This window comes from Strongylocentrotus purpuratus, unplaced genomic scaffold, assembly GCF_000002235.5.
Source record: "Strongylocentrotus purpuratus isolate Spur 01 unplaced genomic scaffold, Spur_5.0 spur5_scaffold_21, whole genome shotgun sequence".
NCBI classification, from domain to species: domain Eukaryota; kingdom Metazoa; phylum Echinodermata; class Echinoidea; order Camarodonta; family Strongylocentrotidae; genus Strongylocentrotus; species Strongylocentrotus purpuratus.
In genome coordinates this window covers 15,212,830-15,284,918 of record NW_022145607.1, presented here as the reverse complement: position 1 = coordinate 15,284,918, position 72,089 = coordinate 15,212,830, and the positions used below count along the sequence as shown (strand labels likewise).

General features: G+C 34.9%; 1 protein-coding gene across 3 annotated transcripts; it reads right to left on the bottom strand.

The window, feature by feature from the left end:
• Window positions 1–28,444: 28,444 nt before the first annotated feature.
• Window positions 28,445–70,676, bottom strand: LOC592451 (inositol polyphosphate 5-phosphatase OCRL). 3 transcript variants are annotated; one of them, XM_030995135.1, is made up of 25 exons: window positions 70,595–70,676; window positions 60,723–61,701; window positions 59,304–59,401; window positions 56,909–57,006; window positions 56,138–56,152; window positions 51,437–51,565; window positions 50,369–50,839; window positions 48,251–48,349; window positions 47,544–47,733; window positions 46,419–46,541; window positions 44,978–45,194; window positions 43,749–43,865; window positions 42,837–43,018; window positions 41,895–42,006; window positions 41,049–41,158; window positions 40,277–40,412; window positions 39,583–39,693; window positions 38,554–38,719; window positions 36,393–36,517; window positions 35,675–35,785; window positions 35,066–35,179; window positions 34,025–34,109; window positions 33,284–33,411; window positions 32,637–32,748; window positions 28,445–32,241 (listed from the first exon to the last, which is right to left on the bottom strand). In XM_030995135.1, the coding sequence occupies exons 2-25, from the start codon at window positions 60,783–60,785 to the stop codon at window positions 32,087–32,089; spliced, it is 3,267 nt and encodes a 1,088-aa protein (XP_030850995.1). In that variant the 5' UTR covers window positions 60,786–61,701; window positions 70,595–70,676; the 3' UTR covers window positions 28,445–32,086. The 3 variants fall into 3 exon arrangements, with proteins under 3 accessions (XP_030850995.1, XP_030850997.1, XP_030850996.1); XM_030995137.1 differs by lacking the exon at window positions 48,251–48,349; XM_030995136.1 differs by lacking the exon at window positions 56,138–56,152 and having other exon boundaries at window positions 70,595–70,675.
• Window positions 70,677–72,089: the final 1,413 nt, after the last annotated feature.

Genomic DNA, 72,089 nt, shown 5'->3' with positions numbered 1-72,089 from the left:
TGACATTTTTTCACATTTCATAAAATAATCTGCAATAGCATATTTTCAACAGACTGGAGTCATAAACACCTTCTCAAGATGAAAAGATATGAAAATAAGCCTTTTTGAAAATTCATGAATTTTGGCCAAAAATGAGGGGCTAACCCCTTGCCATTTTTGTCAAAAAATGACATTTTTTCACGTTTCATGAAATGATCTGCAATAAGCATATTTTTAATAGACTAGGGTCAAAGAGTTTAAATGATATGAAAAAAGGCCTTTTTAAAAATTCATGACTTTTGGCCAAAAAGGTGGGCTAACCCCTTGCCATTTTTGTCAAAAAGTGACAGTTTTTCACATTTCATGAAATGATCTGCAATAAGCATATTTTTAATAGACGGGGGTCAAAGAGTTTAAATGATATGAAAAAAGGCCTTTTTAAAAATTCATGAATTTGGGCCAAAATGAGGGGCTAACCCCTTGCCATTTTTGTCAAAAAGTGACATTTTTTAACATTTCATAAAATAATCTGCAATAGCATATTTTCAACAGACTGGAGTCATAAACACCTTCTCAAGATGAAAAGATATGAAAATAAGCCTTTTTGAAAATTCATGAATTTTGGCCAAAAAGGTGGGCTAACCCCTTGCCATTTTTGTCAAAAAGTGACATTTTTTCACATTTCATGAAATGATCTGCTATAAACATATTTTTAATAGACTGGGGTCAAAGACTTTAAATGATATGAAAAAAGGCCTTTTTAAAAATTCATGAATTTGGGCCAAAATGCGGGGCTAACCCCTTGCCATTTTTGTCAAAAAGTGACATTTTTTCACATTTCATAAAATAATCTGCAATAGCATATTTTCAACAGACTGGAGTCATAAACAACTTCTCAAGATGAAAAGATATGAAAATAAGCCTTTTTGAAAATTCATGAATTTTGGCCAAAAATGAGGGGCTAACCCCTTGCCATTTTTGTCAAAAAATGACATTTTTTCACGTTTCATGAAATGATCTGCAATAAGCATATTTTTAATAGACTGGGGTCAAAGAGTTTAAATGATATGAAAAAAGGCCTTTTTAAAAATTCATGACTTTTGGCCAAAAAGGTGGGCTAACCCCTTGCCATTTTTGTCAAAAAGTGACAGTTTTTCACATTTCATGAAATGATCTGCAATAAGCATATTTTTAATAGACTAGGGTCAAAGAGTTTAAATGATATGAAAAAAGGCCTTTTTAAAAATTCATGAATTTGGGCCAAAATGAGGGGCTAACCCCTTGCCATTTTTGTCAAAAAGTGACATTTTTTAACATTTCATAAAATAATCTGCAATAGCATATTTTCAACAGACTGGAGTCATAAACACCTTCTCAAGATGAAAAGATATGAAAATAAGCCTTTTTGAAAATTCATGAATTTTGGCCAAAAAGGTGGGTTAACCCCTTGCCATTTTTGTCAAAAAGTGACATTTTTTCACATTTCATGAAATGATCTGCAATAAACATATTTTTAATAGACTGGGGTCAAAGACTTTAAATGATATGAAAAAAGGCCTTTTTAAAAATTCATGAATTTGGGCCAAAATGAGGGGCTAACCCCTTGCCATTTTTGTCAAAAAGTGACATTTTTTCACATTTCATGAAATAATCTGCAATAGCATATTTTCAACAGACTGGAGTCATATACACCTTCTCAAGATGAAAAGATATGAAAATAAGCCTTTTTGAAAATTCATGAATTTTGGCCAAAAATGAGGGGCTAACCCCTTGCCATTTTTGTCAAAAAATGACATTTTTTCACGTTTCATGAAATGATCTGCAATAAGCATATTTTTAATAGACTGGGGTCAAAGAGTTTAAATGATATGAAAAAAGGCCTTTTTAAAAATTCATGACTTTTGGCCAAAAAGGTGGGCTAACCCCTTGCCATTTTTGTCAAAAAGTGACAGTTTTTCATATTTCATGAAATGATCTGCAATAAGCATATTTTTAATAGACTGGGGTCAAAGAGTTTAAATGATATGAAAAAAGGCCTTTTTAAAAATTCATGAATTTGGGCCAAAATGAGGGGCTAACCCCTTGCCATTTTTGTCAAAAAGTGACATTTTTTCACATTTCATAAAATAATCTGCAATAGCATATTTTCAACAGACTGGAGTCATAAACACCTTCTCAAGATGAAAAGATATGAAAATAAGCCTTTTTGAAAATTCATGAATTTTGGCCAAAAAGGTGGGCTAACCCCTTGCCATTTTTGTCAAAAAGTGACATTTTTTAACATTTCATAAAATAATCTGCAATAGCATATTTTCAACAGACTGGAGTCATAAACACCTTCTCAAGATGAAAAGATATGAAAATAAGCCTTTTTGAAAATTCATGAATTTTGGCCAAAAAGGTGGGCTAACCCCTTGCCATTTTTGTCAAAAAATGACATTTTTTCACGTTTCATGAAATGATCTGCAATAAGCATATTTTTAATAGACTGGGGTCAAAGAGTTTAAATGATATGAAAAAAGGCCTTTTTAAAAATTCATGACTTTTGGCCAAAAAGGTGGGCTAACCCTTTGCCATTTTTGTCAAAAAGTGACAGTTTTTCACATTTCATGAAATGATCTGCAATAAGCATATTTTTAATAGACTAGGGTCAAAGAGTTTAAATGATATGAAAAAAGGCCTTTTTAAAAATTCATGAATTTGGGCCAAAATGAGGGGCTAACCCCTTGCCATTTTTGTCAAAAAGTGACATTTTTTAACATTTCATAAAATAATCTGCAATAGCATATTTTCAACAGACTGGAGTCATAAACACCTTCTCAAGATGAAAAGATATGAAAATAAGCCTTTTTGAAAATTCATGAATTTTGGCCAAAAAGGTGGGTTAACCCCTTGCCATTTTTGTCAAAAAGTGACATTTTTTCACATTTCATGAAATGATCTGCAATAAACATATTTTTAATAGACTGGGGTCAAAGACTTTAAATGATATGAAAAAAGGCCTTTTTAAAAATTCATGAATTTGGGCCAAAATGAGGGGCTAACCCCTTGCCATTTTTGTCAAAAAGTGACATTTTTTCACATTTCATGAAATAATCTGCAATAGCATATTTTCAACAGACTGGAGTCATATACACCTTCTCAAGATGAAAAGATATGAAAATAAGCCTTTTTGAAAATTCATGAATTTTGGCCAAAAATGAGGGGCTAACCCCTTGCCATTTTTGTCAAAAAATGACATTTTTTCACGTTTCATGAAATGATCTGCAATAAGCATATTTTTAATAGACTGGGGTCAAAGAGTTTAAATGATATGAAAAAAGGCCTTTTTAAAAATTCATGACTTTTGGCCAAAAAGGTGGGCTAACCCCTTGCCATTTTTGTCAAAAAGTGACAGTTTTTCATATTTCATGAAATGATCTGCAATAAGCATATTTTTAATAGACTGGGGTCAAAGAGTTTAAATGATATGAAAAAAGGCCTTTTTAAAAATTCATGAATTTGGGCCAAAATGAGGGGCTAACCCCTTGCCATTTTTGTCAAAAAGTGACATTTTTTCACATTTCATAAAATAATCTGCAATAGCATATTTTCAACAGACTGGAGTCATAAACACCTTCTCAAGATGAAAAGATATGAAAATAAACCTTTTTGAAAATTCATGAATTTTGGCCAAAAATGAGGGGCTAACCCCTTGCCATTTTTGTCAAAAAGTGACATTTTTTCACATTTCATGAAATGATCTGCAATAGCATATTTTTAATAGACTGGGGTCAAAGAGTTTAAATGATATGAAAAAAGGCCTTTTTAAAAATTCATGAATTTGGGCCAAAATCAGGGGCTAACCCCTTGCCATTTTTGTCAAAAAGTGACATTTTTTCACATTTCATAAATTAATCTGCAATAGCATATTTTCAACAGACTGGAGTCATAAACACCTTCTCAAGATGAAAAGATATGAAAATAAGCCTTTTTGAAAATTCATGAATTTTGGCCAAAAATGAGGGGCTAACCCCTTGCCATTTTTGTCAAAAAGTGACATTTTTTCACATTTCATGAAATGATCTGCAATAGCATATTTTCAACAGACTGGAGTCATAAACACCTTCTCAAGATCGAAAGATCTGACAATAAGCCTTTTTGAAAATTCATGACTTTTGGCCAAAAAGGCGGGCTAACCCCTTGCCATTTTTGTCAAAAAGTGACATTTTTTCACATTTCATGAAATGATCTGCAATAAACATATTTTTAATAGACTGGGGTCAAAGACTTTAAATGATATGAAAAAAGGCCTTTTTAAAAATTCATGAATTTGGGCCAAAATGAGGGGCTAACCCCTTGCCATTTTTGTCAAAAAGTGACATTTTTTCACATTTCATGAAATAATCTGCAATAGCATATTTTCAACAGACTGGAGTCATATACACCTTCTCAAGATGAAAAGATATGAAAATAAGCCTTTTTGAAAATTCATGAATTTTGGCCAAAAATGAGGGGCTAACCCCTTGCCATTTTTGTCAAAAAATGACATTTTTTCACGTTTCATGAAATGATCTGCAATAAGCATATTTTTAATAGACTAGGGTCAAAGAGTTTAAATGATATGAAAAAAGGCCTTTTTAAAAATTCATGACTTTTGGCCAAAAAGGTGGGCTAACCCCTTGCCATTTTTGTCAAAAAGTGACAGTTTTTCACATTTCATGAAATGATCTGCAATAAGCATATTTTTAATAGACGGGGGTCAAAGAGTTTAAATGATATGAAAAAAGGCCTTTTTAAAAATTCATGAATTTGGGCCAAAATGAGGGGCTAACCCCTTGCCATTTTTGTCAAAAAGTGACATTTTTTAACATTTCATAAAATAATCTGCAATAGCATATTTTCAACAGACTGGAGTCATGAACACCTTCTCAAGATGAAAAGATATGAAAATAAGCCTTTTTGAAAATTCATGAATTTTGGCCAAAAAGGTGGGCTAACCCCTTGCCATTTTTGTCAAAAAGTGACATTTTTTCACATTTCATGAAATGATCTGCTATAAACATATTTTTAATAGACTGGGGTCAAAGACTTTAAATGATATGAAAAAAGGCCTTTTTAAAAATTCATGAATTTGGGCCAAAATGCGGGGCTAACCCCTTGCCATTTTTGTCAAAAAGTGACATTTTTTCACATTTCATAAAATAATCTGCAATAGCATATTTTCAACAGACTGGAGTCATAAACACCTTCTCAAGATGAAAAGATATGAAAATAAGCCTTTTTGAAAATTCATGAATTTTGGCCAAAAATGAGGGGCTAACCCCTTGCCATTTTTGTCAAAAAATGACATTTTTTCACGTTTCATGAAATGATCTGCAATAAGCATATTTTTAATAGACTAGGGTCAAAGAGTTTAAATGATATGAAAAAAGGCCTTTTTAAAAATTCATGACTTTTGGCCAAAAAGGTGGGCTAACCCCTTGCCATTTTTGTCAAAAAGTGACAGTTTTTCACATTTCATGAAATGATCTGCAATAAGCATATTTTTAATAGACGGGGGTCAAAGAGTTTAAATGATATGAAAAAAGGCCTTTTTAAAAATTCATGAATTTGGGCCAAAATGAGGGGCTAACCCCTTGCCATTTTTGTCAAAAAGTGACATTTTTTAACATTTCATAAAATAATCTGCAATAGCATATTTTCAACAGACTGGAGTCATAAACACCTTCTCAAGATGAAAAGATATGAAAATAAGCCTTTTTGAAAATTCATGAATTTTGGCCAAAAAGGTGGGCTAACCCCTTGCCATTTTTGTCAAAAAGTGACATTTTTTCACATTTCATGAAATGATCTGCAATAAACATATTTTTAATAGACTGGGGTCAAAGACTTTAAATGATATGAAAAAAGGCCTTTTTAAAAATTCATGAATTTGGGCCAAAATGCGGGGCTAACCCCTTGCCATTTTTGTCAAAAAGTGACATTTTTTCACATTTCATAAAATAATCTGCAATAGCATATTTTCAACAGACTGGAGTCATAAACACCTTCTCAAGATGAAAAGATATGAAAATAAGCCTTTTTGAAAATTCATGAATTTTGGCCAAAAATGAGGGGCTAACCCCTTGCCATTTTTGTCAAAAAATGACATTTTTTCACGTTTCATGAAATGATCTGCAATAAGCATATTTTTAATAGACTAGGGTCAAAGAGTTTAAATGATATGAAAAAAGGCCTTTTTAAAAATTCATGACTTTTGGCCAAAAAGGTGGGCTAACCCCTTGCCATTTTTGTCAAAAAGTGACAGTTTTTCACATTTCATGAAATGATCTGCAATAAGCATATTTTTAATAGACGGGGGTCAAAGAGTTTAAATGATATGAAAAAAGGCCTTTTTAAAAATTCATGAATTTGGGCCAAAATGAGGGGCTAACCCCTTGCCATTTTTTAACATTTCATAAAATAATCTGCAATAGCATATTTTCAACAGACTGGAGTCATAAACACCTTCTCAAGATGAAAAGATATGAAAATAAGCCTTTTTGAAAATTCATGAATTTTGGCCAAAAAGGTGGGCTAACCCCTTGCCATTTTTGTCAAAAAGTGACATTTTTTCACATTTCATGAAATGATCTGCAATAAACATATTTTTAATAGACTGGGGTCAAAGACTTTAAATGATATGAAAAAAGGCCTTTTTAAAAATTCATGAATTTGGGCCAAAAAGGCGGGCTAACCCCTTGCCATTTTTGTCAAAAAGTGACATTTTTTAACATTTCATAAAATAATCTGCAATAGCATATTTTCAACAGACTGGAGTCATAAACACCTTCTCAAGATGAAAAGATATGAAAATAAGCCTTTTTGAAAATTCATGAATTTTGGCCAAAAAGGTGGGCTAACCCCTTGCCATTTTTGTCAAAAAGTGACATTTTTTCACATTTCATGAAATGATCTGCAATAAACATATTTTTAATAGACTGGGGTCAAAGAGTTTAAATGATATGAAAAAAGGCCTTTTTAAAAATTCATGAATTTGGGCCAAAATGAGGGGCTAACCCCTTGCCATTTTTGTCAAAAAGTGACATTTTTTCACATTTCATAAATAATCTGCAATAGCATATTTTCAACAGACTGGAGTCATAAACACCTTCTCAAGATGAAAAGATATGAAAATAAGCCTTTTTGAAAATTCATGAATTTTGGCCAAAAATGAGGGGCTAACCCCTTGCCATTTTTGTCAAAAAATGACATTTTTTCACGTTTCATGAAATGATCTGCAATAAGCATATTTTTAATAGACTGGGGTCAAAGAGTTTAAATGATATGAAAAAAAGGCCTTTTTAAAAATTCATGACTTTTGGCCAAAAAGGTGGGCTAACCCCTTGCCATTTTTGTCAAAAAGTGACATTTTTTCACATTTCATGAAATGATCTGCAATAAGCATATTTTTAATAGACTGGGGTCAAAGACTTTAAATGATATGAAAAAAGGCCTTTTTAAAAATTCATGAATTTGGGCCAAAATGAGGGGCTAACTAACCCCTTGCCATTTTTGTCAAAAAGTGACATTTTTTCACATTTCATAAAATAATCTGCAATAGCATATTTTCAACAGACTGGAGTCATAAACACCTTCTCAAGATGAAAAGATATGAAAATAAGCCTTTTTGAAAATTCATGAATTTTGGCCAAAATGAGGGGCTAACCCCTTGCCATTTTTGTCAAAAAGTGACATTTTTTAACATTTCATAAAATAATCTGCAATAGCATATTTTCAACAGACTGGAGTCATAAACACCTTCTCAAGATGAAAAGATATGAAAATAAGCCTTTTTGAAAATTCATGAATTTTGGCCAAAAAGGTGGGCTAACCCCTTGCCATTTTTGTCAAAAAGTGACATTTTTTCACATTTCATGAAATGATCTGCAATAAGCATATTTTTAATAGACTGGGGTCAAAGACTTTAAATGATATAAAAAAGGCCTTTTTAAAAATTCATGAATTTGGGCCAAAATGCGGGGCTAACCCCTTGCCATTTTTGTCAAAAAGTGACATTTTTTACATTTCATAAAAGAATCTGCAATAGCATATTTTCAACAGACTGGAGTCATAAACACCTTCTCAAGATGAAAAGATATGAAAATAAGCCTTTTTGAAAATTCATGAATTTTGGCCAAAAATGAGGGGCTAACCCCTTGCCATTTTTGTCAAAAAGTGACATTTTTTCACATTTCATGAAATGATCTGCAATAGCATATTTTTAATAGACTGGGGTCAAAGAGTTTAAATGATATGAAAAAAGGCCTTTTTAAAAATTCATGAATTTGGGCCAAAATGAGGGGCTAACCCCTTGCCATTTTTGTCAAAAAGTGACATTTTTTCACATTTCATAAATTAATCTGCAATAGCATATTTTCAACAGACTGGAGTCATAAACACCTTCTCAAGATGAAAAGATATGAAAATAAGCCTTTTTGAAAATTCATGAATTTTGGCCAAAAATGAGGGGCTAACCCCTTGCCATTTTTGTCAAAAAGTGACATTTTTTCACATTTCATGAAATGATCTGCAATAGCATATTTTCAACAGACTGGAGTCATAAACACCTTCTCAAGATGAAAGATATGAAAATAAGCCTTTTTGAAAATTCATGACTTTTGGCCAAAAAGGCGGGCTAACCCCTTGCCATTTTTGTCAAAAAGTGACATTTTTTCACATTTCATGAAATGATCTGCAATAAGCATATTTTTAATAGACTGGGGTCAAAGAGTTTAAATGATATGAAAAAAGGCCTTTTTAAAAATTCATGAATTTGGGCCAAAATGAGGGGCTAACCCCTTGCCATTTTTGTCAAAAAGTGACATTTTTTCACATTTCATAAAATAATCTGCAATAGCATATTTTCAACAGACTGGAGTCATAAACACCTTCTCAAGATGAAAAGATATGAAAATAAGCCTTTTTGAAAATTCATGAATTTTGGCCAAAAATGAGGGGCTAACCCCTTGCCATTTTTGTCAAAAAGTGACATTTTTTCACATTTCATGAAATGATCTGCAATAAACATATTTTTAATAGACTGGGGTCAAAGACTTTAAATGATATGAAAAAAGGCCTTTTTAAAAATTCATGAATTTGGGCCAAAATGCGGGGCTAACCCCTTGCCATTTTTGTCAAAAAGTGACATTTTTTCACATTTCATAAAATAATCTGCAATAGCATATTTTCAACAGACTGGAGTCATAAACACCTTCTCAAGATGAAAAGATATGAAAATAAGCCTTTTTGAAAATTCATGAATTTTGGCCAAAAATGAGGGGCTAACCCCTTGCCATTTTTGTCAAAAAATGACATTTTTTCACGTTTCATGAAATGATCTGCAATAAGCATATTTTTAATAGACTAGGGTCAAAGAGTTTAAATGATATGAAAAAAGGCCTTTTTAAAAATTCATGACTTTTGGCCAAAAAGGTGGGCTAACCCCTTGCCATTTTTGTCAAAAAGTGACAGTTTTTCACATTTCATGAAATGATCTGCAATAAGCATATTTTTAATAGACGGGGGTCAAAGAGTTTAAATGATATGAAAAAAGGCCTTTTTAAAAATTCATGAATTTGGGCCAAAATGAGGGGCTAACCCCTTGCCATTTTTTAACATTTCATAAAATAATCTGCAATAGCATATTTTCAACAGACTGGAGTCATAAACACCTTCTCAAGATGAAAAGATATGAAAATAAGCCTTTTTGAAAATTCATGAATTTTGGCCAAAAAGGTGGGCTAACCCCTTGCCATTTTTGTCAAAAAGTGACATTTTTTCACATTTCATGAAATGATCTGCAATAAACATATTTTTAATAGACTGGGGTCAAAGACTTTAAATGATATGAAAAAAGGCCTTTTTAAAAATTCATGAATTTGGGCCAAAAAGGCGGGCTAACCCCTTGCCATTTTTGTCAAAAAGTGACATTTTTTAACATTTCATAAAATAATCTGCAATAGCATATTTTCAACAGACTGGAGTCATAAACACCTTCTCAAGATGAAAAGATATGAAAATAAGCCTTTTTGAAAATTCATGAATTTTGGCCAAAAATGAGGGGCTAACCCCTTGCCATTTTTGTCAAAAAATGACATTTTTTCACGTTTCATGAAATGATCTGCAATAAGCATATTTTTAATAGACTGGGGTCAAAGAGTTTAAATGATATGAAAAATGGCCTTTTTAAAAATTCATGACTTTTGGCCAAAAAGGTGGGCTAACCCCTTGCCATTTTTGTCAAAAAGTGACATTTTTTCACATTTCATGAAATGATCTGCAATAAACATATTTTTAATAGACTGGGGTCAAAGACTTTAAATGATATGAAAAAAGGCCTTTTTAAAAATTCATGAATTTGGGCCAAAATGAGGGGCTAACCCCTTGCCATTTTTTAACATTTCATAAAATAATCTGCAATAGCATATTTTCAACAGACTGGAGTCATAAACACCTTCTCAAGATGAAAAGATATGAAAATAAGCCTTTTTGAAAATTCATGAATTTTGGCCAAAAAGGTGGGCTAACCCCTTGCCATTTTTGTCAAAAAGTGACATTTTTTCACATTTCATGAAATGATCTGCAATAAACATATTTTTAATAGACTGGGGTCAAAGACTTTAAATGATATGAAAAAAGGCCTTTTTAAAAATTCATTAAAGGTATTACAAAGTTTTGGTATGGGGTCATGAATTTGGTTCAAATGAACATATTGGAAGCATATACTATCCTACAATATTCAGTGATCGTTGTCGCAGTTGAAATCCAGTCAAAAGTTATGAAATTGTAAATAATTAACTTTTTATGTTGTATAGCTCCCTCTCAAGGTCAATATATTAATTAAGCTATAAAACAATGTTTTTTGACTAAAATCGACCGATTAGCTATTCCGGTTTGGAAATTATATATCACAACTACATATTCTGAGATTTTCATGGTTGCAGCTACTATTGTACGGCCGTAGGCGCTATTTGAAATTTATCAAAATTTACCGGGAGCACCGGTAAATTTTTATATTCAATTTTTCTCGAAAACAGAAAAGTTTTAGGGGCTAAATTTTATAGTGCTTATAATACATCCACATAGGCATCCAAATATATCAAAATTGTAAAGAATTACTATCCACCCAATTTTCAAAATTTCCCAAAACTTTGTATTACCTTTAATTTGGGCCAAAATGCGGGGCTAACCCCTTGCCATTTTTGTCAAAAAGTGACATTTTTTAACATTTCATAAAATAATCTGCAATAGCATATTTTCAACAGACTGGAGTCATAAACACCTTCTCAAGATGAAAAGATATGAAAATAAGCCTTTTTGAAAATTCATGAATTTTGGCCAAAAATGAGGGGCTAACCCCTTGCCATTTTTGTCAAAAAATGACATTTTTTCACGTTTCATGAAATGATCTGCAATAAGCATATTTTTAATAGACTGGGGTCAAAGAGTTTAAATGATATGAAAAAAGGCCTTTTTAAAAATTCATGACTTTTGGCCAAAAAGGTGGGCTAACCCCTTGCCATTTTTGTCAAAAAATGACAGTTTTTCACATTTCATGAAATGATCTGCAATAAGCATATTTTTAATAGACTGGGGTCAAAGAGTTTAAATGATATGAAAAAAGGCCTTTTTAAAAATTCATGAATTTGGGCCAAAATGAGGGGCTAACCCCTTGCCATTTTTGTCAAAAAGTGACATTTTTTAACATTTCATAAAATAATCTGCAATAGCATATTTTCAACAGACTGGAGTCATAAACACCTTCTCAAAATGAAAAGATATGAAAATAAGCCTTTTTGAAAATTCATGAATTTTGGCCAAAAATGCCATTTTTGTCAAAAAGTGACATTTTTTCACATTTCATAAAATGATCTGCACTTAGCATATTTTCAATAGACAGGGGTCATAGACACCTTCTTGAGATGAAAGGATATGAAAATAAGCCTTTTTGAAAATTCATGAATTTTTGCCAAAAATGAGGGGCTTACCCCTTGCCATTTTTGTCAAAAAGTGACATTTTTTAACATTTCATGAAATGATCTGCAATAAACATATTTTTAATAGACTGGGGTCAAAGAGTTTAAATGATATGAAAAAAGGCCTTTTTAAAAATTCATGAATTTGGGCCAAAATGAGGGGCTAACCCCTTGCCATTTTTGTCAAAAAGTGACATTTTTTCACATTTCATAAAATAATCTGCAATAGCATATTTTCAACAGACTGGAGTCATAAACACCTTCTCAAGATGAAAAGATATGAAAATAAACCTTTTTGAAAATTCATGAATTTTGGCCAAAAATGAGGGGCTAACCCCTTGCCATTTTTGTCAAAAAGTGACATTTTTTCACATTTCATGAAATGATCTGCAATAGCATATTTTTAATAGACTGGGGTCAAAGAGTTTAAATGATATGAAAAAAGGCCTTTTTAAAAATTCATGAATTTGGGCCAAAATCAGGGGCTAACCCCTTGCCATTTTTGTCAAAAAGTGACATTTTTTAACATTTCATAAAATAATCTGCAATAGCATATTTTCAACAGACTGGAGTCATAAACACCTTCTCAAGATGAAAGGATATGAAAATAAGCCTTTTTGAAAATTCATGAATTTTGGCCAAAAAGGTGGGCTAACCCCTTGCCTTTTTGTCAAAAAGTGACATTTTTTCACATTTCATGAAATGATCTGCAATAAACATATTTTTAATAGACTGGGGTCAAAGACTTTAAATGATATGAAAAAAGGCCTTTTTAAAAATTCATGAATTTGGGCCAAAATGCGGGGCTAACCCCTTGCCATTTTTGTCAAAAAGTGACATTTTTTAACATTTCATAAAATAATCTGCAATAGCATATTTTCAACAGACTGGAGTCATAAACACCTTCTCAAGATGAAAAGATATGAAAATAAGCCTTTTTGAAAATTCATGAATTTTGGCCAAAAAGGTGGGCTAACCCCTTGCCTTTTTTGTCAAAAAGTGACATTTTTTCACATTTCATGAAATGATCTGCAATAAACATATTTTTAATAGACTGGGGTCAAAGACTTTAAATGATATGAAAAAAGGCCTTTTTAAAAATTCATGAATTTGGGCCAAAATGCGGGGCTAACCCCTTGCCATTTTTGTCAAAAAATGACATTTTTTCACGTTTCATGAAATGATCTGCAATAAGCATATTTTTAATAGACTAATAGACTGGGGTCAAAGAGTTTAAATTATATGAAAAAAGGCCTTTTTAAAAATTCATGACTTTTGGCCAAAAAGGTGGGCTAACCCCTTGCCATTTTTGTCAAAAAGTGACAGTTTTTCACATTTCATGAAATGATCTGCAATAAGCATATTTTTAATAGACTGGGGTCAAAGAGTTTAAATGATATGAAAAAAGGCCTTTTTAAAAATTCATGAATTTGGGCCAAAATGAGGGGCTAACCCCTTGCCATTTTTGTCAAAAAGTGACATTTTTTAACATTTCATAAAATAATCTGCAATAGCATATTTTCAACAGACTGGAGTCATAAACACCTTCTCAAGATGAAAAGATATGAAAATAAGCCTTTTTGAAAATTCATGAATTTTGGCCAAAAATGAGGGGCTAACCCCTTGCCATTTTTGTCAAAAAATGACATTTTTTCACGTTTCATGAAATGATCTGCAATAAGCATATTTTTAATAGACTAATAGACTGGGGTCAAAGAGTTTAAATTATATGAAAAAAGGCCTTTTTAAAAATTCATGACTTTTGGCCAAAAAGGTGGGCTAACCCCTTGCCATTTTTGTAAAAAAGTGACAGTTTTTCACATTTCATGAAATGATCTGCAATAAGCATATTTTTAATAGACTGGGGTCAAAGAGTTTAAATGATATGAAAAAAGGCCTTTTTAAAAATTCATGAATTTGGGCCAAAATGAGGGGCTAACCCCTTGCCATTTTTGTCAAAAAGTGACATTTTTTCACATTTCATGAAATGATCTGCAATAAACATATTTTTAATAGACTGGGGTCAAAGACTTTAAATGATATGAAAAAAGGCCTTTTTAAAAATTCATGAATTTGTGCCAAAATGCGGGGCTAACCCCTTGCCATTTTTGTCAAAAAGTGACATTTTTTAACATTTCATAAAATAATCTGCAATAGCATATTTTCAACAGACTGGAGTCATAAACACCTTCTCAAGATGAAAAGATATGAAAATAAGCCTTTTTGAAAATTCATGAATTTTGGCCAAAAATGAGGGGCTAACCCCTTGCCATTTTTGTCAAAAAATGACATTTTTTCACGTTTCATGAAATGATCTGCAATAAGAATATTTTTAATAGACTGGGGTCAAAGAGTTTAAATGATATGAAAAAAGGCCTTTTTAAAAATTCATGACTTTTGGCCAAAAAGGTGGGCTAACCCCTTGCCATTTTTGTCAAAAAATGACATTTTTTCACGTTTCAATGAAATGATCTGCAATAAGCATATTTTTAATAGACTGGGGTCAAAGAGTTTAAATGATATGAAAAAAGGCCTTTTTAAAAATTCATGACTTTTGGCCAAAAAGGTGGGCTAACCCTTTGCCATTTTTGTCAAAAAGTGACAGTTTTTCACATTTCATGAAATGATCTGCAATAAGCATATTTTTAATAGACGGGGGTCAAAGAGTTTAAATGATATGAAAAAAGGCCTTTTTAAAAATTCATGAATTTGGGCCAAAATGAGGGGCTAACCCCTTGCCATTTTTGTCAAAAAGTGACATTTTTTAACATTTCATAAAATAATCTGCAATAGCATATTTTCAACAGACTGGAGTCATAAACACCTTCTCAAGATGAAAAGATATGAAAATAAGCCTTTTTGAAAATTCATGAATTTTGGCCAAAAAGGTGGGCTAACCCCTTGCCATTTTTGTCAAAAAGTGACATTTTTTCACATTTCATGAAATGATCTGCAATAAACATATTTTTAATAGACTGGGGTCAAAGACTTTAAATGATATGAAAAAAGGCCTTTTTAAAAATTCATGAATTTGGGCCAAAATGCGGGGCTAACCCCTTGCCATTTTTGTCAAAAAGTGACATTTTTTAACATTTCATAAAATAATCTGCAATAGCATATTTTCAACAGACTGGAGTCATAAACACCTTCTCAAGATGAAAAGATATGAAAATAAGCCTTTTTGAAAATTCATGAATTTTGGCCAAAAATGAGGGGCTAACCCCTTGCCATTTTTGTCAAAAAATGACATTTTTTCACGTTTCATGAAATGATCTGCAATAAGAATATTTTTAATAGACTGGGGTCAAAGAGTTTAAATGATATGAAAAAAGGCCTTTTTAAAAATTCATGACTTTTGGCCAAAAAGGTGGGCTAACCCCTTGCCATTTTTGTCAAAAAATGACATTTTTTCACGTTTCAATGAAATGATCTGCAATAAGCATATTTTTAATAGACTGGGGTCAAAGAGTTTAAATGATATGAAAAAAGGCCTTTTTAAAAATTCATGACTTTTGGCCAAAAAGGTGGGCTAACCCCTTGCCATTTTTGTCAAAAAGTGACAGTTTTTCACATTTCATGAAATGATCTGCAATAAGCATATTTTTAATAGACGGGGGTCAAAGAGTTTAAATGATATGAAAAAAGGCCTTTTTAAAAATTCATGAATTTGGGCCAAAGTGAGGGGCTAACCCCTTGCCATTTTTGTCAAAAAGTGACATTTTTTAACATTTCATAAAATAATCTGCAATAGCATATTTTCAACAGACTGGAGTCATAAACACCTTCTCAAGATGAAAAGATATGAAAATAAGCCTTTTTGAAAATTCATGAATTTTGGCCAAAAAGGTGGGCTAACCCCTTGCCATTTTTGTCAAAAAATGACATTTTTTCACGTTTCAATGAAATGATCTGCAATAAGCATATTTTTAATAGACTGGGGTCAAAGAGTTTAAATGATATGAAAAAAGGCCTTTTTAAAAATTCATGACTTTTGGCCAAAAAGGTGGGCTAACCCCTTGCCATTTTTGTCAAAAAGTGACAGTTTTTCACATTTCATGAAATGATCTGCAATAAGCATATTTTTAATAGACGGGGGTCAAAGAGTTTAAATGATATGAAAAAAGGCCTTTTTAAAAATTCATGAATTTGGGCCAAAATGAGGGGCTAACCCCTTGCCATTTTTGTCAAAAAGTGACATTTTTTAACATTTCATAAAATAATCTGCAATAGCATATTTTCAACAGACTGGAGTCATAAACACCTTCTCAAGATGAAAAGATATGAAAATAAGCCTTTTTGAAAATTCATGAATTTTGGCCAAAAAGGTGGGCTAACCCCTTGCCATTTTTGTCAAAAAGTGACATTTTTTCACATTTCATGAAATGATCTGCAATAAACATATTTTCAATAGACTGGGGTCAAAGACTTTAAATGATATGAAAAGAGGCCTTTTTAAAAATTCATGAATTTGGGCCAAAATGCGGGGCTAACCCCTTGCCATTTTTGTCAAAAAGTGACATTTTTTCACATTTCATAAAATGATCTGCACTTAGCATATTTTCAATAGACAGGGGTCATAGACACCTTCTTGAGATGAAAGGATATGAAAATAAGCCTTTTTGAAAATTCATGAATTTTGGCCAAAAAGGTGGGCTAACCCCTTGCCATTTTTGTCAAAAAGTGACATTTTTTCACATTTCATGAAATGATCTGCAATAAGCATATTTTTAATAGACTGGGGTCAAAGAGTTTAAATGATATGAAAAAAGGCCTTTTTAAAAATTCATGAATTTGGGCCAAAATGAGGGGCTAACCCCTTGCCATTTTTGTCAAAAAGTGACATTTTTTCATATTTCATAAAATAATCTGCAATAGCATATTTTCAACAGACTGGAGTCATAAACACCTTCTCAAGATGAAAAGATATGAAAATAAACCTTTTTGAAAATTCATGAATTTTGGCCAAAAATGAGGGGCTAACCCCTTGCCATTTTTGTCAAAAAGTGACATTTTTTCACATTTCATGAAATGATCTGCAATAGCATATTTTCAATAGTCTGGGCTCAATAGTTGAAAAGATGTAAAAATAAGCCTTTTTGAAAATTCATGACTTTTGGCCAAAAAGGTGGGCTAACCCCTTGCCATTTTTGTCAAAAAGTGACATTTTTTAACATTTCATAAAATAATCTGCAATAGCATATTTTCAACAGACTGGAGTCATAAACACCACAAATCAAAATCAAAAATAGAAAAACAGCCTTATCCTGAATTAAACTCAAGTTTATTCCTTGAGTAACTGATTATCCAAAGAATGGTCCTCTTGGTCAAATTCTTTTGGTCTCTAATTGTCATACAAACTCAATTTTTTTTGAAAACTTGTGAAAAACCATGTCTACCAAGCCTGCTGCTCACAAATAAATATTAGAAATATATATAGCATATCTAATAGTCTACTATCTGATCTACACTGAAAATAAACTTTACTCTCGATAGTACTGAATAATTAGAATAAAGAGCTCGAAGACATGCAAATAAGCCTTTTTGAAAATTCATGAATTTTGGCCAAACAACCCCTTGCCATTTTTGTCAAAAAGTGTAATTTTTCAACATTTCATGAAATGATCTGCAATAACACATTTTGAATAGACATGGGTCGAAGACATGAAAAGATATGAAAATAAGCCTTTTTGAAAATTCATGAATTTTGGCCAAAAATGAGGGGCTAACCCCTTGCCATTTTTTAACATTTCTTGAAATGATCTGCAATAACATATTTTAAACAGAGCTCGAAGATATGAAAATAAGCCTTTTTGAAAATTCATGACTTTTGGCCAAAAAGGCGGGCTAACCCCTTGCCATTTTTGTCAAAAAGTGACATTTTTTCACATTTCATAAAATAATCTGCAATAGCATATTTTCAACAGACTGGAGTCATAAACACCTTCTCAAGATGAAAAGATATGAAAATAAGCCTTTTTGAAAATTCATGAATTTTGGCCAAAAATGAGGGGCTAACCCCTTGCCATTTTTGTCAAAAAGTGACATTTTTTCACATTTCATAAAATGATCTGCACTTAGCATATTTTCAATAGACAGGGGTCATAGACACCTTCTTGAGATGAAAGGATATGAAAATAAGCCTTTTTGAAAATTCATGAATTTTGGCCAAAAAGGTGGGCTAACCCCTTGCCATTTTTGTCAAAAAGTGACATTTTTTCACATTTCATGAAATGATCTGCAATAAGCATATTTTTAATAGACTGGGGTCAAAGAGTTTAAATGATATGAAAAAAGGCCTTTTTAAAAATTCATGAATTTGGGCCAAAATGAGGGGCTAACCCCTTGCCATTTTTGTCAAAAAGTGACATTTTTTCATATTTCATAAAATAATCTGCAATAGCATATTTTCAACAGACTGGAGTCATAAACACCTTCTCAAGATGAAAAGATATGAAAATAAACCTTTTTGAAAATTCATGAATTTTGGCCAAAAATGAGGGGCTAACCCCTTGCCATTTTTGTCAAAAAGTGACATTTTTTCACATTTCATGAAATGATCTGCAATAGCATATTTTCAATAGTCTGGGCTCAATAGTTGAAAAGATGTAAAAATAAGCCTTTTTGAAAATTCATGACTTTTGGCCAAAAAGGTGGGCTAACCCCTTGCCATTTTTGTCAAAAAGTGACATTTTTTAACATTTCATAAAATAATCTGCAATAGCATATTTTCAACAGACTGGAGTCATAAACACCAAAAATCAAAATCAAAAATAGAAAAACAGCCTTATCCTGAATTAAACTCAAGTTTATTCCTTGAGTAACTGATTATCCAAAGAATGGTCCTCTTGGTCAAATTCTTTTGGTCTCTAATTGTCATACAAACTCAATTTTTTTTGAAAACTTGTGAAAAACCATGTCTACCAAGCCTGCTGCTCACAAATAAATATTAGAAATATATATAGTATATCTAATAGTCTACTATCTGATCTACACTGAAAATAAACTTTACTCTCGATAGTACTGAATAATTAGAATAAAGAGCTCGAAGACATGCAAATAAGCCTTTTTGAAAATTCATGAATTTTGGCCAAACAACCCCTTGCCATTTTTGTCAAAAAGTGTAATTTTTCAACATTTCATGAAATGATCCGCAATAACACATTTTGAATAGACAGGGGTCGAAGACATGAAAAGATATGAAAATAAGCCTTTTTGAAAGTTCATGAATTTTGGCCAAAAATGAGGGGCTAACCCCTTGCCATTTTTTAACATTTCTTGAAATGATCTGCAATAACATATTTTAAACAGAGCTCGAAGATATGAAAATAAGCCTTTTTGAAAATTCATGACTTTTGGCCAAAAAGGCGGGCTAACCCCTTGCCATTTTTGTCAAAAAGTGACATTTTTTCACATTTCATAAAATAATCTGCAATAGCATATTTTCAACAGACTGGAGTCATAAACACCTTCTCAAGATGAAAAGATATGAAAATAAGCCTTTTTGAAAATTCATGAATTTTGGCCAAAAATGAGGGGCTAACCCCTTGCCATTTTTGTCAAAAAGTGACATTTTTTCACATTTCATAAAATGATCTGCACTTAGCATATTTTCAATAGACAGGGGTCATAGACACCTTCTTGAGATGAAAGGATATGAAAATAAGCCTTTTTGAAAATTCATGAATTTTGGCCAAAAAGGTGGGCTAACCCCTTGCCATTTTTGTCAAAAAGTGACATTTTTTCACATTTCATGAAATGATCTGCAATAAGCATATTTTTAATAGACTGGGGTCAAAGAGTTTAAATGATATGAAAAAAGGCCTTTTTAAAAATTCATGAATTTGGGCCAAAATGAGGGGCTAACCCCTTGCCATTTTTGTCAAAAAGTGACATTTTTTCATATTTCATAAAATAATCTGCAATAGCATATTTTCAACAGACTGGAGTCATAAACACCTTCTCAAGATGAAAAGATATGAAAATAAACCTTTTTGAAAATTCATGAATTTTGGCCAAAAATGAGGGGCTAACCCCTTGCCATTTTTGTCAAAAAGTGACATTTTTTCACATTTCATGAAATGATCTGCAATAGCATATTTTCAATAGTCTGGGCTCAATAGTTGAAAAGATGTAAAAATAAGCCTTTTTGAAAATTCATGACTTTTGGCCAAAAAGGTGGGCTAACCCCTTGCCAATTTTGTCAAAAAGTGACATTTTTTTACATTTCATAAAATAATCTGCAATAGCATATTTTCAACAGACTGGAGTCATAAACACCAAAAATCAAAATCAAAAATAGAAAAACAGCCTTATCCTGAATTAAACTCAAGTTTATTCCTTGAGTAACTGATTATCCAAAGAATGGTCCTCTTGGTCAAATTCTTTTGGTCTCTAATTGTCATACAAACTCAATTTTTTTTGAAAACTTGTGAAAAACCATGTCTACCAAGCCTGCTGCTCACAAATAAATATTAGAAATATATATAGCATATCTAATAGTCTACTATCTGATCTACACTGAAAATAAACTTTACTCTCGATAGTACTGAATAATTAGAATAAAGAGCTCGAAGACATGCAAATAAGCCTTTTTGAAAATTCATGAATTTTGGCCAAACAACCCCTTGCCATTTTTGTCAAAAAGTGTAATTTTTCAACATTTCATGAAATGATCCGCAATAACACATTTTGAATAGACAGGGGTCGAAGACATGAAAAGATATGAAAATAAGCCTTTTTGAAAATTCATGAATTTTGGCCAAAAATGAGGGGCTAACCCCTTGCCATTTTTTAACATTTCTTGAAATGATCTGCAATAACATATTTTAAACAGAGCTCGAAGATATGAAAATAAGCCTTTTTGAAAATTCATGACTTTTGGCCAAAAAGGCGGGCTAACCCCTTGCCATTTTTGTCAAAAAGTGACATTTTTTCACATTTCATAAAATAATCTGCAATAGCATATTTTCAACAGACTGGAGTCATAAACACCTTCTCAAGATGAAAAGATATGAAAATAAGCCTTTTTGAAAATTCATGAATTTTGGCCAAAAATGAGGGGCTAACCCCTTGCCATTTTTGTCAAAAAGTGACATTTTTTCACATTTCATAAAATGATCTGCACTTAGCATATTTTCAATAGACAGGGGTCATAGACACCTTCTTGAGATGAAAGGATATGAAAATAAGCCTTTTTGAAAATTCATGAATTTTGGCCAAAAAGGTGGGCTAACCCCTTGCCATTTTTGTCAAAAAGTGACATTTTTTCACATTTCATGAAATGATCTGCAATAAGCATATTTTTAATAGACTGGGGTCAAAGAGTTTAAATGATATGAAAAAAGGCCTTTTTAAAAATTCATGAATTTGGGCCAAAATGAGGGGCTAACCCCTTGCCATTTTTGTCAAAAAGTGACATTTTTTCATATTTCATAAAATAATCTGCAATAGCATATTTTCAACAGACTGGAGTCATAAACACCTTCTCAAGATGAAAAGATATGAAAATAAACCTTTTTGAAAATTCATGAATTTTGGCCAAAAATGAGGGGCTAACCCCTTGCCATTTTTGTCAAAAAGTGACATTTTTTCACATTTCATGAAATGATCTGCAATAGCATATTTTCAATAGTCTGGGCTCAATAGTTGAAAAGATGTAAAAATAAGCCTTTTTGAAAATTCATGACTTTTGGCCAAAAAGGTGGGCTAACCCCTTGCCAATTTTGTCAAAAAGTGACATTTTTTTACATTTCATAAAATAATCTGCAATAGCATATTTTCAACAGACTGGAGTCATAAACACCAAAAATCAAAATCAAAAATAGAAAAACAGCCTTATCCTGAATTAAACTCAAGTTTATTCCTTGAGTAACTGATTATCCAAAGAATGGTCCTCTTGGTCAAATTCTTTTGGTCTCTAATTGTCATACAAACTCAATTTTTTTTGAAAACTTGTGAAAAACCATGTCTACCAAGCCTGCTGCTCACAAATAAATATTAGAAATATATATAGCATATCTAATAGTCTACTATCTGATCTACACTGAAAATAAACTTTACTCTCGATAGTACTGAATAATTAGAATAAAGAGCTCGAAGACATGCAAATAAGCCTTTTTGAAAATTCATGAATTTTGGCCAAACAACCCCTTGCCATTTTTGTCAAAAAGTGTAATTTTTCAACATTTCATGAAATGATCCGCAATAACACATTTTGAATAGACAGGGGTCGAAGACATGAAAAGATATGAAAATAAGCCTTTTTGAAAATTCATGAATTTTGGCCAAAAATGAGGGGCTAACCCCTTGCCATTTTTTAACATTTCTTGAAATGATCTGCAATAACATATTTTAAACAGAGCTCGAAGATATGAAAATAAGCCTTTTTGAAAATTCATGACTTTTGGCCAAAAAGGCGGGCTAACCCCTTGCCATTTTTGTCAAAAAGTGACATTTTTTCACATTTCATAAAATAATCTGCAATAGCATATTTTCAACAGACTGGAGTCATAAACACCTTCTCAAGATGAAAAGATATGAAAATAAGCCTTTTTGAAAATTCATGAATTTTGGCCAAAAATGAGGGGCTAACCCCTTGCCATTTTTGTCAAAAAGTGACATTTTTTCACATTTCATAAAATGATCTGCACTTAGCATATTTTCAATAGACAGGGGTCATAGACACCTTCTTGAGATGAAAGGATATGAAAATAAGCCTTTTTGAAAATTCATGAATTTTGGCCAAAAAGGTGGGCTAACCCCTTGCCATTTTTGTCAAAAAGTGACATTTTTTCACATTTCATGAAATGATCTGCAATAAGCATATTTTTAATAGACTGGGGTCAAAGAGTTTAAATGATATGAAAAAAGGCCTTTTTAAAAATTCATGAATTTGGGCCAAAATGAGGGGCTAACCCCTTGCCATTTTTGTCAAAAAGTGACATTTTTTCATATTTCATAAAATAATCTGCAATAGCATATTTTCAACAGACTGGAGTCATAAACACCTTCTCAAGATGAAAAGATATGAAAATAAACCTTTTTGAAAATTCATGAATTTTGGCCAAAAATGAGGGGCTAACCCCTTGCCATTTTTGTCAAAAAGTGACATTTTTTCACATTTCATGAAATGATCTGCAATAGCATATTTTCAATAGTCTGGGCTCAATAGTTGAAAAGATGTAAAAATAAGCCTTTTTGAAAATTCATGACTTTTGGCCAAAAAGGTGGGCTAACCCCTTGCCATTTTTGTCAAAAAGTGACATTTTTTTACATTTCATAAAATAATCTGCAATAGCATATTTTCAACAGACTGGAGTCATAAACACCAAAAATCAAAATCAAAAATAGAAAAACAGCCTTATCCTGAATTAAACTCAAGTTTATTCCTTGAGTAACTGATTATCCAAAGAATGGTCCTCTTGGTCAAATTCTTTTGGTCTCTAATTGTCATACAAACTCAATTTTTTTTGAAAACTTGTGAAAAACCATGTCTACCAAGCCTGCTGCTCACAAATAAATATTAGAAATATATATAGCATATCTAATAGTCTACTATCTGATCTACACTGAAAATAAACTTTACTCTCGATAGTACTGAATAATTAGAATAAAGAGCTCGAAGACATGCAAATAAGCCTTTTTGAAAATTCATGAATTTTGGCCAAACAACCCCTTGCCATTTTTGTCAAAAAGTGTAATTTTTCAACATTTCATGAAATGATCCGCAATAACACATTTTGAATAGACAGGGGTCGAAGACATGAAAAGATATGAAAATAAGCCTTTTTGAAAATTCATGAATTTTGGCCAAAAATGAGGGGCTAACCCCTTGCCATTTTTTAACATTTCTTGAAATGATCTGCAATAACATATTTTAAACAGAGCTCGAAGATATGAAAATAAGCCTTTTTGAAAATTCATGACTTTTGGCCAAAAAGGCGGGCTAACCCCTTGCCATTTTTGTCAAAAAGTGACATTTTTTCACATTTCATAAAATAATCTGCAATAGCATATTTTCAACAGACTGGAGTCATAAACACCTTCTCAAGATGAAAAGATATGAAAATAAGCCTTTTTGAAAATTCATGAATTTTGGCCAAAAATGAGGGGCTAACCCCTTGCCATTTTTGTCAAAAAGTGACATTTTTTCACATTTCATAAAATGATCTGCACTTAGCATATTTTCAATAGACAGGGGTCATAGACACCTTCTTGAGATGAAAGGATATGAAAATAAGCCTTTTTGAAAATTCATGAATTTTGGCCAAAAAGGTGGGCTAACCCCTTGCCATTTTTGTCAAAAAGTGACATTTTTTCACATTTCATGAAATGATCTGCAATAAGCATATTTTTAATAGACTGGGGTCAAAGAGTTTAAATGATATGAAAAAAGGCCTTTTTAAAAATTCATGAATTTGGGCCAAAATGAGGGGCTAACCCCTTGCCATTTTTGTCAAAAAGTGACATTTTTTCATATTTCATAAAATAATCTGCAATAGCATATTTTCAACAGACTGGAGTCATAAACACCTTCTCAAGATGAAAAGATATGAAAATAAACCTTTTTGAAAATTCATGAATTTTGGCCAAAAATGAGGGGCTAACCCCTTGCCATTTTTGTCAAAAAGTGACATTTTTTCACATTTCATGAAATGATCTGCAATAGCATATTTTCAATAGTCTGGGCTCAATAGTTGAAAAGATGTAAAAATAAGCCTTTTTGAAAATTCATGACTTTTGGCCAAAAAGGTGGGCTAACCCCTTGCCATTTTTGTCAAAAAGTGACATTTTTTTACATTTCATAAAATAATCTGCAATAGCATATTTTCAACAGACTGGAGTCATAAACACCAAAAATCAAAATCAAAAATAGAAAAACAGCCTTATCCTGAATTAAACTCAAGTTTATTCCTTGAGTAACTGATTATCCAAAGAATGGTCCTCTTGGTCAAATTCTTTTGGTCTCTAATTGTCATACAAACTCAATTTTTTTTGAAAACTTGTGAAAAACCATGTCTACCAAGCCTGCTGCTCACAAATAAATATTAGAAATATATATAGCATATCTAATAGTCTACTATCTGATCTACACTGAAAATAAACTTTACTCTCGATAGTACTGAATAATTAGAATAAAGAGCTCGAAGACATGCAAATAAGCCTTTTTGAAAATTCATGAATTTTGGCCAAACAACCCCTTGCCATTTTTGTCAAAAAGTGTAATTTTTCAACATTTCATGAAATGATCCGCAATAACACATTTTGAATAGACAGGGGTCGAAGACATGAAAAGATATGAAAATAAGCCTTTTTGAAAATTCATGAATTTTGGCCAAAAATGAGGGGCTAACCCCTTGCCATTTTTGTCAAAAAGTGACATTTTTTCACATTTCATAAAATGATCTGCACTTAGCATATTTTCAATAGACAGGGGTCATAGACACCTTCTTGAGATGAAAGGATATGAAAATAAGCCTTTTTGAAAATTCATGAATTTTGGCCAAAAAGGTGGGCTAACCCCTTGCCATTTTTGTCAAAAAGTGACATTTTTTCACATTTCATGAAATGATCTGCAATAAGCATATTTTTAATAGACTGGGGTCAAAGAGTTTAAATGATATGAAAAAAGGCCTTTTTAAAAATTCATGAATTTGGGCCAAAATGAGGGGCTAACCCCTTGCCATTTTTGTCAAAAAGTGACATTTTTTCATATTTCATAAAATAATCTGCAATAGCATATTTTCAACAGACTGGAGTCATAAACACCTTCTCAAGATGAAAAGATATGAAAATAAACCTTTTTGAAAATTCATGACTTTTGGCCAAAAAGGCGGGCTAACCCCTTGCCATTTTTGTCAAAAAGTGACATTTTTTCACATTTCATAAAATAATCTGCAATAGCATATTTTCAACAGACTGGAGTCATAAACACCTTCTCAAGATGAAAAGATATGAAAATAAGCCTTTTTGAAAATTCATGAATTTTGGCCAAAAATGAGGGGCTAACCCCTTGCCATTTTTGTCAAAAAGTGACATTTTTTCACATTTCATAAAATGATCTGCACTTAGCATATTTTCAATAGACAGGGGTCATAGACACCTTCTTGAGATGAAAGGATATGAAAATAAGCCTTTTTGAAAATTCATGAATTTTGGCCAAAAAGGTGGGCTAACCCCTTGCCATTTTTGTCAAAAAGTGACATTTTTTCACATTTCATGAAATGATCTGCAATAAGCATATTTTTAATAGACTGGGGTCAAAGAGTTTAAATGATATGAAAAAAGGCCTTTTTAAAAATTCATGAATTTGGGCCAAAATGAGGGGCTAACCCCTTGCCATTTTTGTCAAAAAGTGACATTTTTTCATATTTCATAAAATAATCTGCAATAGCATATTTTCAACAGACTGGAGTCATAAACACCTTCTCAAGATGAAAAGATATGAAAATAAACCTTTTTGAAAATTCATGAATTTTGGCCAAAAATGAGGGGCTAACCCCTTGCCATTTTTGTCAAAAAGTGACATTTTTTCACATTTCATGAAATGATCTGCAATAGCATATTTTCAATAGTCTGGGCTCAATAGTTGAAAAGATGTAAAAATAAGCCTTTTTGAAAATTCATGACTTTTGGCCAAAAAGGTGGGCTAACCCCTTGCCATTTTTGTCAAAAAGTGACATTTTTTTACATTTCATAAAATAATCTGCAATAGCATATTTTCAACAGACTGGAGTCATAAACACCAAAAATCAAAATCAAAAATAGAAAAACAGCCTTATCCTGAATTAAACTCAAGTTTATTCCTTGAGTAACTGATTATCCAAAGAATGGTCCTCTTGGTCAAATTCTTTTGGTCTCTAATTGTCATACAAACTCAATTTTTTTTGAAAACTTGTGAAAAACCATGTCTACCAAGCCTGCTGCTCACAAATAAATATTAGAAATATATATAGCATATCTAATAGTCTACTATCTGATCTACACTGAAAATAAACTTTACTCTCGATAGTACTGAATAATTAGAATAAAGAGCTCGAAGACATGCAAATAAGCCTTTTTGAAAATTCATGAATTTTGGCCAAACAACCCCTTGCCATTTTTGTCAAAAAGTGTAATTTTTCAACATTTCATGAAATGATCCGCAATAACACATTTTGAATAGACAGGGGTCGAAGACATGAAAAGATATGAAAATAAGCCTTTTTGAAAATTCATGAATTTTGGCCAAAAATGAGGGGCTAACCCCTTGCCATTTTTTAACATTTCTTGAAATGATCTGCAATAACATATTTTAAACAGAGCTCGAAGATATGAAAATAAGCCTTTTTGAAAATTTATGAATTTTGGCCAAACAACCCCTTGCCATTTTTGTCAAAAAGTGTAATTTTTCAACATTTCATGAAATGATCTGCAATAACATATTCTAAATACAAAGAGCTCGAAGACATGCAAATAAGCCTTTTTGAAAATTCATGAATTTTGGCCAAACAACCCCTTGCCATTTTTGTCAAAAAGTGTAATTTTTCAACATTTCATGAAATGATCTGCAATAACATATTTTAAATAGACAGAGGTCGAAGACATGAAAATATATGAAAATAAGCCTTTTTAAAAATTCATGAATTTCGGCCGAAAATGTTGGGCTAACATAATCCCTTGCCATGTTCGTCAAAAAGTATCATTTTCTACATTTCATGAAAAGATCTGCAATGACATATTTTGAATGAGACAGTGGTCAAAGAGATGAAAAGATATGAAAATACGCCTCTTTGAGAATTCATGAATTTGGGCCAAAAATTATGGGCTAACCCCTTGCCATTTTCTTCAAAAAGTGTCATTTTTCTAAATTTCATGCAAAGATCTGCAATGACATATTTTAAATAAACAGGGGTCATAGACACCTTGCACAGATGACAAGATTTGAAGTAAGCCTTTGTGAAAAATTCAGAGTTTTGGCAGAAACTGATGGGCTTAACCCCTCACCACTTTTGTCAAAAAGGGTAATATTTCCACATTTTATGAATTTATCTGAAATTACATAGTTTGAATGAACAGGGGTCGTAGATACTTTCCCCTGGTGAAAATAGGTCTCTGTGAAAGGGTTCTGAATTTTGGCCATAAACGATGTCCCACTTGCAGGTAAAAAAATGAGGAGGTTAAATTCTAAGGAAAATAACGACCATTAGTTATGTTCTTGTTCAGTCATGATGATCGTTCCATTTAAAAATAGATTTTCTAAAATCATTCTCTTTCCTGAAATGTAACAGCTGTCTTTTCACTTTGGACAATCAGGTTTCTGACACGGTTATACCAGACTATCTGAAATCAGTCCTGCAGTACTTACTGATCCTACTCTTGATATCCTAAGTGGGACAGTGGTCTTTCAAATGAGGTATAAACTTTCACGATTTCTGGACTGAAAAGTCAAAACAGGCAAAATAAATAATACCAATACACTTGTTCTAGATGATTTGATTCATAGCAAGTTTATTACAGGTACATAAAGGCAGTTCCAGCTTCCTATATTCTTCACAAAATTACAGCAATTCTTGTAAGAGATCATCCTACATGTATGTACCTCGTATTCTATTATATAATTTCACTCGGATCATTTATAACACAGCTTTATATCCATATGAAATAGTACCACTTGTAAACTACAATAACAATTTTAATACAGTACTACTGCATACATTCTATATTGGTAAATATGTTTTCTTATGTTTCACACAATATAATTTCAATAAATCGATTTGAAATTAAACCAAGACCAGACCTCTCATGGTTTGAGGCCTTCTGTTTCATAATTGATCACAAATGTTTTTGTGTTTATGTCTGTTAAAAAAAGGAATAAATTGATGTGTGATCATAGAGGCAAGATTATTTCATCTATCAGTATTTACAAATATATACAACTCTAACTTGAACCATTTTATGATGATACAGTCTACTTAAGCAGCAAAATACATTAAGCTGAATGTCTGGAAGATTTAAAATTATATATTTTCTACTTTTAGTTTATCACATCATTGCGAGTAACATACAAATATCTTTATACCTAACCTCATTGAAATTCGAAATTAACCTATCAAAGACATGAAAATGCTTCTGCCTATCATATTAGGCATCACCATAAAAGTCAATTTATTTAAGTATCATCTTTATGATATCCCATGGAACCAAAGTAATATCTTTTGAGTCTGCCCCACCAGGACACACAAGCTAAAACAAGCACAATTATGGCTGCTCCCCTTAAAGGCCCGTTTAGGTGTGGTATGTTAAACCCCCCCCCCCCAAAAAAAAAAAAAAAAAAAAAAAATTACACTTTAATAACGTCTTCATAAAAAATAATTGCGGCATATCTTGTTGAGGCTTTATTCTGAATGTCTCAATCTGAGTTCTGGTGATCAAAGAAAACAAAACCTCATACATGTAGCTGTAACTACAGATTCAAAGTAAAGTTGCAGATTATGAGTTAATAGGGACTTTTAGATTTGCTGAACGACAACATGGATTGCTACGATCAACGTCCTTTTAATGCACTGCCTTGAATGGACGTCACACATACCAGTCCACGCAAATCTAAAAGTCCTCATTTCCTCACTGTTCTACAGGACCTTTGTCATATACAACTTTATAAAAAATTTAAAAAAAAATAGAAAAACAGCCTTATCCTGAATTAAACTCAAGTTTATTCCTTGAGTAACTGATTATCCAAAGAATGGTCCTCTTGGTCAAATTCTTTTGGTCTCTAATTGTCATACAAACTCAATTTTTTTTGAAAACTTGTGAAAAACCATGTCTACCAAGCCTGCTGCTCACAAATAAATATTAGAAATATATATAGCATATCTAATAGTCTACTATCTGATCTACACTGAAAATAAACTTTACTCTCGATAGTACTGAATAATTAGATAATATATTTTGTTTGATAAAACTTTCATGCATCATCTTGAGGGTGACCCTCCACACAGAATTTCAGTGTAAAGATGGTATTAGAAGCAGTAAGACCTTATAACGCCTGTTGGGAGCCAGATTGGCTATGAATGGACAACGTCCTAACCAGGTAGAAACAAGCATTCAATGCAGTGTGATGGTGCTATGCAAAAGAGATACTGACTAAACAATACAACTTGCCATTCATCCACAGTTGATCAATTTCTGATTGGCAACTAGGACTCGTGCCAGGATATATTGGGTTCAACCAGGTTCAGACCCCATTCACCTTGTTTTTTTGCTTGTCAAACGTTTTTATATTGCGTAACTGGATCCCCTGGATACGTCGTTGTTGTGTCAGTATTTTTAGTCAATGATAATGCCAGCATGAAGTAAAGCCACCAGACTTACACCAAACTAATAGGTTTACATACACCTTTCATGTATCCTTATAAACTCTAAATTACATGTGATTCCTAGATGAATCCCCACAAATAAATCCGTCAGCACAAAACAAATTCAAAATAAATTGTGACGGAGTTCGAACAACAACAAAAATGTCTAAAAAAGATATTATAAAATGTTTGCAAAGTATGCTGTAGTTGTTACACTTGTCTATAACTGTGGCTAAGAAACATTTTGTTATGTTTTGCTATAAAAAAATGTATTCAGTCTATACCAGGGACAAATGAACAATTTGAGCTTCAGAAAAAAATATTTTTCTATGAATATTCTAATTTGCCATGCGGCGTGTTTTAGAAACACATTTCAGTAACACATTTGGCAAACCAAATATGATCTTGATCAAAGAAAGGTTTTGCTCTATTGCTAAATAAGGAGCACACAGTTTTCCACATTGCACATTGAGCAATTGTCTACAATCAATAACCTCCAATAGTTCTTATACTCTATCTGTTTGAGACTCAGAAAGTTGTAACTCTGTGTTAACGTGTAAGAGTTAACCCATTGCTTACTGGAACCTTGTGGTCCCTTTGTTAAGTCTATGGGAATTAGATAATTCATTAGCCAACGGGTTAATGCCCTTCTGGTTATAAACATGCGACTTTATCATGAAAATAAATTTCTGAATTAAGTAACTTAAGCCCATCATCTCAATTTGACAGCAAAGTTATAATCTAACATAGCCTTGACATGAATGAAAAAAAACAAAACATTTATTATGCTTCATTGAGATCTCACTTTAAACATAACGACAATACAAAGCATTTCCATCATGATAGAGAAATGCACTCTGATATTATTAGTAGACATCTTACCTTTTTTTAGAATGCAGCAACATCACGATGAGTACGTAAGTACTTGTGACTTGCCGTTCTTGATTCTTTCTATAAGAATATATGTTACCCATACCACACGTATGACCCCAAAATACCCCCTATATTTCACACACAATAGCAATATATATTAACCTACCTTTAATACCAAGTTAGATTTCTACAAAATATTATCAACTTTAGATGATAAGTATGATTCACCTGTTCAAGTCATTAATGCAATCATATGGACAGATAAGATATTATAATGATTTCAATGATCCTGCAGTAAATAAAAAAATGCTCTTCCTGAACTGCGTGTAAGTGCCCCTATACCTTCAAAGCAAATAATTGCACCATGATATCTTGCGTACATTAGTTCAAAATTCACTCAGTTTGAAATTCTGTATCAAAATCAATGTGCTATTGTGGGAAGCTAATTCATTCTAGCTTAAATCCTATGGTGCTATTTATAGACTTGTAGTTTCTTGTAACCGGTTATGTGCACATAGCAAAATGTAGATGTTAGTGGGTTAATTGTTTTGCCTGTTTAATGACACAAGCTCCTGCAACAACAGTTCAGTGATCAATATCCTGTAAGAACTGGCAATCCAACTTCAACCCTGGCCCAAACACTATACCTAACCCTACATGTTACCTTGAAGCCAAATTCAACCCTAACCCTAACCTACCCGGTACACCTTTTGATGAAATAAGACCTACAGCCATTGTCACTGGAGCAAATGTTTGAGCAACGTCCATCCTCACTACCGACACAATCCATGTCAGCTGTAATGATGAAGTGATCAGGGATTTGGAAAAGCCCTGTAGATTGGTCAAGTGATGATGATCATGATGGTGATGACGAAGACAATGATGGTCTCGATGACGACCTCAATCGTCGTACTCGTTGATGATGAACTGGTATACGAAGGTGGCCTTCTTGCGTGTGATCTGCTGTCTGTTTGTTGTCCTGTTCCTCACGGCCGCATCTTCCCTTTCTTTGTCTTCTGGTGGGCAGCGGAGGAAGAGCTCACCAAATATTGTTGCTATGGATATGAAGGGACAAGGAGAATCGAACTTGGATTTATGTGCTTTCTTTTTTAAAGCCCCACTGCACTACTTGCGCCCTATATATAGCATACAATGCCTAATTGGTGCCTGTTGGTCCCTCATGATCCTCTTTTTCTTATGTTAATTGAGAGCTTATTTGATGAGATAACCACCAAGGAGGTCTAATCCTTCCTGGCCAAACTAGTGCAGACGAGATTTAAACATTGTGTTCTCTGAAGTCAGGAGTAGTCTAAGGAAACCAGGCTGAGATCTAAGTTTTCTTTGTTAAACATGACCTTTGACCCAGGGTCCTGTCTACATACGTGTATGTTAACTCACTTAACTGATTTAGTAGAATACAGACTTGAATGATTGAAGCTGGGTATCTCACCTAATGTTTTGGCATCTAGTCTGTTGTCATCACTGTGCATGAGTAGTTCACGGATCAATGCTGTCAGGTACTTGAAGACATTCCTGTGACATCTTGGTAGCTGCTTCATGATCTGATGGTGAAAAAGAAAAGATGGTCTTTATTTCTCAGACTTTATGAATGGCTGTGTAGATCCTTTATATATGATATAACAGACCTTTATTTTGCCTAAGTTCAAATTTTGCTAGTAAAGTCTTATGCCCAAATGAATCGGAATTTAAATTTATTGATTCATCTGTCATCCTAACAGAAATTCTTGATATTGGTAAATAAGTATATATGGTAAACCACCTCCTCCCCCCCCCCCAAAAAAAAAACCCAGCAACAACACACGCACACACAAAAGCCATGGTGTCATGGCAAAAAAAAAAGGTGTAAAATGGATGGTATTTGGAGAAGGAAGAAAGACTAGCTACATATACGTGAAACAAAGGATCTCAAGTATATTTGCTTGTCAGTGTGCTCAAATATACTGCAAGGTTGAGGGCACAAAATGACAAAAAATTAATATTTTGCCAATTGATATGAGGCTAAGGCAAATTACCCCATCAAAGGGATCAAGGCTTTATTGGTTGGTTTGTGGTCATGTTTTGTATCAACCATCTTACCTGCTTGCACAAAGTGAAGTTGTTGGCACCATCCAGGCATTTCTGGTAGAATTTGTTGGGAATGACTGGTTCCTTGAGACTAGCCAGGAATACCAGGAGAGACTCTGCAACGGAGTGGATACTCCCAGCTGAGGTCACAGTCAAGGTCATAGGTCAAGGAAAAGTACATTTACCCATTAACATTACTAGACAATGGGCTTAATAGTAATAATAATAATAATAATACTAAGCGCTTTACAGATATATTATTACCCCGGTCATCGGATTCAGGCCTACCCGCACACAATGTGTGCACATTCTCCACTCCTTGGGGAGCATTCCGGCCAGTCGCCATTTTACAAGTGCACACTTCATAAGTGGAATAACCAGAAATACGTGGTGTCCAAAAAAGTGGTCACAGGAGCATGTGTCATACGACCATAGTTCACTCTTTATTCACTGTGAACCTAGACTACTGCATTGTTTAGAGTAGATGGTAAATACCTGCCAAACGTTATACATTCAAAGTATCCAAGGTAAAAAATAGGAGTAGTGTACTCTACATGATTTTTTTACAGATGTTTTCAAAATATGAGAGGAATCTTAGGTTCCTATTAAACACTAGTTTGAAGGCAGAAAAATAGGAATCATTTCTCCAACATAGGAATGGTTAGCAGCTATGCATATACACTATATTTATGAGAAAAGTTGAGTGTTTTATTGGTCGACCAAGGCAGTTAAAGGGTTAATGTTTAAGGATACGAATCTCCTCCGGAAAGCCTGTATCTAGGAAGTCTCTGATGGCTAGTACCTCTGAGTGTAGACCCTCCTGACCAAACAGGTTCTCCTATTAAAGAGAAGGTTGAGTTTTGGAAAGAGGTGAAAAATAATTTGTGAGTGTTATCATTGTATTATGCAAGTGTGGAAGAACATCAGATTAAACATGTTCCCTGAAAAGCATTGCTCTTCAAATGCCTGAATACTAGTATTCTAAATATGGCACGTAATGATTTTTATGCTACATGTTCGTGTAGTCCAATATACATATTTCTATGTATAGTGCTTGTAACTTTACCAAGACTGGGCCATATTTCTGATCATTTTGATAATTCCAAAACCTTGCAGTACACACCAATACTTATATGCTAGATGATCAACCCTTTCTGATCGATTCCACACCGTTTCTGTCACAATGCAATCGCATGACCCGAACTCAACGTTATCTTTGAAGGTGAAGAAACATCTTAAAAGATTCATGAGTCATTACTTCGGGTTGGGGCAAACACTATATGACAAAGTCCTTGTAACTCTGGTATGAGATGTTCTTTTATACACTACAGTTGATACATGTATAATTGGTTGAAGGTTTTCAAATGCCCTTAATCAGTTAGTAATATTTGTAATGGCATTGCTCTGGTACATATTTCTGTTCCATCATTACATGGATATCATATTTCAATAATATGACATCAACTTTCAGGTCAAAGTTTTAATAGCTAACAGCTTGAATTCATTAAAGCATATTATACTTTAGTTGGCTATGTTTTATGCTGAAAGCTGAAGGCATTATCAATAGCATCGACCAAACCTCCCCACTTTCATTTAAAAATGCAGTTACTAAAGAACTTTTTTCCACAATTTAATTGTCCAACCTCCACCACCTTAAGTCTAAACTCTTCTTCAGAGTATTTATGAGGAAATTAATCCAAGTTTGGGTGGACATGAAACATACCTGTAAATTTCAACTGATATTAAAATGCGGTAACAACAAAAATTGTGAATGTACTTGAAAGTAGCATGTACCTTGTGAATTCCATTTCTGAAGAGATAATCCACGAGCATCCAGATCTCCTTAGGAATGTCATAGCTCTGGAAATCAGCACTTGAAGCCTTCTGCTTGGTAAGCAAGTTGGTTTCCTGCAGAAATAAACGAATTTACAAGGTTTGAAAGACACTGGAAACAGGGCTCAATATTGATAGACACCCGGGAATTGTGAGTGCCCAAAATATGAGTGTGGACCCCAAACATTACAAAATACATGTACCATAAACTTTTCAACCCAGTAAAACCCTGTAAAAAAAAGGAGGGGTGGAGCCTTGAATGGATGATATTTAATGTAGTGCTGCATAAAGGGAATTATTTGTATGAAGTATACCATAGCCAGATGTGAAGGGAAAAAGAATTGCAAGGTACTGTAGCTCAATAAAATGTAGTGCTAGATGAAGGCACAAGAAAAATACTAAAAGCCATGCTCCCTGAAAAAAAATCATGACATAAAGAGCTAAAACTGATATGCACCCCTGCTACCTTTATTAGGCTAAGTGCTGAACTGTCGGAAAGATGGATTAACTAGCAATATCTTTGTTTACTGAAATGGTGTCGAAACTATTCTCAAGGAACAACATACTTACCAGAGCGACCACCTGACTCGCCGACATTTCATGTATGGGTTCATGCATCCTTACTAAGCCTTCCAGAGAAGCTCCAAAGCTACTAGGTCTGTAGCTACCTGTTACTGTGATGTGCAGACAGGCAGTCAAGGAGTTATATTCTGAAACAGTTGTGTTATTTTCCTTTTTCACTAGTTACGGATTATAAAAAAGCTACATTAAGGGATTGAGTAATGTGCCTTCAGGCAATTATGAAATCATAAAATCATAAATATTTGTTTTCACTTGTAATTCCAAATATTGCTATTACGGAATATTCTATTTTGAAGAGTCTTTTATGAATTATAATAAAAGTGGGAAATACTTTTGAGCTTTCTCCTTCTCTATTAATCTGACATTGCAGAAATGTATCAGGGAAAAAATGATTGCTCTTCAACTGCCTGATAAAAAAAAAAAAATGATAAGCTTTCATGACTTCTGGGTAAAATAGAAAATCACCTACAATTTGTGTTCATGCGACATGATTATGTAGTCCCACATACTGATTTCTGACTGCAAAGCTGTTCACTCACTATACATCCTATTTCAGGAAGATTTATCATTTTGTTAATATTAAAACCTCAACAATACATCTTAAATATTCTAACACACTACATTCCCAAGACGAGAACTCAACTTTATCATCAAAGCATAAGAACAAATGTACATTAAAAAATACACACATTGCTTTAAAGGATATATAGTAGTCTTTGCCATTCTCAAGATGTAGTATGAGAATATCCTCTACAGTGTCTGTGCCTGCATTGAATGCTGATGCTGTGTTCTTATCAATAAAGGCTGTCATCTTCACCTCTATCATGTCACCTGAAAACACAAATGCAGACACAAAAAATGTTACAATCATTGAGGTATCATTATAGGTGTCATGGTTGAGTGGATACGTCACAGGACTGTCGATCACAAGGTACGCGGTTTGAGTCTCACCACGGCACTAATGTCCTTTGGCAAGACATTGATCTACATTTGCCACACTCAACCCAGGTGATGTAAATGGGTACCTGACAGGAATTAATTCCTTGAAATGCTAGAGTCCTGTAATGGCAGCCATGCTAAAGCCAGGGTAATAATCTCCCTCTGCACCTCAGAATAGTTAACTAGATCGATGCACATTACAAATGCTGTAGTATTAGTATTATTATTATATATTTTCTAAACTTTACAAAGAAACTGGTATTAATCTAACAATTTGTAGCTGTTCCTATAATTCTTTGAAAAGTTGGATCACAAATGACGCGTTTACTTTATTTTATTATTCATTCTTGCCACCAGTGATCGTACACACTTTTTACATCCATGCGTGGAGATCTACATAAGGAAAGGATTAGGAAGCGAGACATGAGATGATGTGAGGAACATTCAGAGCAAGTTGCGAGTAAAAACACATGACCAAAGATGGGGAGAACAGAAAGGACCGTATAACGACAGTTGTTCGTTACCCGTACTTATACACAACTGTTATCCACTTCTATGCCAGTGTGTTACCACTTTTGAAGAATTTGTGCTTTGTTTCCAGAGAAAGAGACCCAGATACATAAACTGCATGACATAATAGTAGACCTGACCAAAACATTCCTGGCATGTTACATCAAGCCAGAAGTGCTACAGCAAAGCGACAAGAAATTGAAAAGAATGGACGTCACAGAAAAATCATTGTTGCTAAAGCTTGATGATATATACATAGGGCCAAAAGCTGAAGCTATTCTAGCAAAAGAGAAGAAGAAGAGGGAAGTGAGACATGACTTTCTAACAAGGGCCCTCAATGCCTACACTTCCACGACAAAGTGCTTGCAAGACAAATTACCCCTGGCAAACAAATTTATTATGCATGTGTCTGCTCTGGACCCCTTCATTCGGGGTCATACACAAGCACAGAGGTACATGAAAGCACTTCCCAGTCTCCTGACCAATGTCCTAAAGGAAGATGAGCTGGAGAAGTACATGTTAGAGGTTCAGCAGTACAACATGGCGAAGCTCCCAAATCCTACTCCTGAAACTAAAATAGATGAATGGTGGGTTGAAAGAGCTTGTCGATATCCAACTATTTGGGGAGTAGTGAAAGCAGTAGTAACCTGTTTTCACAGACCATCTGTTGAGAGTTCCTTTAGCATAATGGGTAATGTAATAACCTCTCAGACTGCCAGCATCAGTATCAAGACATTTGCCTCCATTCAAACTGTCAAGTACACACTGCAAGCTTAACGAAAATCAGCTGTGCACCTGTATCACCTGCCCTCGTAAAAAAATGAAAACGGCATATGAGAGATATGCTACTGAACTTGAAGACTTGAAGACAGAATACACAGCTAGAAGAGCAAAGCTAAACCTAAAGAAAAGTAAGCTAGTTGCAAAGCAAAGAGCAAAGGAACTCAATTTTTTAGCAGCACAGAAAGCATGAAATGCACACAGGGAAGCCATGAAGAAGCAGCAACCAGGAAAAAAAGCAAAGTACCAAGTAGTCAAGCTAGTGACAGGTAGGTCACTTATCAGTACATCAATAAAATTTAAGTATTGTTTTTAATAATCTCTTGTACATTTGCTTTTTCATTGCAGCTTCATATAATCAAAAAAGTGAAAAAAAATGGTAAAGCCTATTACATAATTTTGTGGAAATATTTGCCCATGTACATGTATGTTTATACTGTGTTGTAAAGTGGTCTAAATTTCACATTTTATTAATAATGGGGCGCTGCCCTCTTGAACCCCTGTAAGGGGTTGCATCCCCTGGACCTCTGCTTGATAACCTCACTAAAAGATTTCTAAAACTTATTTTTATTTTACCACTCACTATCAGGTCTGAAGATGTTTGACAAAATAAGTGAGTTGTGAGAGGAATGACTGACCTGGCATCATGAATGTTGATTGCGGCTCAACCTTGAGCCATGGTTTACAGCATGACTTATCGTCCAGCTTGGCTACAAACTCCACCATTGTATTGACCTGACCGGTGTTGGCTACTTCAACCATCTCCACTCTCTCCTCCATGAAGCGCAGCTCACCAAGCTTCAGCTGCAATGATGGATGACAATCAGAATCAACATTTTAGTGAATGCTGCTTGAATATACAGTGCATATCAAAACAATATTTTTAAAAAGTTCCTATCCGTAAAGTTAATAGAAGCAAACCACCTTTCATACCATGGAGATAACTGTTGAGATGCTAATGCATTATTTTGATATGTGCATCTTATTGTTTCCATTTTTAGAAAATCAAATCAAAACTACATGGATGTTCGACTGCATGCAGTAGAAAATGATGCCTCTGCCATAAAGCGATTTAACCAAAACAGAAGCAATTTTAAACATTCAAGTTTGATTGTAATCCATTAACACATTCTCAGAATATTGTGATTACAAGCTATTTTTCATATACATGTATGACCCTTTGAGCTTTAACCTCATGACCCTAAAATCTAATCAGTTCATTGGCTCTGCAAGATACATACATGGCCCGAGTTTGAAAGCCATCCATCATGAGAATGGGACGTACAGCATATGGATGGACAACCAGAAAACATAATGCCTCTGGCTACTTTGTAGCGGAGGCATAAAAACATTGCCACAAAGATTATCCACATTCATGGAACAATATACAGAAGCAGAGTGCATAAGGCTAATGTAGGCATACTCTCATATCACCTTCATAGCCTCTCAGAGAGTATTTACGGAATATGTTGAGTATTGGCTGAGATATGAACATCCGAATAAATAGATTTCAATACGAAATCACTGTTATTTTGCTCTACTTCATAACATTACGGTTTTCGACATTTCAACACTATTTTTGATGCTCTTTCAGAAAATGAAGTTCAAATTTGGATGACGTCACAATTGTCCACTCATGCTTGTGGTATTCACTCTATAAGACTTACCTCATTTCTACCCAACGTAACCTGTGGTAGGGCCTCGTTCTCTTGCCTGTCTAGTTTCCTGATCTCTTCTTCTACCACCTCACGGAACTTCTTCTCATCCACCACCTTCACCTATATCAGTCGAAAATCAGTACCAAAAAAATGTTAAAAGGTGAAATCTTAGATGTTTAAGCCTTATTCTGACATGAAACATGCGGTAGTAAAGCGGCATTCAAAAAAAAAAAAAAAAAAAAAAACATCTTGGCAAATAAAATGATGGAATTGTTGTGTTTTGGTGTTATCTGTGTTTCATTCTTTTTGAGAATATTTATGCCTTTCACTTTCTTTCTTTTTTGTTTACTATTTGTAAACTTGTACACTTCATAAATCTCTGTTTTTGATATACATGTATAAATATTTTCTTTTCTTTTTTTTCTTCTTCTTTCCCTTCTTGCTTTTCCTTTTTTAAATAGCTTAATCTCAGATCCACTAGTCCACGAAGACCCCTCACTGCGCAATCATCTCAGCCATCATTGTCCTAGGCAACTCTGGTGCTGGTGGGAGGATTCTGGGATAGATCTTTTGAATCTCTTGTTTTTTTACCATCCTCAATCCGCATGAAGAAGGCTTTACTAACGTATTAAAATGATCCCAACCAATGAGAGTTTACCTCGTAAAGAAGAATCAGCGTGATAACATTTCTACAAGCACTCACCCCGATGTCATAGAGAGCACTGACTGGTTTATGATCACTCAGTCTGAGCTTCATGTGGCTCCGGTAGACCTTAGGGACGATGCAGGCTCCACGGTGAAGGATGCGATCGCACCAGGCTGGTACCCTCTGCTTCTCACTGTCATTAAACAGTATTCAAGACGGATGAATAATTCATTGGTTTACATAGGGAGTAATGAATAATTCATTAGTATACAGGAAGAGTAATGAATACTGCATACTACTTCATACTAATTACCATTAAAAATATGGCACCTTGTGATTTTTATTATTAACAAATAGTAACGAACGAACGAGTAACAAAGATTGATTATATATTTCAGTATACAAATACTGTTTTACAGTGATGAACACTGCATGTTATTCAACGCAATGATATATTATTACATAATATAAAGACATATGAAAAGATTACTTGTTTGCAGCAGTAAACAAACATGTAATCATGAATAATCTTTAGTATTAAACAAAAGAGATGAATGATTCTTAAGTATCATAAGAGATTAAATGTTTGTATCATCAGGAAAATGCAAGGAAAAGAACATAAAATGTAACTGGCAAAAAATTCTGGTAATTACCACCTTAAAAAAATTGATGAATCGTGTGCTATACTTTGAAGAAAGATACCAGCCAACTACCAAATTGGTGTGTTTACAAAAAGAAAATTCCAATTATAATAAAGATATTGTTTTTACATCTTTACATTTACAACACTGTTGATAATAGAAATGATTTGAGCCCATGCATCCCTCACCTTGAATCCCACTCGTCGCTACCAGAGTTGTACTTGTAGGTTGGAAGGAAACCAATAGGAGCCTCGTCAAAGCCTTTGAACACCCTCGAGAGTTCCCTCTGTCTGTTCAGCTGTCAAAGAATAGGATTTTGAAGAATATATTTATATATTCATATAACCTTAAATTACATTTGTACAAAGTTCTCTCTCTCTCTCTATTTTTTCCTCTCTCCCTCTTCATTCTATATCACTATTAAACTAAACATAAATTCCGTGTTTTTTTACCCCCTTTTCCCTTCCTTTCTTTTGTTAATTACTTTTATTTAGCTCTCTGGTTTTCCCTGCTTTAATCTCTCTGTCTCTGTCCATTTCCTTTTTACTCTTTCACTATGTTCCCATCTTATTATGAATCTTTCCCAAAGATCCCCTCTTCTCCAAGCTCCCCATGTCACTCCCCATCCCATGTACATGTAGGAGTGTTGTGGCGGAGTTGTTTAAGGCGCTTGACTGGAGATGCGAAGGTCAAGAGTTCGAATCCCGACACGGCACTAATATCCTTTGGCAAGATATTAACCTACACTTGCTACTCTCCACCCAGGTGTTAAATGGGTACCCGGTAGGATGTGACCGTTATTGTTAGTCAAACAGTTTTTGAGCATCAAGTAACGCTTGAATGGAATGCTCCCCAGGGAGTGGAGATTGTGCACACGGTGTGTGCGGGCAAGTATTGAAGCCAATGACCGGGGTAATAGTATATCTGTAAAGCGCTTAGAGACATTTGTATTAAGCGCTATATAAAATAATATTATTATAATCCCCACTCTGTTTCCTTTCCTCCTGTATCTTGATAACTATTTTTCCTCTTACCTGATCTTGCATGAGCAACTCCTTGAAGCTGTTGTTATATATAAGAGTTTTGACAGTGTCCACAGCAAGATCGTTGATTCTGTAGTTGAGATCTCCCATCCATATCACAACACTGGGGGAATGAAAGAGGATTACATTAAGATGAATTCTTTATCTTCTAATCTACAGGTAAAAGCCAACTTTGCATTTTAGCCAAAATCGATCCTCTCTTAAGATGCATGATTGCAGGATCTGAACGTTATCAGTTTATAGGGGCAGGCAATGTTGGCCAAACAGACGGGCACAATGAGCCCACATCAAATGATAGCAAAAGAGCATCATTAAATGGAATAAATGAGCTTTGTGGCCAATCAGCAAGGAAAGGGAGCATTGCATGAGAGTAGTTCAACAAAATCAACCAAATTAATTGTGGAGGTTGAATGTATGCACAATAATCAATATTACTCTTATGGGTACCTTTGTCAGGAGAAAATTTGTCCTTGACATTTTTTTTCTGTATGAAGTCCCGACATATTAGAACTGAGAGTGTTATGCACTGGTGAGAAACCAGACTACGACCAACAATAACAAATGAAAGTACTTTTTCAACTTCCACCTCAATCTACAATCTACTCAACAGTCCAACTACAACTACTACACATCAACTAAAATGGCTATTATACAGTAGGCTTACGGTTGCACCATGTGAGAGAGGAGGATTGGGGAGTCCTGCAAAGAACTGTCAGTAATCTTTCTTTCTTGAGAGTGTGAGTAGTCCTGAAAAGGAATCTCAAGAAAGAAAGATTATCGACGGTCCTTTTCAGGACTCCCTAATCCTCCCCCTTTCTCACATGGTGCAACCGTAAGCCTACTGTATATCAACATGTACATCACCATGCAAGCCGATACTAAAAAGCAGCATCTGAAATGGCTAATGTTACTACTTCTGCTACTTGCACTTACTCATGCTGCATGACGCCGAGGGGTTGATGTTGCTCCCTCTCAAACTTCATCCTGGCGCAGATGTCGTGGTAGTCCTGGTTCCGCCTCTCGTACTCCTCCATGTGGGCCGCCAGATGAGAGTTGATGAAGCAGAAGGAGGTGTTGTGGAAGTTGAATCGCACCGCCACGGCCCCCTTATTGCCCTGAGAGATAGATGGCAATTCAAGATGATTTGTCAGATATGTGTGTGTAAAGAGAGGAATTTTCAATTACGATAGTCCAGGGCCCTGTCTTACAAAGAGTTATGATTGATCTTAATCAATCGCAAGTTTGAGTCTCCTATCTCTTAGTACATAATTGCTATTGATATTAATCGCAAATAAGTTGCGATTAACATCAACTCTATATTAGAAAGGGCCCTGCGGTATTAAAAGTCATTATGATTTTGATTGTGATACTTGGTTTGGACCGATACAAAAACATGCTGAAAACAATACAAATTTAAATTAATCGGGCGAAATTTGCAATTACATGTAGGAGCATATGGAATCAAGTTCAGCCAGCTAGGTATTCTTTTTAGATCCGATGTTCCTATTTGCATACAATTTCCAAACAAATGTGCGTCAGGTACATGTAAGTGAAAATGTAGAAAACAGGGCAGAGCTTTATCTCATTTTTATTAACATTTTGCATATATAATACTCTTCATTTACAAGATTCAGTAGGTTTAAAGCCCTACTTACATGTATAGCTACTTGCGCCCTCTATATAGAAAACAATGCTGAATCGGTGCCTGTTGGTCCCCCATGATTATCTTTTCCTTATGTTAATTGAGAGCTGATTTGATGAGATAACTACCTGTCAGTGACCTTGCAGGGAGGTCTAATCCCCCTGGCCAACTTAGTGCAGAGGGGCTTTAAAAGCTCAGCTTACCATTTTGCCCATGATGCCTGTACCGACCGTCCCAGCTATGACCTCATCAATGTAGGGATAGTGCCTCTCTTGAATGAATACCAGTAACATCATACCAACTAGACGGATCAACTTCAGCTGAAGGGAGATGGGCAGAAAAAAAAAATCATTCATTACTATTGATAGCATGCAGAGCTATGTCTAAATATCATTTTAAAACCATTACTGTTCAATCAACATTATTGTTATGTTATGTTTACATGTATCAGTATTTTTCTTTGCATTGTATGATTTTCCATAATATAATGTACATGTACTGTCATTATTGTGATGTGTTGTTGTTAATAAATTCAAATTCAAATTCACACTTAACCCTCTGGTAATAAGGGGTTTTCTCTATAAAGGCATAATTATGTGTAAATCCTCCCAGCCCCCACTGACATTAGCCAACTAAAAATTACATCACTGATCAGGATGTTAATTTTTCTCCATTGAACAATTTGATGGTAACCAATCTGGGTAGGGCTAATTCCTAGTCAATTAGAACCTCCAGTGCCTAGAATACCATGCAATTGCCACAGTAGCAATTGTATCCTTTTTATTTTTATATTTATATTGCAGGGTTGCTAAGAACTCACAGTCAGGATAGATCAAATCTAGAGTTAGAGTCATTTCAGTTCCCCTTGATGTACATAAAGTGTTTCTGAATGTTTACTTGTAAGAGCAGATTTATATCTATATAAGTTGTACATGTACACCTGTCAGTTAAAACATGTAGTGATAATAGCAATCTTTATATCACGGATATCAAAATTGTTTCAACAAATTAGCCTGAAATGAGACCCATAATGTTGAAGTCCTATATGTAGAGCTAAATTCCAAAAGGAGCTAAATTCACTTTTGATGAAAATTGAGTTATTGATATCAGAACATTGTTCACTTAAGTACCTGTCTTTCAACAAAATTATTTACCTAAATTTAGGGAGCAATTATGAAAATATGCACCTTCTAATATCACTTTTCCATAGACGCCTGTAAAAAATTTGGCAAACCATTTTTTTTTCTTCTGAAATAAAAAAAAATAGATTTAGCTCCTTTTAGAATTGAACTTTTCATATTTTCTGCACATGCTTGGGGCATGGAAAGCCTGAACAAGCCTGAAACAGAAATGCAACAGGGCATAAACTCAGGCAAAATCTTGAGAACTGTCATCCCTGTTTACAAAACATTTGTCCGCTGTATAAACCTACCTTAATATAGACGCCATCTTGATGGAGACACATGATGACCCGTTTATGCCACTCCTCCTCCCTGATGGAGTCATTGAAGAGGAATGCTTCCTTGCTAAGGTCTAACTCCTGGAACCCTATGGCATACATGTCGGGAGGCTTCGGGTCTGCGGCTAACCAGTTTCTCAGGTCCTCCGTCGCTCCCTTACCATTCACGTTCCATGTCCCAACAAAGGCCCTAATTAGAAAAGATCAAGGAATTTTCAAGTAAATGATTATATATGGTTCAATACGATGTTTCAATGACAAAGTCAATTCTTTCGCTCTTTAAAGTATTTATGAAATGTAATGAGACACAGAAACATACATAGCTGTCAGATAATTTTCTGATGAATTCAATCCTTTGTAGAAATATTTCCTTTAATGTTGGTTTTTCTGAAGCTTTTTCACACACCTTGTAGCTCAATTCTCGCTACCCCAAATAGCGATTCTGCCGAGATCCGGGGAAAATCCTGAAAACGCGCATTGCATTATGGGATAGCTTTTCGACATTACAGCTTCCTGTGCAGGCGTTCGTGATCACAACCCTCTCTTTCACGGTAGAGTTTAACGGCCTTTTGTGCTAAAGTCACTAATTCTGCCCGAAGCTTTCCATTGCATATTATAATCTGTACAAATTACACTGATTGGCATCGATTTTAGCGTGCGTGAAAACTCTGCACAGCGAACACAGGCGCTAGCGCCAGCGGGATGGGACTCTATACCGGAAGTTGTAGTGACGACCCGAGAGAGTGAAAATTACCTCGTCTCGCGAATTTCGAGATTTTCGTACCTATTTAGGGTAGCGAGAATTGTGACTAGATTTTGGAGAAAATGAAATAGAGGAATTATATTTTTAAAAGTGTAAATTTTTCCTGTGTCATGTCCAGATTTGTCACATGAATAGTGATATTGAAATTGCAGGGTGCTGGGAGCCGTCCTACAGTAGAAATGGCTAGTTACTGGAAGCTGATTTGGGTTTTTCTCAGACTGAAAAGGCACAAAATATTATGACATCTAAATAATGTCCATTAAGGACAGCTTGAAGTGAGGAAATTTTCCTTCCTGGTCGTTACTTATTTCATACACTATAATTTACATTGTATGTTAAAATTTAATTCCTCTATATCTATTCATTTAAATATGTTTTAAAAGCTGCTTTGAAATAAACTATAAAAATATCAACTATCTGTGATGAGGACCTAAGTAAAGATACAATTCAAATTTTGGAGATTTCAAATTGTTTATTAAACACTATCAGGGGAGTTTTTCACAAAGCCTTTTTTCAATGACAAACAACAAAAAATCTGTGACAAATCTGCTGATAACCAATCAGAAGCAAGGATTTCAGTAGCTTTTAACAAAAACTGTCATTTGTCACTGATGACAAGTTTTGGGAAATGGGGCCCAGTTGATCACATACCTGAAATCATGTGGAAATGTGTATTCTGCTTCTCTTCTTTTGAGGATCTCTTCTCTGATGCCGACTGGTTTGAAGGGCTTGACTGATGCATAGCCCAGCGTATCTATATCAGGTTGTGAGCCCCTGTCAATCGATAATAATAATAAATAATTAAAACGGTGCTTATAAAGTGCTTACCACCGAAGTCTCTAAGTGCTATAACAAAACAACAACAAAAAAATAAAAAAATAAACCTACAAATTACAATACATCTGAAATATACATCTGAAATATACATCAATGTGAACAGAGTAATTTAATCATCAAAAGCAATATTGAATAAATGTGTCTTAATGAAGAACATGAAGGATATAAAAACCATATAAATTTATTATCAGAGGACTGGCTCAAGTCACAGACCTACTCTGAAACGATAGACAACCAACAAAATCTTGACCTTTCGGGTTCAAGCCTCACTAAAGGAGCTACACAAATTTGATGGCAAAATTTCAGTTTGATTGTACAATGAAGTGAAAGAGGATGATATTTAACAATGAAGTCCGCAAGGATTCTCAAAATAAATTCGTTTGAAGAAGAATATTGATGAAAGAATACAAAAATTAGGTTTTCTGCGTACAACACAAAACCTAAATTATGTATTCTTTCATCAATATTCGGCTTCAAACACATTTATTTTGAAAATCCTTGCAGAATTGTGTGTTAAATAACATCCTTTTTTCACATTATTATAACATTTACCGTAAGTGAAATATTGTCATCTAATTTTGTTGCGACTTTTGGGGCCCCCAACACTTTAGAGGGGCTTTGATATAAGTTTGTCTTTGGTCTATTGGCAGTTTAAAGTCAGTGGAGGTCCCATGACTGGGGTATAAGCACAGATCATATAGCTTGTGTTGGTCAATTTGTATTTTTAGAATTCTTGTTGAATGTAATTTTCAGGGTACCAATACAGCATTCATCTCCCACCAAAGGACTTGTCAGTCTAACAGTGAAAACAAAAATACTTCCACTTGCTGTCATACAATGAGAATACCTTTGATTACAAAAGATCAGTTCTTTTTTTTCTTTTTGTTTTAATGATGCATAGGATTTAATGTGCCTGCGTGAAACCGAAGGACCACTTACATGAGGGATGTCCTAGGTTCCGCTGTGAAGGCGTGTCCATCTAAGTTGGTGTAGAAGGTGCTTCCTCTGGCATCCTGCTGGTCTTCTTGAAAGTGATTGTCCCGTATAGGCAAGCTACCATTGCGTTCTAAATTCAGACTGGCAAAGCCATCCTCAAACTCAGTCCCTGGCACACCTACTTTGTCCACACCTAGGATAAGCAAGAAAGGAGGCATACATGTACATGGTTTGAAGTTGTGACTGAATTATTAACGTTTGCCAATTTCACGTAAATTTCCACAAACTGGAAAGGTCAATGCTGTGCCTGTTGCTATTCAATTATTTTGGGGAATGAAACTTTCAAAAGTTTTTATCGCTCACTAATTTTACAGAAGTTTCAGGCACAAGAAAATTTTCTATTTTTTCAGAATGTTAATCTAATGTAACACAGCACATGATATAAGAAAGATTTTAGTAAATTTGAAAAGGCATAACAATGAACATTACAAAATTTGAATGCGATGTTAATGATATCCATGAACCCCAAAGAATTGTGAAGTAAGCACATTGTGTTGGCACTTAAAGAATTTCAAATCTATGCTGTGTTCACATCATGATGAATAAAAATAAAGATGTGAAAAAACCACCGTGTGTTCACATTGATCAGCAGATTGCATTCTTTTACTGTAGGACAAAGCTCAAATTCCTGAACAGTGTGAACTACTCACTAGATGTGGATGAAGAGGATGATGAAGAGGAAGATGAGGATGTTGAAGAAGACGATGAACCACCAGCATTATTACCAAAGTCTTGTGATATTCTCCATGCTACAGAAAGACAAAAAAATGATTTCCAGATAAAAAAATGATTTCCAGATGAGAAAAGAGAAAAGAAAATTGTATAGAAGAGAGCAAACCACATTCAAATGAACAAAACACCCATTCACGGTTAAGGCCGCCATTTTAATTTGCGAGTAAACATTGCCTCATCAATGTTTTCAGACGCGCATGTATTGAGCGTCACTGCCTGCGCTGTGCGCTCACATCTCATTGACACATGCGCTTGCATGCTGCATAAAATAAAAATTACTTGTAATTTAAAATGGCGCCCATGGCGGCGCATGCGCACTCTTGTAACCGTGATAGGGTGTATTACTTGTACATGTCGAAGACCTTTTTTCTTTAATGAACTGTTGGATTCTGTTTTTGTCTCTAATAGATCAATGTTATGCCCTTAAGCACCACAAAGGCATACCTGCTAAACTTGAACAGAAAAAAAATGGAATCCCGAAATGGTGAAATTAATAATTTTTTCTTCCAATGTGGTTGAAATGATTAGGAGCTATGCAAAGGGCTGAAAATACAAGTGAATGGTATGTGGAAAGAGATCACCTTTTCCCGATGAAACTACCAACACAAGGGCACACAGATTAAAATCACATTTACATGTAGCTACAGTGCATGAAGCAAGCAACGTTATTTGAAGAATTTTACAAACAAAAGAAGTGGACTTTACCAGTATGTGGACCAAGAGCAGAGCACATTTAAGTAATTAATTGTAATACAAGTAGTAGTAGTGAGTGGTGGTTATTTTACCTGACTGCTAAGAAAGCATAAATGCTTGTTAGTAAGCAACCACAGGACCATAGGATATAGGTCCTCTCTGAGAGACCTGGTAATGAGGATTAATGCCTTACCAGAGGGCACTAGCACATCGACTTTGTTTCAAACCCAGGTCGCCGGATTACGAGACCACTGCTCTACCAACTGAGCTATCGCGCCTCCTCTTAATAGTTTCCGCAATGCAGAGTTTTTCTCTCTCTCTCTGTACACACTATTTTGATTCTTGTTAAGACTGCATGCTCGTAAACAATATACCAAGCTTGGTATATAGCTTGGTATATTGTATACAAACATGCATTCTTTTTAATATCATTCTCAAAATCTATACAAGTCCAAAGCTATGGAGTAATGACTCAATGCAAATGTATATGATACAACTATTCTGTTCTCATAATCTAGACAACTTGTCCATTGTCAGGACTACCTGAACATTACACTAGACTTCTATCTTCTAATATCAAACTTATAGTGAATATAAAGCTTACCAGATCTAAGAGACTTCTAGATCCTATGGATGTATTAGGCAGAAAACACTAGCTTTGATTTACTACTACACAGCTTTGATTTACAAAATACTGTAGTTTACACACTGTCCGACCCTAGCAGGAACTACATGTATATGACAATAGCATATAGGCATGCACTGCTTGCCTAATTAAACAAAGTGATTAAAATGGCAACACTGACACCAAAGCACACAAATGGGACCATTGTTTACTCTTTTCAGCTCTGCACACAACATTAACAGTTACATTTACATGGACAAGCAGGGTGGAGGTGGAGGGGGGGGGGGGTTTATATCAAATTCAGTGCATCAAATCCAAAAGATAATGATATGCATAGAAACAAAGGAGGCTTGTTTCTTTATCAAATAACCTTTCTACAGCACAGTTTTCAAACTTTTCTTAAAATGATTATAAATGCACTGGACGTGAGCACTATGCTATTGATTTCACAACTAGCCTTTAAAAAGAAAGGTTATCAATGCTCTAGTACTCTGTAATATGATAGACCAAAAACAAACAAAAAGAAGAAAAGATGAAAGGTTAATAACCATGAACAAAGAAAATGAGTGAGGTTAGAAAAAGGGGAGAATGAAGAGAATTTTTCAATATGAATAACAAGGGTGAATAATAGATACAGAGAAAGGGGACTAAAATCCTTTTATTGTTCATATATTGAGCTTAGTTTTCCAATAGAAAAACAAAAACAAAATGACAGTACCTTCTGATGTTGAAGAAATTGATGGGGGCTTGGGATGGACCATTTTTGTTGTCGGGGCCCTGGCATCAGTACTGTCTAGTAGATTGTGCTCCGAAGCCAGCTCACTCTGCGCTTGGAGGTTGACGTAACCGTGCAGCACCGGGTCAGAGGTGACGCGGTTCATGGACGGAGGAGGGGGTGCATTCACGCCCCCCACATCCAGGAGGGGCATTGTTTTAGCATGGGACATGAAGGGGTTAGTACTGGCAGTGGAGGTGGAGGATGGCACAGGGGTAGAGTGGGGGGAGATGGGTGACGTGAGGGGGGCAAAGGATGTCATCCCGAAGGGGTCTGTGGACGTGGGCGTGGTCGAGGAGGTGAGATTGAGAAGGTCAGGGGTCGGCTGAGCGCTAGCCCCTTTGATCTGGAGCTGGTACCGCTGCATCCAGAAGAACTGGGGGACGATGCCCTGCTTCACCTTCTCAAGGCAGGCTATGGTATAAAAAAAAAAGATAAGAAAAGGTGATGCAAATGGCTCGTCAGTTACATGTACTAGGTGAAAATATCACATGCACATTATTCTTCCTATATTACATTTTTTTCATTTACACATAATAATGTACAAGCCCTGATGCTGATGTACATTCATTTTGCAGTAAGAGAAACAGTCACAATTTGTCAACAAAAGAATCACGAATAAGCTAACACCTTTCACTCTGGGGGGACTCTGATGCATTCATTTACTGGGTATGCCAGGGAAAATACAATTAACAAAAACAGTTTTTTTCCTTCAAAAATTAAAAAGTAGTGGCTATTTATGATTGCGTGGCTCAGTTTTATAGGACATATCGAGGGGTCAGTGACACAAAGACGTAACTTCATTTTGGCCATATTTAGAAAAAGTGGTTTATGTGTCACTGAGCACTTGGGTTAAGTCTATGTTTCACAAGCCATTGACTTCAATGGGGTGTTGGGTGGGGTTAAGTCTTTGTGTTTCCTGGAAAGCCCACATTTTCCCGAACATTTTGGCAAAATATGGAGTTACGTCTTTGTGTCCCTGAACCCTAGATATAAGCCAAAATGGTTTACCTGCCATTGATTTCTTCACATTGTTAAAGAAGAAGGAGGAGGGCTGAGCGAAGGGGACCTCCATCACCAGATTGGTTCCTGCAGCCTTGATGTGCGCTCTCACCACGGCCTGATCCTTGGCTAGGGTTTCTGGGAAGGTAAAGAAATGTGCATAGAAATGGATATCAAGCATGACTCAATACATGTACTCACAGGCTAAACACCAACAACCAAGTAAACATGGGCCCAAATAGTATAAATATTCAAACCTGCTTTAGTGACCACCTGTCTTCAAAGACCACATTTGTTGTTTCCTTTGAAAATGGTTTCTCATTGAATCATGTACTAAAGGAACCTGTCTACAAAGACCACCTGTCTATAAAGGCCACTTTTGTGTTTCCCTTGGGCGGTCCCTATAGACAGGTTTGACTGTATATTTAAAAAGCAGGACCATGCATACAGACCCTAAAATCTCTAGCTGGACCCTTCATCTAGGGGAAATAAAAAAAACATTTATTAAGGTCTAAGGAGCCCTTGATCGATAGAATCTTCAAATCTTGTAAATGATTGTACGTGAAACATACATGGTACATCATACATGTGTTTGATTGCTTTCCCTTCCTAAGCACTGGTACATGTACATGTACATGTGGTGTGCCAACATAAACATGCTTCCTGTAGCTTACATACATGTATATCAAGTATTGGTTTCATTCTGACTTCATTCCTTTATCCATTTTTCTTTCTTTCTTTTCTTCCTGAGTAATAAATGGCATTCTATGATCTCAGGTTACAACTGATGGATTAAAGTCCAATTTGTCCGAAAATAACTGAGATTGATAAGATATGGTGACCTTTCGAGTCTAAAAAGATCACAGGCAGATACATGTATGAATGATCATTGATCAATATGATGCAATTAGTTGATTAAAATTTAAACCTCAGTATTCATGCATTCTACAAATAGTTTGGCTGAAAATGTGTGGTAATCTAATATTAGGGAGAAAATTCATGTACATATTAAATACAGTTTACATGAATGATAGAAAAGATATACATGTACTGTACATTTAACCATTAACCAAGATATTTCTATGTACCGGTACATGTCTACATGACATTGATGTTCGTACAGGACTTGTACCTGCATGTAGACATTCATGTACAAAATAACAAATGTACATGGACAGTATAGCACATGTGACAATCACTACTAAATATTCTGTATTGATTTTACACTATCAAAGGCATTGACCTGAATAACGTACAATGTTTGTCTCATTATTAAAGTGCAAATACCCATAGAGCTAAATGTGAATTACCCTAGTGCAAACTACATGTACATGTGTATATCTTTAATACAAATATTTTTAAAACTATACAACAGAATTACATTCATCATGTGAAAAAAACAAAAAACAATAATACAATCTGTATGGTAGTTTAAAAGGTAAAGACCAGTTTTGGAAACGCCTCCATTAAAAAAAATGAAATGGAAGCTCTTATTCTCAATCACGTGAAAGAATATGTTTTGACTAGTACATGTAAGTGATGATGAAACCGCCTACTAATTGATATATTGGGTATAGTATTATATCTATCTGGACTGAAAAGATATACAATGTAGGGTAGTCCCATACATCTTCTCTGTGTACAGTGCTTGTAACTTTACCAACACTGGGCCAAATTTCTTATTATTTTGATGATTCCAGAACCTTGCAGTACACACCAATTCATACATGTATCAACCTTTTCTGATCAATTCCACAACGTTTCTTTCACATGAAAAGAACTGGTCTATACCTTTAACCATTTAATACAAACAAAAAAACATTTTGATTCCACTTTATACAATAAATCATTTCATATCAATCAGAAATATGTTTTGCAACCAATAAATAGCTCTACTAGTAGGACATAAGTGTATGTGTACATGTACATGTATGTGCATTATACAGTTGAAAGTACATCAGCTGGTTTGAATAGTTTCACCGGTACATGGATACTCTTCTCTTGTGAGACACCTGTGTGCATCAACTGTCATGCATTGATTTTCTGACCTGAGCAGCGTACAGGTCATAGTGTTCAAAATATGACTGTCACATCAAACACAGACAGCTCTGCCAGGTGCTCACCCCACCCCCCTGAATGTTTGTATATACAGACGATTTCATTGTTGATAGTATTTTATTTATAGATTTTACCTGTAATTTGATTTCCTAAAAGGGTGCAATGTGATGTTCAGTAAAATATGTGCAGGATGAACAATGTAAATACAATTTGACCACACTAGCATTAAATACAGAATACATGTGATATAAACAAAGACAATTACCCTTCATACTGAATTGAGTGTACAAAATACTCTGACAAGGTTATAACCATAATCGGTCTCAACAATTATATTCTGATCAATCAATGTACTTATGATTATAATTAAGGTACAGTACAGGTGTAGGTGCTGTATGATTCTGAGAAGAAGCAGAACAAAATTAAAAAGAAGAGAAAGGAGATGACCATTTTAAAGAAAGTACCTGTCAATTGTAAAAATTTTAAAAATTTTAAACACTGGATCTATGTTATCTTTTGATATAAACCGAAATGCTACAGGTACACCTGTACATGTACTGTACATGTAAATTCATTTCAGTTAATTCAGTATGCTAAATAAACTCATTTATTCATTCATTCCCATGGTCCTCCCCTTGGAACTACAGACTAGTTCAGTAGTATTTGTTTGCTTGTTGTTAAATGTTAAGGATGTTCCTCAAATTTATTGATTTATATAGAGCACATGTGATACAATCATTAAATATTTTGCACAGTAAATAATTTCCCAGAGTAAAAACAACCACCACCGAGATAACATATCACACTTCAATGGACTATGCCACACGTTCTAGTTTATAATCAACCTTCTATCAGCCTAAATAATCACCTTCACCCTTCATACATGGAGTAATTAGTTTCATGGAGTAATTAGTCTTATTTAGTGCTGTAGTCAAACGTTTAACCATCCGGTATCCGACCGCCCATGGCGGATTCCGTTTTCAATTGGACGGTTTCGTTTTTCCCGTTTTTTTTTTTTTTGTTTTTTTAATAATTTTTTTATTTTTTATTTTTTATTTATTTATTTATTTTTTTATTTTTTTTAAAGTTTCGATTTATGCCCCTCCACCTGGCACTATGCCTGGCAATATCTCCCAGCTCAGTAATCGGTGTGATGACTTACCACTTGGAAACTAGAACAACACTCCAATTTGTCTGTCATCTTGGTTTGAAAGTAATCTTTGTAATAGATCTCAATATATATTCATCCAAGTTTAACACATGGTGTACCACAAGGTTCTATCCTAGGTCCTCTACTGTTTTTAATTTACTTTAATGATCTTACACATTATTCTAAAACGACATTGTTACTATTATTTGCGCCTTCAGTTAAATCACCTTCCTGCTTTTTCACACGGCCAAAAAAAAAAAAAAAAAAAAAAAAAAAAAAAAATTAATTTTTTTTTTTTAAATAAATCGTTTAACCGAAAACCGTCCGGTTTTGACAGGCGGTTAAACGGAATTGGAGATATCCGTGATGTTACAGCACTAGTCTTATTAGTTAATTTTGATTTCTATAGGTTTTCAATTTCAATGATAATAATATTGTATGTAATTTTCCAGATTTTCAACAATGTGTATTTTATCTGTATAATTATATTGATGATTTGTAGTTAGATAACATTTTTATTAATTCTAAATATAGTGCCATGTTATTTGAATTTTAATGTTCATTTTTATCTTGTATAAAAGCTTATTGCTGCCCTGGATAGTTACCTATAATACCTACTGCAAGATACAATGTACACCTTCATATATGCATTGTATGTATATATATGTGAAATATGAGAAAAGGAGTTTCTTCATACCAACATTTGAGCCTCATAAATTATACATTAATTAATCTTTGTGACTCGTCCGGTTTTGACAGGCGGTTAAACGGAATTGGAGATATCCGTGATGTTACAGCACTAGTCTTATTAGTTAATTTTGATTTCTATAGGTTTTCAATTTTAATGATAATAATATTGTATGTAATTTTCCAGATTTTCAACAATGTGTATTTTATCTGTATAATTATATTGATGATTTGTAGTTAGATAACATTTTTATTAATTCTAAATATAGTGCCATGTTATTTGAATTTTAATGTTCATTTTTATCTTGTATAAAAGCTTATTGCTGCCCTGGATAGTTACCTATAATACCTACTGCAAGATACAATGTACACCTTCATATGCATTGTATATGTGAAATATGAGCAAAGGCGTTTCTTCATACCAACATTTGAGTCTCATAAATTATACATTAATTAATCTTTGTGACTCTCCTTTACCGCCATGTACAGTATAACATACTGTATTAGTACTTGCATGCAAGTAACATCTTTAATACAAGAAAACTCATGCTGTGATATGACTGTATGCTATTACATGTAGCGCATGTAATATACATGTGGAAATTCATGTTGTGCAGTGGGTTCAGAATGGTATGGTGCATTCATGCACAAACCTACCGGGACTAAACATTTCTTAATCCATTGAAACCAAAGTCAGGCTACAGTGTGCAAAAATCCATTCTCTACCAAATACAAATCTTTAATATGGAATGGGTTAATATTATTTCTTGAGAAAAATAATAACAGCAAATATGCTTTTTAAAATATTTTCTCACCTGAAGAGGGCCATGCTGAGTATTGTAAATGCAAGCGTGAATATTGAAATCATAATTGGCAAAATTTCAAATTGTTAAGTCCATTCTTACTATTAGTATTTATAGTAAAGTTAAAGTCTGTACCTGAAGGCATGCAGTTCATGTGTACTGTTTTCAAAAAAGGGTCTACATGTATACAGTATATGCATGCAGTTTCCACCTTTATTTAGAATGGACAAGTCTGTGTACATTTTTTGTACATACATAATGTATGTACAGGTATGTACATTATAATATAACCAAAAAAATGTTTTAATCATTTAAATGGAGCATATATTACACATGCAGAGGAACTAGTAAAGACTGCTCAGTGGCCCTTTTTTCGCGCAAATGGTTTTTCTTTACAGGTTCCATACAATTTTTGATGAGAACTATGGCCAGGGGATATGAAAAATTTAGTCTATTGAGACAGGTTTTCTTTCTATTTGGCAAAGCAGGTTTGACTGTATGACGGTCACCACCATACTGTACATACATGCACACAAATCATAGACAGCAAGGGGAAGGATCAAAATAGATATTCATTGCAATAACAATAACAAGGTAATAAAATATTTAGTAAAACTTGAATGACTGATATTAGTGTATAAATGAACACAAATTGCGTTATCCAAGCTCTAATCAACAACAAAAATAGCAATTACAGGCCTTTTGTTCGCCATCTGTTGGTAAAAGTAATATTTCATTGTCAGAAATGAGAAAAAAGTGATTTGCTTGTATTTAATTACTCACCTATTGTGTAGCTGAAATCCCCCTTGATTGGTAGTGCACGAACGAGTGTGAGGTCACTACTCTGCTTTATAATGTCAGGTCTGGTGAAAATCAGCAGTCTAGATGGAAAAGAAATAGGACCCAAAAATATATAAATTAATATCAATTAAAAGAAGAAAACAAAACACTTGACAAAATTTGTCATGATGGTTTACCCCCTGGATACTACTGTAATTGTGACTGAGAGTTTCTATAAAGCTTGTTAAAATCATCGTAAGTAGAGAGACAAAAACAAATTAAAAGATTATTTCATCTATATTTGCACATTACATGTACATCAGGGGTGATAGTGAGCACTAAAAAAAAAAAAGTTTTTTTGTTTCCCCCTCAACCACGCCCCCCTCGAGTAAAAAAAAAAAAAGAGGATTCGCGGGGAAAAAATGGCATCTAACAACATTCCCCCCATTCGAGTAAGAAAATTGGGACAAAATCGGGAAAATTGTGAAAAAAATAGGGCAAAATAGGGAAGAATAGAGAAAATAAGAGGGAAATCAGGAAAATCAGGATAAAATATGGAAGAAGGAAGAAAAAATGGTGAAAAAAAAAAAAAATCTGGATTTTTTTTTTTTTTTTTTTTTTTTTTTAATAAATCGGGAAGAAAAAAATAAAATCAGGAAAAAATCGGGAAATTTTTTTTAAAAATCGGAAAACCGATTTAAATCGGGTGTTTATCAGGCCTGGTACATGTACATGTATCTTTTCAAAATGGTTTTGAATAATGTCTTTTCAATTATATGTATGTATCTTCAAACATAGATTTATGATCTTTATTCTCGTTCTGAGATTCACATTCTTGATGACTGTAAAAATGCAGATAATACTAAACAACTTTCCTTTATGTACTGTACATCATATATCAACTCAGACAGCGCTACATACATGTACATGTACTGGCACATAAGAATACATTTGTCAATTTACACTAATAAATGTCTCCCTCTCCACATGTACCGATACAACATCAATAGAATGGCCCACTCTAACCTTGACACAGCATGCTAATACACACAGTACATGTAGTACATGTTCGTATTGACTATGAATTTATACTTGTGCATGAAGTTCATGAACTTACATGTACTGTATGTGTGTTTACATGTACATTTCCTGAAAGGGTCTTTAAGGTTATAAAGGAATCCACTTTCACCCTAATGAAGTGACAGTGAGACCATCAGAAATTGCTTCTATGGTGGGTTTGAAACTTTGTTCCATGGTGAAAATTAACCCCCCCCCCCAAACAACCATAATACAATCCCCCTAACAAAAATAATACCATTAAACTGAAGTATACAGTGCTTTTTCTGTTTGAAGCAAAGGACAGAAAATAATGTACTGTAAACGTACATGTGATTCTTTGTCTCTCAAGTTTTTCTTCACATTCTTCATTTCAATTTCTCTGTTTGTCTGTTTTGTTGTTGTTTTTTGGTTGTATTTTTTAAATTTCCTTTAGAAGTCTCTTTTTTAGCACTAAAAAAGAACAATAATTCAAAGAAGATATCGATATCTACATGTATCTACATGTACCACACAAAAACCACCAGTTGCCAATCAACTCATGTTGCAGAAATGTAGCCAAAATGACAAAGATGTGCCACGCACTGGTGACACGTGATCAACCCCTCTGGCAGGTTGCACATGTGTATTTTTGGACAAATCTCAAGAAGTTGGTTTCCATAAATACACCTCCCACACGATCTTGCGGTTACGATCACGTCAATACATTGGGAGACTCCCACTTGTTGAAGTCGATTGTCGTGAGGGTCAGGATTTCTCTAATTAAGTGCTCAAGAAAAGAGGGTACTGCTTCAACCAAAGATCTACCATCAAAAGTCTTCTTAGAATATCCTTTATGTCTGACTCGTCTCTGTCACACAGTGTAGAATGTCATACAAAATGAACAGTCTCATACATGCACCTGTCTTTGACCCTTTATTTAAAACCAGATCAATTTTGTTTTTAATGAAAAGAAAATTGGGAGAGCACAGTATTTTTCACATTTCTATATGGTTATTTCTTCTTTTGTGTTTGTGTTCGACTTTAACTTTATTACATGTTGTACCTCTTTCACATTACATGTACTGTATGTTGTAATCTTCAATTACAGTGTAGGCTAATTAATTGTTAATTTATGAGCATACATGTACAGTGTACATTGTAGATTTCAGTGTATAAAATGCTGCCTACGACCACAAACAGTACATATTAGACTATTAATTTGGGGGAATGCTAAGCCTGAGAGAAATTTACCTGAATACATTACAGGTTGTAAATGAACATTACTTTTAACCCATCTCTGTCACTGCAAAACATTCCAATATTTTCAATCATTTTTTGGAAGAAAACAAATTATACTTACCCTTGCTCTCCGACTCCTCTTGCTGCAGTTGGGCAATGGACGAGGGCTAGCAACCGCTTGCCCTGTAACCAGTCGGGTACAAGTGTGCCTTCCAAATAGTGCAAAGTTAGTTAGTCAAGGTAATATATTATATCACATAGCTTGAAATAATACATTCTTTTTGAGAGAACTTTAATAAGGCAGTGTTATCAATTTGTACAAATTAAATGTAGTTTTCCTTTAAATTATTGTAAACCTACAGGAAAACTCACATCAGATCTTGCTTTCCGAATTGTCAGTTTTGCTTTCGTTCCATTCAAAACATTCTCAACAAAATGTTCTCATGTAATAATTGCACAGTTCGGAAATTGTACGGTACTTCAAACTTTATGACTCTTCCAATTACAGAACTCTTACAGAAATTGTAGGCAATATCGCATGGAGTGCGCATTGCCTTTTACTATTTTTTTTAAAGGAGTAGTTCTATTGTATCTTTTTTTTTACATTTAGAAATGAAAAAATTAATATGACCATTAAAAAGTACTTTTGAAATGTATTTATATTAAAAAGGACAGTTAATAAATTTACAAGTATTATGTGTCATTAAATTTACAAATGTGCAGGAACCCTTACAATGGCCATAATATGAATATGTTTCATCAATTGTTTGTACTGTCATTACTGTAGGTTACAAAAACTGTGCTGCATACATGTACATGTAATTATTAAACAACATTGCCATTAGATGAACTTTTTGAGTAATGATGTTCTAGCCACACAACCTAAAAGTCTAGTAAAATAGAGTTGCCTACTTTTTCCTCTTTTGAGCAAACAAATGGAGATAATATATCTGTATACTGTACATTTTTTACCAATAATTTGAATAATATGGCCCGAAAATAATTGAAAATCTGAAATAGTTGATTAACATACACTGTACATGCACATTTGAATCAGTGTTTTTTAATCATCTTAGTATCATCTATTAATTTTTATTAGAACAGGGTTGGGTATGAAGCTACATTTATGAACTTAGTTGTACAGTATACATGTATGTAGTTTCAGAATACAATCAAATTGCAATTTGTCAAAAATACCCATAGTCCTTGTCTACAGTATGCAATCAAAACGTCTTATTTCAAGCAGAGTTTGATACAAAACAAAGGTCTACTACTACACAGAGGCCCATAGATTTTCACTCTGGACCTCAAAACTTCATCAGTTCTAAAAAGGATTCAATGCACAGATCCCAAAACAGGATTCTTGAACTCCTGGGACCTTCAAGAAGTAATGAATTATATTCAGAAATGTCTTTTACAAACTACAAAAAGGATTTGATTTTTAATACTGATTTAGGGTAGTTTACATGTCATATACAGTGTATACCAGTATGTAGATATACTGTACATTGTAGATCTAAAAATGATTTAAAAAGGATATGTCTATGCATTGCTCTCCTGCAGCAGTGTTCAGTTTCTCCTGTACAGCTATCTTTATATCCATACTGGAGTTCTTGTCCAAAATGTCACTTTCTAAATCAAGGGAACTAGTGCTTCACAGCCCATCCTCTGATAAACGGATTGGACCAATTCCTTGGTGAGGTCAAAGCAATATCACATTGAATCACAGAGTCTGACCATTGGTGCGCTGCCTGATCCTCAAGGCTTTCGTGATCGCTCCACAATCTGTTATTAAAATGACATCTCTATAACCATCTGAAACACACAGAAAGCAATACTGAATCACTTGTAGAGCACAATGAAGCTCCACTCTAGGTTGTCAAACATGTACGTTAACTCAAAGCAAAAGGGAAAGTACTGTACTTCCTCCTGCTTCTCCTTGTGACAAAGAAAGATGTTAGCTAAAGAGCAGAAGAGGTTAACCATCCCCTGCCAAGTTCCCTTGTTCAGTCTTTAGACTCGAATCAGCATGACTGGATGGTTAGTCACGTGTTGCCCACACAGCTAGCACGAGGGAATGCCTACACCTGTGAAGCCCAGGTGTTATGACCTAGCTATGACTAAACATTCCCACATCCAGCATGAGATGACAGTTAGACGTCCCGACGACGTCAGAAGAACGGGTCCAGTGACACAACGAGCGTATCATACAGTCATTAGCCAGACGGTGAGAAGACTTCCCCTGTGGAAGCTGGTGACATTAATGCTGGGTTGACTTCTGATTCTTAGCAGGATGATGTGAATGATCCTTACACTTCCCAAGTAATCCAAGTGCAAATCCAACTTTAGGCTGTGTTCGCTTTCATACAGTAGTTCCTACACATGTACATTTCTTTTCCTCAGCAAAAGGAAATAGTCAGCCTTGTCTCCAATGACAATGACAATGATGTTGGCTACCTTCCACGATGAAGCTGTCTGAGGAATTGTTGGGGTTCTACTTGTGCTCACTTGGAGTTTGCCTTTAAGAGAGAAACAAAGAAATTATTGAGTATGAATCAATATGTACATTAATATACAGGCTGAAGTTTCATCTTTCTCCCCTCTCTTCTTCCTACATGTATCTCCTGTTTTTTCTCTCCTGATAACTATAGAGGGGGTGGTGGGAAGTTGAAATACACGGCAAACTTCATTATTTAGCACAGGTTCACAAATGCATGCTTTCCTCTTCATCCCATCTGATAGATGTAAGCATACTAGTTGTACTAGTAAAGAAATTCAGATACCAGTTTTAAAAAAAATCATAAAATATGTACTTTCCATTTTCCAAACAATATCAAATTAAATCTACGATTCATTTCAACCTTCAATTTTCATATACATGTATCTTTCTACACTTAATACACGTGTACACATACATGTACATGTACATGTGTACACTGTATCCTCCAAATCTCCTCATATATTTTCAAAGATTCAGTCTCTAGAGAACGTGTTTACACAAGACCTCTGAATAAACAAAACATCTGCAGTGAAACCAGTTATTAAAGTGTACATGTACATGTACACAGAGCTGCCAACATTTGATTTGGGTAATCAGGGAGATTTCTGAGAGAGCAGCATCGAACGACTTCATTGTTGGCGGGAACCAAGAATGGCCTTTTAGTGCCCCTGGTGGGGGGGGGGGGGGGGGCAGGGGGCAGGCCCCCAAAAGCTCTTGGTTTTAAGCCTCTTTGAAACCCTTTTAGAACACATTTTTTCAATGATTTCTCAAAATGGAAGGCTTTGATATGGCACATTTTATTTGCATACAATTGATAACATATGAACTTCACATCATATTTCAGACTATGAACTCCTGTTACCTCTATTGTGAAATGGGGGATGTACTTGTGGAAGGCAAGGACTGGGGTGTGCTTGAGGGTTTTCCTTGAAGTGACTGGTAGGTTGCTTGCTTGAGTTTGCTAAGGAGGTCCTTGCTATACTCCCTTTGGTAGCATGGGACATCTGTGTTGGCAATTTTCTCTGTTAGGAGTGCTTGAAGTGTTTTCAAATTCATTGATCCCCTGAAATCAGTTTTGTTCTTCCTAACAATGCTAAAAACTCTTTCACATGAAGCATTGGAATGTGGTATCACAAGCAAAGATTTCATCACTTTGCTCAGAAGTGTGTATTTCTTTGAGCCATTGCCATCCTCCATCTTTGAAATTGCAGACCATTTCTTGTCTATTCTCAAGTTTTTGTTCAGGATCTCTGGTTCCCCTGAAAAGTCTTCAACCTGGTATTGTGCAAATTCCAGCTCAAGCTTGTCCAGGTCTCCATTCTCTGATTGTCTGTTCAAAATGCAAGGGTACTTTTCAACAAAGTATTGCACAGATGAAAATGACACATCTCTTCTGGAACTGACATCAATCACTTCAGCCTCCTTAAGGAACTTAACATCTAGTGGCCAGGTTTTCAAGGCATAGTCACATGCTGATTCATAATACTTCCTCACCGACAAGTAGAAGTATGTCAAATCAGCATCTGTAAGACGAAGGGGAGAATCATCTTCTGGGCTTGTTGTACTCTCCAGGTATTCCTTGGCATCTTTTCCAATCATTAGATCTTTATCTGACTTCTGGCAATCTCTCTTACCATACTGCACTTTCTTGACATCAGAACATTCAACAATCACTGTTGGCTGCACGAATCTAACAAGCATATCTTGGAAGGTTTTATTAAGCTGCTTATTAAGAATGTGAATGCAGGGTTCTTCTCTCTGTAGGAGTAGGTTGATGTCATCAAAGATCTTGTTACTGTATTTGAGGAAGTAACAATACAGTTTGGTTTGGGGTGATATCAGCAAACGATGGACTCTGACCAGACGTGATTCCTGAAGAATTGGTGCAGCTTGCAGTCAAGGTTCCAGCTTTCAGAACAGGTCGCTTGGCAGGTAATGCACCCTGAGGCCCGCTTGATTTCCTTTTCAAAGTCCTTGAAACCGATGAGTATTGCTTTGATGTAGCTGTCAACGAGCTGGTTGATGTAATGGATGTCTTGGCAGTCTTCTCAACGTCAACGTGCAGATTAGTATTTCAAATAAAAACATAAAATCGTGAGAAAATCCACCCTTCAAGTCCCGCACACGTGTTTATGAGTAAGTCTAAGTTTTAGGGAGATTAATGAGGTCCCCAACTACTGACGAAATGAACTCAGGTCTATGGTATAGAGGGGTAGACTATTTCTCGATTTTACAAATCTAAGAACTGTTCATACTAACCTGAAAAAGCTCTGTATTCCTTTTGTATTGCCCCTTGCTTTCGCGGTTTGCTTGTGTTTGTCAGATGTGATGTGGCGAAATACATCATTTCTTCCCCCACTCTTGATGGAGATATCTGCGCCGCAAACTGTACAAAATGCGTAGTATTCGCCTTTCGTAGATTTCCCAACACAAGGCCATTCCAAGTGGTAGTCATCTTTATATTTCTGATAATATTTCGACTTCGACATTGTCCTGGATGATATTTTAATACTCAAACAGAGAGCAAAATACAGCCTTGTTTTGGACAAAGTTGACTTACGCCTTCGGAAGATGCAAGTTATATCGATGCGTTCCCAACGGCAAAGGAGATCAGAAAAAAAAAGTCGGCTTCAAAATCCACTCTGCAGTAACACTGCCATGTTGGTATCAAATGATAATCCACTTAAAAATCACATCGCAAAAGTCCCCAAATCAATCCAAAAACTGATGTTGAAATGTGCAGTTTTTTGGGCCGATCGCAGCAGACAAAGTCTGCTTGTTGTATCAGTGCAACTTCTGGCTGCTCTGACGCGACCGATCGGAAACCGGCACCAACGTACCGGGACGCTACGGGGGCCGGCGAGGAAGCCGCCCGGCAGAGCAAGCAGGCGAATTGCTATCACACAAACACCACTCACATTATCACATGTTCCCAATGGTTTGTTAGATTAGCCCGCCAGTCGTTCGGCGTAACTCTCATTTATTACGCTGTTAAATAAAGTACGATATCACGGTAAATTTATATTCGACGACTGGATAACAGGAAAATTCATATTACAGAATTGCCGTGTGTTTGTATACGTACGTACGAACTCAACATGCTAGTCTTGTGAAACAGTCGTTTATGAAAATAATACAACTTAAAATCTGGAAATCCGGGAGATTTTTGCATGGGGTCGGGAAAACGGGATATTGGGTCAAAATCCGGGAGTCTCCCGCAGGATCCGGGAGACTTGGCAGCTCTGATGTACATGTACATGCATCCGTGTTACTTCCTTGGGTTTCTAAATATCTTTTATCACTGCTCCAGGATATAATATCAAACTAAATAACCACTTTAGAAATTGATCCGGGAATGCCTCCCCCACAAATTTCCACCATGATCAAAACTTGACTTTCACTGTGAATAATTTGGTAAATGAACACTAAATTGCTCCTAAAACCACCTAAAGATTGTTTCTCTGACATTTTTTCTCACTAACACTAACATGTACATACTTAGTTTTGAAGCCAACTTGAAAAAAAAAGTACTTGGGTATTGGGAGGGCCCATATAAAAAAGAGTGTATTTGAATGCCATTCGTATACATGTATATTTCACATTGAAATCAAATCTGATATTACTTGAAACATACAGGTCAATAGCTCAAGCATGAATTATTATAAATGAAGTTCCTGTCCAAACATTTTCGATCAAAACACAAAATGAGGCCCAACTTTTTTCTAGCTTGCTTTGTTCCCTCGAAAAAAAGCTATGTATGAAGTCATTTATGCTGCTGCTAAGCAATTGATTTAATATACAAGGTATGAAAAGTAGATTAATGGAACAGTGGTTGCCCTACATGCAGTGCCCCGCCCCCACACCTATCACAAAAGCCAATGTCTACCGGTAGATAGTTCCACCACTGTTTGAATCTGACAGTGGACCTTACATGTAGATTCTGGGTCATTCCATGTCAAATCACCCAATGGTTTTAACCCGACCATTTTTGATTTTGATGAAACTTAGTGTACTTGTTGAGTGTGATCTCACAGCACCAAATCCCAAATTTTAGGTCAATCGGGTGAGGGGTTTGGGAGATACGGCCCACCAAATTTTCAGATTTTTTCAAAAATGGGGGTGGCAGGCCTACCTTTGAACCCTTGTATCTCGAGACCTAATGGGTCAATCTTCACAAAATTTGTATTGTTGGAAAGGGAATTCAATAAGGATTCCAAATCTGCCGCCATTTTGAAGATTCGTACATGTTGGGGTACTTTGACCGCTTGACCTCAGATTTGACCTTGAAATTGACCTTGTGGATCACGTAACTTTGACAACATTTTTCATGAAATGTAATCTCTGACATGTTCACTAAAACATATAAAAGTTTCAGAGATATAATATTTTTTGTTTAGGAGCAATAAGGATTGAAAGTATCCATGCTCACAGATATTCACAATAAACCCTATTATAATGTATACAATACATGTACATGCAATATGCACAGTACAACATACATCTTCCACATGTTTTTTTGTTTTAGGCATATCCATCCTAAATGTCAGTAGTACTTGAATAGAAATAAAATGACAAGTTCATGTAGGCCTAAAGGGTTAACAGGATGTATGGCTTTAGGCCTCTGAGTCGGTTCTAGGATAATTACCCCCCTGGAAAATTAACCCTCAGGAAATGTCCCCCCCCCCCGAGGACAATTACCCCCCAAGGACTATCACACCCAGAGGATTATTACCCCCCAGAAAATTACCTCCTAGGACAATCTGTCCCCGCCCCCCAAGGACAATTAACCCCCGGACAATTTCCCCCTAGGACAATTACCCCCCCCCCCCCCAGGAAAATTACCCCTCAAGAATATTATACCCCCCCCCCCCAAAAAAAAAAAAAATCTGCTTTGATTAAAACCACTTTATTATCAGGATGGACTTCCCCTTTAACAAATAGGGGGGGGGGGGGTAATTGTCCTCTGGGGGTAATTGTCCTTAGAGGGTAGTTTTCCGGGGGGGGGGGGGAATTTTCCTAGAACTGACTCGGAGGTCTAAAGCCATACATCCTGTTAACCCTTTAGGCCTATATGAACTTGTCATTTTATTTCTATTCAAGTACTGCTGACATTTAGGATGGATATGACTAAAACAAAAAAGCATGTGGAAGATGTATGTTGTACTGTGCATATTGCATGTATTGTACATGTACATGTATACATTATAATAGGGCTTATTGTGAATATCTGTGAGCATGGATACTTTCAATCCTTATTGCTCCAAAACAAAAAATATTATATCTCTGAAACTTTTATATGTTTTAGTGAACATGTCAGAGATTACATTTCATGAAAAATGTTGTCAAAGTTACGTGATCCACAAGGTCAATTTCAAGGTCAAATCTGAGGTCAAGAGGTCAAAGTACCCCAACATGTACGAATCTTCAAAATGGCGGCAGATTTGGAATCCTTATTGAATACCCTTTCCAACAATACAAATTTCGAGAAGATTGACCCATTAGATCCCGAGATACAAGGGTTCAAAGGTAGGCCTGCCACCCCCATTTTTGAAAAAATCTCAAAATTTGGTGGGCCGTAGCTCCCAAACCCCTCACCCGATTGACCTAAAATTTGGGATTTGGTGCTGTGAGATCACACTCAACAAGTTCACCAAGTTTCATCAAAATAAAAATGGTCGGGTTAAGATTTTCAGATTTTTTGGGTGATTTGACATGGAATGACCCTTCTATGGTCTGATCTGGCCAGGGTTAAGAGGTCAAGCACGTCAGGGAGATAGGAGTGATCACATGAAGCTACTATACACTGTAATGCAGTGTACAACAGGCTACTGGGGAACTGTGATCTAAATGTAACTCAAACACATACCAAAATTCTATTTAATTTATACACATACTATATTATAGAAGGGCATTAAACTGAGATGGATTCCCTTTTCCTGCATTATTTTTCTGACACGCATCAGTTTTGTAACTTCCTCAAGACCTTTAAAGTGTTTTCTTATGTTTTTTTAATTGTATAATGAATATTTGTCAATGCAAATTTCACTGGTAAAATGTTTAGAATTCTGCTGTGACATACATGACCTTTGTTATTCTTTTAAAAACTGGAAAAAGAATTTATGTTATGATGACAGCTCAAAACAAATCTTATGAAATAGATAAACAAACATTGAGCAAAATGGACAAATAATACCATAGAAACTTAGAAAGCATACAGTGTATTAGGTTAAGGATAACATTAAATTTTATTGTGTTTGCAAGAGTCTCAAAGATCAAACTTGGGTAAAAGCCAACATATACAATTATAAATGAGTCCTAGATGGCGATATAACATTACACACTTCCTTGTTATGCATGAAACATTAAAGTAAACACTAGAATATCTACATGTTCAGTAATATTTCTCTGAAATAAAGGGGAAAAAGGAAGAAAAACCTACATGCTAGATAACTCAAATGCTTATTTCCTTGATCATATTCCTCTCAAAGAAAACAAAACGTGACAACATGAAATGAGATGTACATGTATTCAGATTTCATAGTATACTGATAGGACTACTATTATACATTTTAATATTTTTGTCATCATGTTTCTTGTAGTAATCAGCCATATAATGTGCATGTTAACAAAATGTTAATACACTCTTTCACAGTTACAAGAGTGTGCATGCCTAGACATAGGCGTCATTTTAAATTACGAGTATTACAAAGATGTTTACTCGTAATTTGAAATGGCGCCCATGTCGATATGATGTGAGCGCACAACGCAAGCAGTGCCTAGATGCAACAATAAATACGCATCTAAAAAACTTGGAGGCGCAATGTTTATGCGCAAATTAAAATGGCGGCCTTATCCATGAAAGGGTATTAGGTTAAAAAAATGATTAGTTATTAATTAAAAAGTGTATGAGTCTGACAATCAGAAAAATGGTTAGAAAATATTTAACTATTTAAATGTTATAGATGAGTATTATTCAACAATTATTTGATATAACAGTAGTTGTTTTGTTAACTAGAATTAACAATATGAAGATAATGTTTTGATTTTGTATATTCTTTTGATACAATGTACCGGTATGTATAATTTGTAAACTGAATTAAATGAGTCTCCGGACATTTTATTCAGCATGCTGTTTGTATACAATAAACCAGAATTGAATTGAATTAAATTGAATTCAATTGAATAGACATTGCAGTGCTACACAATACAAATTTGGAACATGTGTACTTTGGTACAAGACCAGTAGATTTTATAGATTTAGACTACATGTATACTCAGATGTTGTTTGGCCTGGACAGTTGCTTTAAAAACAGCAATTTGAAGAAGTTTACAAGCAAAATTTTATAAATCTTTTAAAGCTTATCTGCCATAGTTTACAGGAGGGATTAGACCGCCCTACAAGGTCACTGGACAGGTGGTTATCTCATCAACTCAGCTCTCAGTTAACATAAGAAAAAGAGGATCATGGGGGACCAATGGTCACCGATTAGGCATTGTTTGTTGTATAGAGGGCGCAAGTAGCTACAAGTGGTGCAGTGGGCCTTGAAGTCTTACGTTGGACAATATTATAAAGGACAAATATTCATGATGATTAGTGCTATTTGATGAATACTTTTCGTTAAATCCGAAAGCAAAAGAGAAGTCTTTGTTTGTTAAGTGTCCGGACACCCGATCCTTTGTCATGCATGTACCCTTTTATAATTACCCTGACATACATGTACATGTACAAAAAGTGTTTTGAAGGGTGCAAAACTTTGTGACGACTTCTGTTGCATTATTCAGATATATAGGCCTTAAATGTTAATTGTAAAACAGCAATTTGTGTAGAGCCTGAATGTGCAGTGTATTTAAAACCAAAGCAACCTCAAAAATAGGTTTTACAGAATTTTTTAATTTGCTGTCCTCAACACATTCATGACACAAGTGTCAAGTCTAAAGACAAAAAATATGGACGACAATAGTATACAAAGCTAATTTGCATTTATAAAAAATGAAAAAATGAGTCCCCCCCCCCCCCCAAAAAAAAGAGAAAGAAGAAAGGAAGAGGACGTAGGGGGAAAAAGGATTAAGAGTCGAGAACGGTACAATGAATCGTCTCCTTTCTCTAATAATTTAATGAAACGTCAAAGGGAGGGGGAAACAGAATTCAGAACAAGGATTAAGAGTCGAGAATGGTACAATGAATCGTCTTCTTTCTTTAACAATTAAATGAAACGTCAGAGCTTCCGCGCTAGGCGCGGAGGAAGGAAAACTTAATTCAAACAAGGATTAAGAGTCGAGAACGGTACAACGAATCGTCTTCTTTTTCTAATAATTTAATGAAACGTCCAAGCTTCCACACTTCGCAAGGGAGGGGGAAAACTCTCCCCTCCCTGCACCCACCCCTCTAGGGAGCGCGCTTTGCGTTCTGTAAGTGATTCGCACACTTTACGTGCTCACTACCGCCCCCCCCCCCCCTAAAATAAAATCCTGGCTAAGCGCTTGCTCTCTCTCGTTGATCAAGAATGATTTGAGCAATAATTAAAGGGTCTTTTTTTTCTTCATAGGGGTAGACTAGGCCTTACAAGTAACATTAGCATAGGCCATGATCTCCCAGCTCCCCAATCACACTAGCTCAGTCGCTGCACAGCTAATACTATACAAATGTACATGTACAAGATGTAGCTAGCGCTAGCAGCTGCAGCGAAGCCATCGGCACCTTCTCTCGTTGACAGCCCACACGGAAGGCTCGGCGATCGTGGAGTGATGATCTCTCCCCATTTCCTCCTTCCTTCCGTAACGTAAATATGATTAATATGAGTTTGAAAAGTGCAAATTACATCGGTAAACCGTTCACAATTAACATGCCACACTTAAGTTCTTAATTATATATAAATCACATAATATCGAATGAAAAAATAGGATAACCTCACCCTTCTTTTACGTCGTAACTGCCAGAGTCCGAGTAGGCAAATTTCAAGCAGCTGACGTGTCCTTTATCACACTGCATTTCACAAACGTACTCCGTCGCAATACATTCATTTTTTCTTCTATAGTACGTGCAAGTAATATTTCTTTTTTTGTTGTTAATCACAATCGCAAATTAAAGGCAGGCTTTACTACTTCAGCCAGAAGGGATTAGACCGCCCAGCTAGCCAGCGAGGTCACTGTGACAGGTGGCTATCTCATTAACTCAGCTCTCATTTAACATAAGAAACAGAGGATCATGGGGGACCAACAGGCACCGATTGGGGAAGTTTTCTATACAGAGGGAGCAAGTAACTACAAGTAGGACAGTGTGCCTTTAAGTGATAACCGGTGGCTAACAGAAGCAGCAGCAGCAAATGATAATTATGACAATAGACTAGAGAGAGAGAGAGAGAGAGAGTTAGAGTTTGCATAGTCCTGGAATCATAGGACTGCTAAAATCGTTGGTTAAGTTTTAGCTTGATCTCTTCAAATCCTTCCGACCCGGCCTTGCAGTTTTTTCTCTCTCCTCCCTACCCCATCCCCTTTTTACTCCCCCTTTCTCACGATTTCTGTAAACAGTGTCATTCATTATCACTCTCTATATATGGATATCATCTAACTCTCTCTTCCAAACTGCCACATAAGCCCCTTTTCTAGTATACAGGGGTATCTCATTTTAGTTGTTCTTACAATTACTCAGAATCGATAAACACTTTGATTTGGGAATGCACACGTCTTTGTAACTTTCCTCATACAGAGCTATCTATAATTGTGCCCAGGTTATTCACTTCACTTTCAAGGGGATAGGAAACACATGACCATTGGCAGAGTGTACTGTGAAATGACCCCATATTTGCAGGGTTTCAAGATAATTTTTGACAACATATAACCCTTTTTTGCCTAATTACTGGCTCAAAATAAACTTTATATAACCCTATAGTATGACCCTTTTTGGGGAGAACTTTCCAGCTCTTTTAAAACAAGTTTTTTTTTTTCCCCTTCATATCAGCAAACATCCCTAAAAATGACCTCCCTCTCCCTTTCATGAAATTTCAAACTATCAAGCTTGCTCGAAGTCAATATAAAGGGATGCCAAACCTATGATGATTTATATAAGAAGATAAAACCATTTTCAGAATACAGCCTTTTCACTTACAAACTCACACCAGACATCATTCAGACATCATTCAATGAGACTCAAATAATGACAAAACACAATTTTGGTGAACTGAGAAATGATTATTTTTCAATGGATGGTGCGATGATGACTATTTCCACATTATTTTATCCGAAATAGGCAGTTCGCAATAAAATACAAAATAATTGAGTTTGCAAAGAACAAAAATCGCAATTGTCAAACTACCATAAATTCTTAATCCTGGATTAGTTAAACTAGAAATTGTTCAATTAATCTTTTTTCTTCCTCTAGCAATTAATAAATAATATTTGGATGTAGAG

Bases quoted from the DNA above. Each gene is read 5' to 3' on its own strand.
- LOC592451 (XM_030995135.1), bottom strand. From the start codon at position 60,785: ATGGATATAAAGATAGCTGTACAGGAGAAACTGAACACTGCTGCAGGA. The intron at 35,180-35,674 runs GTAAGTATGTTG...TTATTTCTGCAG, and splicing joins CGAGTCAGGTGGTCGCTCTG to GAAACCAACTTGCTTACCAA. The intron at 32,749-33,283 runs GTAAGATGGTTG...TTTCACCATCAG, and splicing joins ACTTCACTTTGTGCAAGCAG to ATCATGAAGCAGCTACCAAG.